This window comes from Dasypus novemcinctus, chromosome 12 (genome assembly GCF_030445035.2).
Source record: "Dasypus novemcinctus isolate mDasNov1 chromosome 12, mDasNov1.1.hap2, whole genome shotgun sequence".
NCBI lineage: Eukaryota > Metazoa > Chordata > Mammalia > Cingulata > Dasypodidae > Dasypus > Dasypus novemcinctus.
Genome location: NC_080684.1, coordinates 110,819,596 through 110,891,113, shown reverse-complemented (window position 1 = coordinate 110,891,113; position 71,518 = coordinate 110,819,596). Strand labels below are relative to the sequence as shown.

The 71,518-nt window shown below is 52.0% G+C and overlaps 1 protein-coding gene across 1 annotated transcript; it reads right to left on the bottom strand.

The window, feature by feature from the left end:
* Nucleotides 1–13,209: 13,209 nt before the first annotated feature.
* On the bottom strand, nt 13,210–55,907 carry LOC131280672 (uncharacterized). The gene is made up of 2 exons (XM_058308958.1): nt 55,708–55,907; nt 13,210–16,994 (listed from the first exon to the last, which is right to left on the bottom strand). Exon 2 carries the CDS (start codon nt 16,992–16,994, stop codon nt 16,242–16,244), a length of 753 nt encoding a protein of 250 aa, XP_058164941.1. The 5' UTR covers nt 55,708–55,907; the 3' UTR covers nt 13,210–16,241.
* Between the last annotated feature and the right edge of the window lie 15,611 nt (nt 55,908–71,518).

Here is a 71,518-nt window from a genome sequence, read left to right as displayed (position 1 = left end):
CAACACACTCTTAAAAAATCAGTAGGTCAAGGAGGAAATTGCAAAAGAAATCAGTAATGACCTTGAAATAAATGAAAAATGGCAGCATAATATATCAAAACATATGGAATGCAGCAAAAGCAGTACAGAGAGGGAAATTCATAACCATAAATGCCTATAGAAAAAAAGTAGAAAGAGCTAAAATCAAAGACCTGACTGCATACCAGGAGGAACTAGAAAAAGAACAACAAACTAACCTCAAAGGAAGTAGGAAGAAGGAAACAACCAAGATCAGAGCAGAGCTACATGAAGTTGAAAGTAAGAAAGCACTAGAAAAAATAAACAAAACCAAAAGTTGGTTCTTTGAAAAGACTAATATAATTGATGAACCTTTACCTAAACTAACAAAGAAAAAAAGAAAGAAGATACAAATACATAGAATAAGAAATGAGGAAGGGAGTATAACCACTGACCCCACAGAAATAAAGAATATCATAAGAGGTTACTTCGAGAAATTGTATGCCAACAAAAATGGATAATTTAGAGGAAATGGACAAATTCCTGGAAACACACAAGCTGCCTACATTGATGAAAGAAGAAATTGATGAACTCAACAGACCAATCACAGGTAACGAGATTGAATTAATTATCAAAAACCTCCCAACTAAGAAAAGCCCAGGACCAGATGGCTTCACAAGTGAAGCCTACAAACATTCTGGAAAGAACTAACACTAAGTCTGCTTAAACTCTTCCAAAAGATAGAGAAGTGGGAAGGAACATTGCCTAACTCATTCTATGATGTCAACATCACCCTACTTTCAAGGTCAAACAAAGACACCACAAGAAAGGAAAACTACAGGCCAATCTCGCTAATGAAATTAGATGCTAAAATCCTCAACAAAATATTTGCTAATCATATTCAACAACATATCAAATGAAATTACACACCATGACCAAGTGGGTTTCATTCCTGGTATGCAAGAATAGTTCAACATAAGAAAATCAAATGTAATACACCACATCAAAAGAAAAATACAACAAAAGAAAAAAAATCACATGATTATCTCTATAGCTGCAGAAAAAGCATTTGACAAAATACAGCACCCCTTCCTGATAAAAACACGTCAGAGAAAATAAGAATAGAAGGAAACTTCCTCAACATGATAAAGGGTATATATGAAAAACCCACAACTAATATCATAGTCAATGGTGAAATCTAAGATCTGGAACAAGACAAGGATGTCCACAGTCACTGTTCCTATTTAACATTGTGTTAGAAGTATTTGCTTGAGCACTTAGGCAAGATAAAGATATAAAATGAATCCAAATTAGAAAGGAAGAAGTAAAAATTTCACTATTTGCACTTTCCTATACCTTGAAAGCCCTGAGAAATCTATGACAAAGCTTCTAGAGCCTATAAATGAGTTCAGTAAAGTCACAGGTTATAAGATCAATGTGCAAAAATCAGTAACATTTCTGTACACCAATAATGAGCAATCTGAGGAGGAAATCAAGAAAAAAATCCCATTTACAATAGCAACCAAAAGAATCAAATACTTAGGAATAAATTTAACTAAAGACGTAAATGACTTGTATGCAGAAAACTACACAACACTGTTAAAGGAAATTAAAGAAGACCTAAATAAATGGAAGGATATTTCCTGTTCATGGATAGGAAGACTAAACTTCATTAAGATGTCTATCCTACCCTGATTCACAGGTTTAATGCAATCCCAATAAAAATCACCACAGCATTTTTTACTGAATTGGAAAAGCTAATGATGAAATTATTTGGAAGGACAAGGGGCCCTGAATAGCCAAAGACATATTGAAAAAGAAAAATGAAATCAGAGAAATCATACTACCAGACTTTAAAATACATAAAGCTACAGTGGTCAAAACTGCATGGTATTGGCACAAGGATAGACATACTGATCAAAGGAACTGAACTGAGAGTTCTGATACAGTTTCTCACTTATACAGTCAACAGATATTCAACAAAACTTCTAAGTCCACTCAACTGGGAGAGAATGGCCTCTTTGACAAATGGTGCTTGGAGAACTGGATATCCATATCCAAAAGATTGAGAAAGGAACACCATCTTTTACGTTATACAAAAATCAACTCAAGATGGAACAAAGATCTAAATATGAGAGCCAAGATCATAAAGATCTTGGACAATAATGTAGGGAAACATTGCACAAGATTTTGTATTAGGAAATGTTTTCATGTACTTTACACCCAAAGTAAGAACAATGAAAAAAAATAGATAAATGGGACCACCTCAAAATTAAAAACTTTTGAAATCCTATACCTTGAAAATAAAAAGACAAACAACCCATCTAAAAAAATGGGCAAGTGATTTGAATAGACAGTTCTACAAAAAAGAAATACAAATGGCTAAAATGTTCATGAAAAGATGCTCAACATCACTAGCTACTAGGGAAATGCAAATCAAAACTACAGTGAGATATCATCTTACACCCATTAGACCGATGGCTATAAAAAAATGGGACTACTAGTGTTGGAGAGGAATGGGAACCCTCATCCCCTGCTGGTGGGAATGCAGAACGGTGCAACCATTGTGGAGGACGGTCTGGTGGTTCCTCAGGAAGCTAACTATAGAACTGCCATATGATCCAGCAATCACACTGCTGGATATATACCCAGAAGAATTGAAAGTAGAGACACGAACTGATACATGCACAACAATGTTCATAACAGCATTATTCACTATTGACAAAAAGTTGGAAACAAACCCAAGTGTCCATCAACAGAAGAATGGATAAGCAAACCCTGGTCTAATCATACAATAGAATATTACCCAGTTATAAGAAGGAATGCAGTATTAACACATGGGAGAGCATGGATGAATCTTGAAGACCTTATATTGAGTGAAGCAAGCTGGGCACAGGTACTGAAGGACATATATTACATGACCTTGCTGGTGTGAATTAAGCAAATTGAGTGGACTCACAGACCTGGAGTCTGGAAGATAGCTTTCAGAAGACAGAAAGGAGTAGAAGGTTGTGAGCCGGTTTGTGTGGGCAAAATCTATGATAAGATGGAAGGGTGTGGTTGTGCACAGATGGACCTGGCAGTGGTGCAGTGATGCTATTGGGTTGGGCGGTGCAGGTCTGTGAGGGGAGTAGGGTGGGGGGTTGGGTTGCACCGTCCATGGAACTGGAGGGAGAGTTGGGGGAGGGAGCAGGTGAACTCTGGAGATTTGCGGGTATGTGGTTGAAACTACAATGTTGGGAATATTTTTGCTGACATGGGAGGGGAGGGCTACTGGTTTGGGGTGTTGAGTGGGGAAGGCATGTGGGACAGGGCCCACTGGGACCCCTTCTAGGGAGTGTGTGATGTTCTTCCTGTCATAGGACCTTGTATCACAGGCGGAGACCCACACAGTGAACAGGAAGCTGCTGGACCCCATCCTGATGACTACTGCCGTGTTCTCAGACAGTGGGTGGGAGTCTCTCGACAGCATCGGCAGGGTCTAAAAGGGGAGGACAGGCCAGTCGGCCAAGCCCTCAATGTTGTTGCAAGTAACTGTGACTCTTGTTCATTAAGGAGTGAAGCTTAGAGATAGCCATGGGTTCTGAGGGGAGGGAAAGGAGGGAATAGAATAAATGTAACGTGGGACATTTTTGGGGCATTGGAATTGTTCCACATGATGTTGCAATGATGGATACAGGCCATGTTAAATTTCATCAAAATTTATAAAAGTTCATTGTCCAAAATGTAAGGCTTCATGTAAATTATTGACCCTGGTTAGTAACAATGCTTTAATATTTGTATATCAATTGTAACAAATGTACCATCACATGTAAAATGTTATTAATAGGGGAAAGGAGGAGGATGTTGGATATATGGGAATCCCCTATATTTTTTATGTGGCTTTTCTGTAACCTAAAGCTTCTTTGAAGATAAAATGAAAAATAAAAGACACTGGGGGAATAAATGGAAGAAAATGTCACTGTACATACAAGACTACAGATCTTACAGTGATGAAAGGCATAATGCAAAAATTTTTTAAAATTTATTTTTATTTCAATTAAATATTTTTTCTATTTTAGTTGCTGTTTTTAAAACTATCATTATTATTTCATTTTCATTTTCATTTCATTTGGTTATTTTGTTGGCTTTGTTTTTGAAGATGTTTTGGATCACAGAAGGATTTACAACTTGGTAAGGAAAGATCCCTGTTGTGGGGTGTCAGTGATGGGGGATGCATGGGAGGAGGTTTACCTGGGCATACCTATAAGGCATATGAATGAGTTCAAGTGTTCATGGGACATTGTCACAGTGGGTGAGGAGCTACACAATACCTGAAAGAATATTGGATTTCTCATCCTGGGAGCTCTGCCATATTCTCTAATGGGACAAGAATCCCTAAGTACAGGGACAGTGGCTAGTGAAGGAGGATGGACCATTGATGGGTCCTTGATATTGATGACTGTACTTATGAACCCTTTCTTGTGAAACTGAAACTTAGTCTAGTATTATATACCGCCTAAGAGTTATTTCCTGAGAGCCTCCTTGTTGCTCAAATGTGACCTCTCTCTAAGCCAGACTCAGCATGTAAATGCATTACCTTCCCCCCTGCACGGGACATGACTCCTGGGGATGAGCTTCCCTGGCACTGAGGGATTACTACCACGTACCAACTAGCAATGCAACTGGAAAAAAAGACCTTGACATAAAGGGAGAAAGGGTAAAGACAATGCGTTTATATAGTTGAGAGACTTCAAAGTGTGTCAAGGTCATCCAGAGGTTATGCTTATGGATGTCACAGCAGGATCTCATTTACTGCCACAGTAAAAATTGCCTCAAATAGCAGGATTCCTGAGGGCTTTGGAGACACCCAGACACTATAGGCAGGGCTGACAACTCAGGAGTTTGGTGCCCTGTCAGTGGGGCCTACTTTGGAATTTATGCTCCCCAGTGTGACAGAGTTGGACTCAGTTGTGGTTTCCCTTCATGTGGCTCTTCTGCCCCTTCTAATTGAACCTATAGTTAGCACTGGAGTTGACAGTTGTATGTCCAAGAGACTTAAAATCTTTGGGCTGTCCATGTGTCAGTTGGGCCCTGAATCTTAACAGAGTTGCAACACCTACTCTCCAGTTCATTGGATTTACCCAGGACAACTAACAAGGAGATGATGGTGGGCAACAACCATCCCAAGGAACAGAGAGCATCTACAACTGCAAGCAAGGTAGTCCCATCTATCTGTCCCTTGGGATCTAAGCTTCCTCTCAATTAGAGGCAAAGTGGGCATCACCATTCCAGAACCCTCAAGACTGGGGAATGAACGATGGATTAGAATGGGCTTACTGTTATTCTACTACAGATTTTTTGTTATTCTAACAATGGAAGAACTTTTATCACTGATGTGGAGGCAGTGGCCACAGTGCCACCCTTCTGAGGAAGGGAGAGGGAGAAATAGATGTAATATGGGGCATTTTTGGGACATTGGAATTTTCCTGAATGATGTTGCAATGACAAATACAGGCCATTATATATCTTGTCATAATTGTGCAGGGCAGAGTGTAAACTATAATGTAAACTATAATGTAAACTATAATCCATGGTGAGCGGCAATGCTTCAATGTGTTCATCAATTGTAACAAATGCACCACACTAATGAAGGATGTCGTTAATGTGGGAAAATATGGGAGGGGTAGGGAGTGGGGCATATGGGAATCCTCTATATATTTTTTTTTTTGGTAACATTTCTGTAATCTAAGTATCTTTAAAAAAATGAAAAATGTATATTTAAGACAGTCTCAGATAAACAAAGGCTAAGGGACTTCATCACCATTAGACTGGCCCTAAAAGAAACCCTAAATGGAATTCTGCAGGTTGAAAGGAAAAGACTGGACAATTGACTGAAGCCCAATGAAGAAGTGAAGATCTCCCGTAAAGATAACGGCATGGGTAAACTAAATACCGGTACTGTTGTATCTTTGATTTCTGACTCCACTTTTTGGTTCCTACAGGATCTGAAAAGTAAATAGATAAAATGCAATGATAGATCAATGGTTTTGGACTCATAATGTATAACAATGTAATTTTTGATGAGAACTACAAAAAGGTGGGGGAACAAGGGGTATGCTATTGATGCTAAATTGGTATCAAAGCAAATGAGTTTGTTATAGATTAGGATGGTACATTGAAGCCCCATAGTAATCACAAGAAAATACCAGAAAATATGCAAACTCATAGACACAGAGAGTAGAGCACAGGTCCCAGGGCAGGGGAGATGGGGAGCTAATGTGAAACAAGGGTGGGGCTTCTGTTTGGGGTGAACGTGTGGTGGTGAGGGCACTGCAACTTTGTGAATGTGATTTATTGCGCTGAATGGTTTGCTTGGGAGGGGCTGTGATGGGAAGGTTTATGCTATCTATATGTCTCCATGATTAAAAAAAGAAAGAGAAACTAAAGAGCTAATGACAATTACATGCAGTGATATTGGATGGGATCTAAGAATGGACAATAAAAGACTCAAAAGAACATTGTTGGGACACATGAAAAATTTGGAATATAGAATGTAAACTTTATATCAATGTTAAATTTCTTGATGTTAAGTGATTAAGTGATTGCTGCACTTAAGATAATTATGGTGGGGGAAGAGATGTGATGTGGGGGCATTTTCAGGGGTTGGAGTTGTCCTGGGTGGTGCTGCAGGTACAGCTACCAGACATTTGTATGTTCTCCCATGGCCTACTGGGTGGACTGTGGGAGAGTGTGGGCTATGATGTGGACCACTGACCATGAGGTGCAGTGGTGCTCAGAGATGTATTCACCAAATGCAATGAATGTCTCATGATGATTGAGGAGGTTGTTGTTATGGGGGGAGGAGTGGGGGGTGTATGAGGACCTCATATTTTTTGAATGTAACATTAAAAAATACATAAAGACAAAAAAAGATAATTACATAAGTGAATATCCTTATTTGTAGGAAATGTGTGTGGAAGTATTGTTTGTTCAAGTAGTATGATGTGTGCGATCTGCTCTCAAATGTTAAGAGATAGGTAGGTAGATAGATGGATAGATAGATAGATAGATGACAGAGAATGATATGGCAGAGGTGGAAAAATGCTAAAATTGGTCCATCTGAGTATCTCGGGGGTGAGGGTAGGAGTTCTCTGTATGGTGTTTGCATTACTTTTGCAACTGTCCTATAAATTTGAAATTATTTCAAAATAAAAAACTGTTTAAAAAGTTGGACACTAAATTGTATAAGATGTGAAGCCACTGAAGGCCGTTCCTGGGTAGAGTTTTGGTTCAAGCACTGGTTAGGAGGACTGACCTGGAGAAGGTGTAGTCCTGTATGGTACAGGAGAGATACTGGAGGAATGAGCCAGCTGGTCAAGCATTGGGCCAGTCTGGGCATGTGGGCCCATGTCTAGGAGAGCAAAGTCCATCTGAATGGAGACGAGGGACCCATTTAAGGATTATCTTGAAGGATATTTCAGTTCGACTTGGTGACTAGCTAACCACTGGTTCCCACCTGTTCTCATTAGAATGGAAGCCCTTCATTAAGGGAAGTATTTCTAATGATCCTGATATAAAAACAGACAAAGGCAGAACTGATTTGACTGATTAGGGATGGGAGGTCCAGGGTTCTGCTCCTTGTTTCGTAAACAGCTATTGAGCACTGTCTCTGCACTCACATACTGTGGACATTGGGGATAAAGCAGGGAACATGTTAGGCAGAGCACCTGCCCACCAGGTGCTGTGTTCTAGTAGTGGAGACAGGCAACGCTAATAGATGTTGAAGCAGTTTGATATTATTGATGAATTCCAAAAAGAAATATTGGATTATGTTTGTAAACTGATCTTTTCATCTGGGCATATTAGATTATATTGGATTCATAAGTTTCCTTGATTAAGTAATCATGTAAACCTCTTGTGCCAGTGGGGCATGGCAAAGGACAAAGTTGAGGGCTTTTAATGTTGGAGTTTTGATGTTGGAGTTTGATGCTGAAGGTGAAGCCCTAGGAAGACAGACAGAGCCATTCACCTGAGAGTCTACAGCTGACCTTGTGGAGAAGACAGAGGAGCTCAGCCCAGAGGAACCCAGGAAGCCTGAACCCTTGTAGATGTCAGGAGCCATCTTGCTCCAACAAGTGGAAATAGACTTTGCTGAAGGAAATAATTATGCTTTATGGCCTGATATCTGTAAGCTCCTACCCCAAATAAATAACCTTTATGAAAACCAACCAATTTCTGGTATTTTGCATCAGCACCACTTTTAGTTGACGAATAAAGATGTGTAACCTAATAGGTGGTGATAGAGCAAGGTAAGGGTAAAGGTAGATAGGGAGGTGAAGGAAGACATCTGAGTAGATGACATTTGAGCAGAGACCTGAATGAAGTAAGGATCAGTCCACATGAAATCTGCAGGGACCCAAGAGAAAACATCACAAACTGACCACCTGGCTTGTAAATGCCGAAGGGTGGTGAAAGACCAAGAGGCCAGGGGTCAGTTTATATAAGGTATTATAAGCATGGTAAGGCCTATAGATTTTTTTATGTGATGAGAAGTTATGGGAGAAATTTGAGCAGGGTTGTGACTTGATCTGGTTTATATATATATTTTTTCCTTCTTTATTTTCTTTTAAATGTTACATTAGAAAAAATATGAGGTCCCCACATACCCCATCCCCACCCCACTCCTCCCACATCAACAACCTCTTCCATCATTGTGGCACATTCACTGCACCTGGTGAATACATTTTGGAGCACTGCTGCACCACATGGACAGTGGTCTATGCTGTAGTCTACACTATTCCCCAGTCTACCCAGTGGGCCATGGCAGGACACAATGTCCAGCATCTGTCCCTGCAGTACCACCCAGGACAACCCCAAATCCTGAAAATGCCCCCACTTCATATCTCTTCTTCTCTCTCCTTACCCTCAGCAGCTACTGTGGCCACTTTCTCCACATCAGTACTACAGTTTCTTCCATTACTAATCACGATAGTTCCCCAGCAGAACACCAGTAAGTCCACTCTAAACTATACTCTATTCCTCCATCCTGTGGGCCCTGGGATGGTTATGTCCAGTCTCCCTCTACATCAACAGGGAGCTTAGATTCCACATGGATGATGGATGCAATTCTCCCACTTGCAGCTGTAGGCACTCTCAGCTCCCTGTTGTGGTGGTTGACCTTCTTCACCTCCCTGTTAGCTGGCCAGGGTAAGTCCAATAAACCAGAGGGTAGGAGGTGCAAGTCTGCTGAGGCCCAGGGCCTGGCTGTCACATGGATTCACATGGACAGCCCAAAGATTCAGGTCTTCTGAGTATACACCAACCCAAACACCAACCATACATCTGGTAAAAGTAACAGAAGAGGCATGTGTAGAAAGGTCATATCTAAGTCCAACTCCATCACACTCAGGAACACAAACTCCAAAGTAGGTCCAACTGATATGACCCTGAACACCACAGCCATCTGCCATGACCATAGAACCTGTGGGTCTCTGTAGCCCTCAGGAGAACCAGTCCCTGGGCTTCTATCTACCTTGGCTGTCTCTGGTACCCTGCTGAGGTGTGTGTAAGGATTACCCCTCTGATGACCTCCTGACTCTTTTTTGGAGACTCATAGTCATATGAACTCATTTGTCCTTTCCATTTCCCCCTTTATATTTTAAAAGACCACTCTTGGGTTTTCAGCAGTCTGAATATGATGTGTCTAGGTAGGGATGTGTGTGTGTACATGTGTGTTTTGCATCTCTCAGGGTTCTCAGAGATTCTTTTTTTTTTTTTTAATTTTTATTTTTTAACTGTCTTTTTTTTAAAGATACAAAAAATGTTAATTAAAAAATATAAGAGGTTCCCATATACCCCATGCCTGCCCACACTCCTCCCACATCAATAACCTCTTTCATCATTGTGGCACATTCATTGCATTTGGTGAATACATTTTATTTTAATTTTAATTTTAAAGATTTATTTTTTAAAATTTGTTTCTCTCCCCCCTCATTGTCTGCTCTCTGTGTCCATTTGCTGTGTGTTCTTCTATGACCACATCTATCCTTATCAGCAGCAGCACCAGGAATCTGTGTTTCTTTTTGTTGTGTCATCTTGTTGTGTCAGGTCTCCATGTGTGCGGTGCCATTCTTGGGCAGGCTGCACTTTCTTTCTTTCACACTGGGCAGCTCTCTTTGCATGCGGGGCTCCCCTATGCAGGGGCAGCCCTGCATGGCATGGCACTCCTTGCGCACATCAGCACTGTGAAGGGGCCAGCTCCACACAGGTCAAGGAGGCCCGGGGTTTGAACCATGGACCTCCCATGTGGTAGACGGATGCCCTAACCCCTGGGCCAAGTCCGCTTCCCTGGTGAATACATTTTAGTGCACTGCTGCACCTCATGGATTATAGTTTACACTGTAGTTTACACTCTCCCTTAATATATTCATTGGGTTATGGCAGGATATATAATTTCCTGTGTCTGTCCCTGCAATATCATTGAAGACAACTCCAAATCCCAAAAAAGCCCCCACATCACATCTCTTCTTCCCTGTAATCCTTAGTCACTTTCTTTCAAATACTGCTTTTACCCAGTTTCTCTTTTTTGTTCTACAACTCCAGTTATGCATGGGTTAGCTTGTTTGATATTATCTCACATTCTCGGTTGCTCTATTCTGTTTTTTTCATGCTTAAAATATTTTTGCTCTAGTTTAGATCATTTTTATTGACTTGTCTTCAAGTTTACTGATTCTTTCCTTAGCTTTGTTGAGTCTGCTGATAAGACTGTCAAAGGAACTCTTCATCTCTGATATTGTGTTTTTATTTCTAGAATTTCCAATTTACTTTCTTATCGTTTTCATCTTTCTATCAGTTCCTGCATGTTGTACACCTTTTCCACTAAATTCTTTAATACACTAACCATAGGTATTTTATATTCCTTTTCTGATGGCCATCTCCAAGTCTGGATCTATTGATTGATTGTCTCTTGAAAATGGGTTGTTTTATTTTGTTCGTGTCTCATCATTTTTGACTGAACGCTGGGCATCATTTGCAGGGCAATAATAAACTGTAAATAGTGTTTACACTGAAATGAGTTCACCTCTTTCTCTGCCAGGTCTTTAGGGTTGGGGTTTGAGTCCATATAGTTAAGAATTTAAATGGATTTTCAGTCGTTGTTGCTGTGGTTACCTCCAGTGCACGACAGGCTTCAAATTCCTCTAGATTTGGACCACTGTTGCCTTGTCCTTAGGGTGAGGACTGGGGACCCTGAGCATTCATTTTAGAGCTCCTGCTCTACCCTCATCTTTTAGCCAATCTGCACACATTCACCACAGCATAGGTCTCTCTTTCTGTGCTTGCCCCTTCCTCCCAAGTAGACTGCTATTGCCCATTACTCAGTGATTGCCAAGTTGTGATAGACGGCAGGTTGTTTCTCTTTTCCCTTGTCAAGCCTAAATCTGAGGCATGCCCCGTGGAGCTCAGCTTCAGGGATGGAGCTCCCTAGGGGTCTGCCTTGTACCTGTGCTGGGTCTGTGGTGAGAGCTGTCCCCTCCACTAGAGGTAGTTTACATCCCTGAGCCCAGAGCTGCTACCTGCCCTTCCTCAAGCTGCAATGGGAGTCTTCTTGTGCCCTAGAGGTGGACATTTTCCCTCTTCTCCCTCAATGGTTGAAGACTTTGGCTCCAAATAAGAGAAGGCTCCAGGCTGGGGGTAGGGCACCGCAACCACTGTGAAGCAGCAGCCACCACCACCCAGATGCCTACATCACCAGGAGAGGCATACTCTGGTCTCTTGCCCCAGTCAGACTTCCTCACGTTCAGCTGGTGAAGGTCCATGGGAGAGCTTGTGTTGGGCATGAGCATGTGGGCTATCCTTGGGTCTGGGGCTCCTGTTTCCCTACTGTCCCTCAGACCCACCCTTGGCCATTAGGACTGGGGGACATTTTTAGCTGATTTCTTCTTACCCACATCTGTATTGGCCACCCCTTCCTCCCTGCTCTGTCATGGGTGAGCCCATATGCCCGTGTTCCTTGGAGGAGCCTGACCCTTTTGGATTTTGTTTGACTTGGTTGCCCTGAGAGCTCAACATTTTAGTGGAACCAAAAAAGTTATGATTTTGTAGTTTTCCTGTTTTTTTTTTCTCATTGTGATGTTGGGAGTGATATTCTTCCAGACTGTCTCTCTTTTGGGGGGTGGAAGCAGAACTTTCACATGGTCTTAGGAGGAATATTCTCCATAACTTCTCTAAGTCCAAATGTGCAGAATTACCTGACAGAGCTGACCACACCTACTGCAGTTTCTGATGATGCACAATATTGAAGTTGGGTAGTCTATTGAAATTGAAATAAAGAAGAAAGGAAAATATGTAAAATCCTACCTACAGCTCAAATTGCTCATCATCTAGCTAGATTTAGACATCTTTAGAGAAAGGTATAAATAGTAACAGTGCTCTAAAAAATTATTGTTATTATTATTAATTATAAATATAATTTATAGTACTTTTTAATATTTGTTACTTTAAAATTACAGTAACTACTTTTTAGCTAACCTCAGTTTGGTGACCTCTAATGGTGCTAAGTCTTTTACTGTGAGGTGAAGGCGGAATGTTCATTAACTGCTGTGTTAAAATCGCATGGTTGGTTGGATGATGTTTTGGGAGGGTCCCAGCCTGTCCTGGAGAAGACGTTGAGATGGGTTTGTGATGGCAGATACAGATGGGCTCGAGGATGGAACAGGATTGTAGAGGGCAGGGTGGGGTCTATTATTTTCACCTACGACAAGGACCTGGTAGATATATAGTAACTTAACTTGGGGAAAACAAATAAAAAAAAAAAATGAAATTAAAGAGCACATCAGCAAACACGCGTTTCTTTGTCGCAACCACCGTGAGCCTGAAGCCAGAGCCAGGTCGTGATCCCTCCACCCCCAAGAGCGCTGGCTGCCTGGCATCTGCCGGGCTCCCTGCGGAGCAGGGTCTCAGTGTTTCCGGTGCCTTGTGAGGCACCAGCTCTGTGACACGGCTGTGTTGGTTACCTGCGTCTTACAGGTGAGGAAATGGAGGCACGGGGCAGCAGAGTGCCCGCCCAGCTCTCGCCACGTACCCGCTGCTGGCGCTCCAGTCCAAGGTGTCAGGACGCAGAGCGTCAGCTGGAGCCTCTCAACCCACCTGGGGTCCTGGGGACCGCGGGTCACCCCCCACCGCAACACCAGGGCCATGCTGGTGTTGAAAATGTGCAGTCACCAATTTGCATTTTCACTTCTGCAAAACCTGCTTTATTTGTCCACACGTTCCCCAAACGACTGCCTGTGGGGCTGAGGGGTGTCCCAGCCGCCTGGCTGGGGAGTCTCTGCCTGATGCAGGTAATTCCCAGGTGCGGCATGCAGCTGGCTCGGAATGTGACTCTGGGCTGCGGCCGCCTTACAGCTGGGTTTGCACTGAAGGGAAAGGATGGGTGTGGCGAGCTCCTTGTCCTCGTGAAGTTCTTGCAGGGCAGCGTGTCCAGACAGCCGTGTGCTCCCGTGTAACCGTGGCTCACGGGAGCACACGCGGGACCTCTGTTACCTGGTTTCCACAACGCAATGCTTTGTCTTGATGTGTGGAGAGTCATTGGAACTTAGCCCTCTGCCTCTTCCCGGGATGGCCGAGGCCGCCCTGCCACCTGCCACGACGCCCACGGCACAGCGGGCAGCCACTTAGGGGCCACGGAGGAGGCGGTGCCAAACAAAACCCTGCCCACGCCCTCAGCACTGGGCAGCCACCTGCTGTCCAGCTCTCTGTGGAGCGGCCTTTGCGTAATAAATTCCAGCTGCACCCCGTGCCGTTTGCTCTTACTGAGAGAGCACTTTTACATTTCCAATTTATTAGCTCGTCATTCCTCGCTTTTGACCTCGGGAGGTTTTTTATTTTTTTTAATGGAAACTTTAAATAATTTCTTACTGCTTAAATCAAAGGGGAATACAGTCCATAAAATTTAAGGAAGAAACGCCTCAATCAGCTCTCCTTGTCCCCGTTTGCCTCCGGGCTCACCTGCTGTCCTGGGCGGCCTCCTGGCGATAGGACACGGTGGTTCGGTGGCCATGAATCCAGTGGACACAATGACTGCTTTCCTGACCACATCGGCACCTGTGTCCACGAGCAAGGCCTGCGCTGGTACCCCTCAGCCCCTGCCTCCTCTGGGGACCCTGCCTCCTAGCCCCCTCACTCCTCTGGAGAGCTGACCTGAACTTGTGCCATCCACTCCAGGGGCTCAGCTTGCTGGCACGTCCTGCCCTCTGCAGCCCTGAGCCCTTGGTGCCTAGGGTGGTGCCTGGTACACAGCCAGCGCCTAATAAGTGTCTGCTGGATTGAACCAGGGAAAGCAATGGAAGAATGGACATGACCTGTTTGGCTCTTCCTGATCCCCACCCCAGTGTGCGTTTCAAGCTCAAAGTCTCCCGTGGGGCTCCCCGCCCAGGGGTGGTGCAGAGCTGGGGGGCCGCCCTAACGTCCAGCTGCCTTGGCGTGCAGTGCCGACCCAGGCCCATGTCAGCTGGGCTCCGGGCCTTGGCAGCTGGCCGGCCTCGCCTCTGCCCACGGGGCTCTGGCTTCTCTCTGGTTTAAGCACCAGCAGGTAGGAGTTCGGCCCGGGGGCCACAGAAGGTGGAGCCCGGGTCTGCCCAGGAGCCTCCAGTGCGGACGGCAGGCTGGGCTGGGCACGGGAGGAATGTCCCCTGCTGGCCGTGTGGACTGCAGGCCAGGGAAGCCGGTGCAGGGGCTGGCTGCCCCCGGCCCTCCTGCACCCACTGGCCTCCCAACGAGGCCCGGCCCCCGGCCCCATGGGCTGGCTGCCAGGGCATCTGCAGACTGGCTCTCCAGACCTGGCTGCAGCTCTGCCGGGGGCCCCTGCTGTGGTCCCAGACAAGCACGCCAGCTGCCTTCTGCGTGCGTTTTTCAGTGTCTGCCATGAGGACAGTGGGCCCTTCTCGGAGCCTGGAGCTGACGTCCGGCTGCCAAGCCTGCGCTGGCAGGGCCGCGGGCGACTCCGGCTCGTCTTCCCACATCGGTGTGTTTTGTCTTCCCACGTCGCTGTGAAGGTGTGGGCCTCCTTGCATGCATCTCACCTGGCTGCAAACTGGAAAGCAGGCCTGGGAGAGCGCGATCTGTCCACCTGCGGGGTACCTGTCGGGGCGGCCATGGCTGGGAGGCAACCAGGGCTGACGTGGTGAGGGAAGTGGGGGTACCAGCTCCCCTGGAGGTCATGGGTCAACACCCGCGACATCTCACTCACAGGAAGTCTGCGGAGGATGCTCTGGGCCCTGCCCTCCCCTGGCGCATCAGTCTCCATTTTCTCCATCCCTTCGAGTGGTCTTCCCAGCCACTGGTAGGGAAGGGTGGGGCGGTGCCACGGCTCCCGCACGTGGCAGCCTCACACACCCGGCGCTCCCTCCACATGCCCCGGCCAGAGCCGGGTAGGAGGACCCCCACAGGGGGTGGTGAGAGCGGAGCTGCCCAGCGCTCGGGGCGGGGAGCTGCTGGCACTTGTTCACGCTGCTGCTGAGGGCAGAGCCGGGCGGGTGTAAGGAAAGGACTGAGGGTCCCCGAGTGCTAAGCAACGGTAGAGCTGAGTGTGGCTGGCCTGGGAGGCTGGCTTGGCTAGAAGTAGGGTGGTGGCCTCCTTGGACAAGGCCGGGCCGAGAATCCCGTGGGCACTTATGCAGAAGTGGCCACGCTGTAGTGCCTCATGAATATTGCCACCCACCTGGCAATAACGCAGGCCTGCCCTGTGGCTTCTCTTGAGCTGTTGTCTCGTGGTATTTAAATTTTCATGCAGGAAGGTCTTGTTTCTCCAACCAAATTATACAACTCCTCAGGGCAGGACTGTACCTTGCATTTTCCCTCTATCTCTGACAGAACCGGGCTTGTGCTTTGCTCTCAGGAGGGCTCAGTAATCTGTGGAATGGAGTTGAAGAGTGCTGGGTGGAAAAGTCCTTGGAAGGTTATTGAGACCCAAGGGCGCTCTGCAGAGGTGTGGCTCTGGAGCCAGGCTGGGGACACCTGCGACGGGGTGAGTTAGGAGTCCTGTGGGTAAACCAGATACCTCATTCTCCAACATGACAACTATGCCATGGGTTCAGGTCAAGTGACGTTACCTGAGAAGATTCTTAGCTTGAACCCTGATAAGATGAGCTTTTATTACTATTACTGTCATCGTGATGATGAAGATGATGGTGATGGTGTTGAGGAGGATAAAATAACAGTGATGCTGATGATAGAGATGATGGTGACTGTGGTGATGATGATAATCATAGTGGAGAAGGGATGATGCTGAGGGTGATGGAGATAATGGAGATGAGGGGGTGAAGATGGAGATGATGATGGGGGTGAAGGTGGAGATGATTATGAGGGTGACAGAGGTGATGGTGATGATGGGCATGATAGAAATGGTCATAATAGTGATGATGATGGCCATGATGAAAATGGTGATGACTGGTGATACTGATGATGGTGATGATGGTGATGATGTAGGTGATGATGATGGTGATGACAGTGATGGTGATGATGATGAAGATCATAGTGAGGGAGGAAATGGTGGAGATGATGGCGATGATGGTAGTGAAGATGGTGTTGGTGATGATGGTGATGGTGGTGATGATGTAGGGGATGATGATGGTGATGACAGTGATGATGGTGATGATGGTGATGATGGTGGTGAAGATGGTCTTGGTGATGATGATGATGGTGGTGATGATGTAGGGGATGATGATGGTGATGACAGTGATGATGGTGATGATGGTGATGATGGTGGTGAAGATGGTTTTGGTGATGATGAAGATGTTAGTGATTACGGTGATGATGATGGTGATAATGACAGTTGTGGCAATGGTGTTGATGGTGAGCATGGTGATAATAGTGATGATAGTGATGATTGTGATGGTGGTGATGATGAGGATGGTGGTGACGATGGTGATGTTGTGATGATGGTGATGACGGTGATGATGCCAGGGAAGCCAGGAACCTACGTAATGGGAACTAGGAAGCAGATCTCCTTGAGGCATCTGGAAGACAGAGGACAGAGACAAACACCTCTTAATGCTATCAGCAACAATGGTCTCTCGATTTCCACACTAATGAGATACCTAAGAAAGGTTAAATGCCATTTGTGATTAGGCTGAAGTCATTTCAGTTTCCTTTGATGTTGAGGGGCACACTGGTTCCCCTTACTCAGTCCAGGTGCACCCCTTAATGACTCTCTCCCCCAGTAGGGGCATATTGCCCCTGATAAATCTGGATTTCCTGGCCACAGTAGCACCCACTGCCACCAGCACTGATGCTAATAGCAGGCAGATAGAAGCGACCCAGCCCCCATTGCTTGTATCCTGCCTTCTGAGGGGATATTTGCTACAGCTAAAAGCATTAACATTTGCATGTGAACTGGCTTTATGAAATACGTAAACATTTATTTAAAGAGAAATGAAAATGGCAATGTAGAAAATAACTGCTTCCAGACTTTAAAATACTCTCACCATGAGTCTCTGAGAGCATAATTATGCTTGTACAAATTTTGTAGCTACTGTCAAGTACATCTATGAGAAACACTATGTTTTAAGACTTTATAATGCAGCAATAAAATTTCTGCTCTGGGCTAAAATATCACGGATCAAAGTGTCAGCCCAGGAGCTAATAATATTATAGCCTTTCAAGTCATGTCTCTAGGTTTAAGTTGGAACTGGAGAATTAAAATTCAAGGTATGCATTTTCAGCAACCGCATATTTTTTCTGCCCCCAAACTTATGTTATCTTCATTAAGGAATTTCAAACTATGTCAAATGTCTCTTTCATCTTGATATCAGCATTTCCTTTGCAGACCCCATCTCCTGCTCCTGTCTTCTGCTGCTTCATCTAGCAATGCTCTGTCTCCTGCCTCCACCTCCAATGCCATTGGGAGTTGTCCTCCCTCTTGCTCGCAGGTGATCTCGTTGGCAGGGCCTTTTAGTCTTCACATGGCAGCTGTCTTTGTCAGGTCTCAGCTTAAATGTCACCACCTCCAAGAGGACTTCCCTAAGCCCCAGACATAAAGAGGTCCTCCCCACCTCTAGAGGGTTGGTGACCCCTCTCCCCCAAAAAAGATGTCCTCCCACAACTGTGAAAATGACCTTATTTGGAAAGAGGACTCTTGAAGATGTGGTCAAGTGAAGGACCTCAAGATGAGATCACCCTGGTTATCCAACAACAAGTGTTCTGACGAGAAGAGGGAAGCCACAGACACAGAGGAGAGGGCAGACACCAGAGTGACGCAGGGACACGAGGGATTATGCCCTGGAAGAGGCAGGAAGGACCCTCCCCCAGAGCCTCCAGAGGCCCCGCCCGCATCTGGACGTTGACTTTGGCCCCCAGGACTGGAGGAGAGCAAAGGTCTTAAGCCATCACTTTTCTGGTAACTTGTTCTGGTGGCCCCAAGAAATTAAGACCCTGCCTTCGTAGTCCGCCCTTTCACCAGTGTATCACCTTAGGAAGGCCCAGTGTGCCTTTCTATTGGATCACTTGGTTTTGAAATCCACTTTCCGTATGAAATATACACCCAGTGTCCCCAAGGGGTGAGAGAGTCCCTGGCGCAAAGCCGCCTGCTCAGTGAATGACTGCCGGCTGATGGCCTCTCCGGCTCCCATTTTCTGTGGATATTCCTAATGTCTGGCCCACGAGCCCTCAGGCTCCAGGGACTTCACGGCGTCTAGCTGTGGCTTTGTGCCGGCAGGAAGCAAGAGCTCAGCCCCGTGGCCGCGGTAAGTTCTGGAGCATCCTCTGATCACAACCTCTTCCCTGCTGTCCATCCCACTGACCTGTGCCTATACTAGCTGCCCAGTGGGTGTTTCGTATACTGCGTTAAAGAACAGGAATTGAGCCTGGTCATCTCTGAACCCCCGGGGCTAGTTTTAGTTTTATATCACTTTGTGCTACATTTGTGGTTTTAACGTTATTTCTTTCTTATTAGAATTGTTTAACATTTGCCTTGTTATGTTTTAATAATCTATAAACCAATTCTACTTTTAAACTCAGAATTTGCAAACATTTGTTTTATTCCACCCTTCGCTCTATCATGAGATTTCTGCAAATGACTGATATAAAAGTCTGATAAAATATGTCTTGCGTATATTTTTCTAAGAAGATTTGTGAGTGGAATATCTTATGAACCCTCATGTCTGTGAATCCCCTTCACAATTGTCCACTGGCAAGGCTAAGAATTTGCAGACCACAGATATGACCTTCAACACTCACCAGCTGTAGCTCAGTTGTCAAACAACATAGAGATATTATTTCAGGCCCACGAGACTTTTCTTTTCTAAAAGTAACATGTTTTATTTAATTTTTATCTGTGTGATAACATGTTCTTTATATTAGAGTAAAAGAAATCAATAATTTATATCTGAATATCGGCCTCTTTTATTAATTTTACCCCAAACAAAGTAAATCCTTTTAATTTGTATGCCATGGAAAATTTTCATTTATTTTGTCTTTGGTTACAGCTAACAATCCTTTTCTTATTATAGCTTTTTGACATTCCAATAAATCATATGTTGGTTACTTGAGTCTTCCTAGTTCCACAGATGTGAAAGTTCTTCAGGCTGAAGAGTAATGATGCCACCTAGCAGTCTGAACATATGGGAGTGAATGAAGAGCAAAGTAAAGTATAAGTATGTGTATATAGAAAGATCTCTTGGAAATTATCCTGCATAAGCAGACATGTACACACATGCCCCTTTAATGAAAATTTGGTAATTTAAAGCAAAAAGTAACAATGATGGCTCATAGGATATATAAGATTTGTAGAGTTAAAAATATATGACCAAATGAGTACAAAGAATTTGAAGAGATAGATGGAATTATACTGTTGTTAGGTTTTTACATTGTTTATGAGATAGTACAAAGTCATTTGTAGGTAGATTTTGGTAAATTGAAGAGGCATGTTGTAATCTCTAAGACTATGTTGTTCAACATGGTTATCACTAGTCCAAAGGCACATATTACTATTTATATCTAAATTAGTTAGCACTGAATAGTATTAATAATTCCATTCCTCAGTTTCACTAGTCACATTTCAAATGCTCAATAACAGTAAATGGTAAGTACCTACTGTATTGAACAATGCAATCATCACAGAAAGCTTTATTGGAGAGAGTTCTCAAAAGCAACTACTAAAAAATAATGCAAAGAAGAATAGCGAAAAGATTAATAGAGGAAATAAAATTAAATAATAAATGTACCTGATTATCCTCAAAAAGGTAAGAAAAGAAGAACAAAAGAAAAAAGTACAGACAGAACAAATCAAAAACAAATACTAAGATGGTAGACTTAAACTCAACCATATCAATAATTGCACTAAATGTAAATGAACTAAACTCTACATGTAAAAGACAGAGATTGTCAGATTGGTAAAAAAACAAGACAACTATATAGTTTTCTCAAAAGACATATTTTTTACCATAAAGACATTGACAGTTGAAAGTAAAGGGATGGCCAAAGACATGCCAAGCATGAGAAAGCTGGAATGACTGTATTAATACCAGACAAAATAGACTTTAAGACAAGAAGTATTACCAGAGTTAAAGATTAATAGTTCATAATGAAGATATGGTCAATTCATCAAGAAGACAAAACAGGTGCATTCACCTAATAACAGAACTTCAAAATGCATGAAACAAGAACTGATAGAACAAAATGGAGAGGCAACTCCACAACCAAAGTTGGAGATTTTAACACCCTTCTATCAGTAATTAATCGAACATGCTGATAAAAAATCAATAAAGTTTTACAGTCAATTCTTGTTATTCATGGTAGTTATGTTCTATTGAGTCTCTGTGAATACTGAATTAGAAAATATTCATTGACTGCTCCTGGGGTTAGGTTCTTACAAGCCTCTGACCCCAGCATTTTCATCAATCAACTAATATATAGCTGTGTTTTATGTGTGTTTCTGTTTAAAGATACCTTATTTAGTATATACTATGACTCATTAATATTGAACCCATGGCCAAGAGCACTATAACTCATACCTAGATGATACTTATCTATTGCCTGTATTTTCTCCATAAGCACATTATAGTTTCTTTTGCTTGGGAACATTAAACAGCATTTCAGCGCTATTCTTGGGGGCCATTCTACTTAGCAAAACCACACAAGAAAGCACAAACATGCGAAAAATGTGGCACTAAATATACCACAAAAATGACACTTGTTTGTAGTATGAGGGCTGAAAAAAAATGTAGAATGTCGACTTGTTTGAACTTAGCTGGGAATGTGCACATCAAGTGACTCAAAATTTTTGCCACTCTGTGAGTAACTGTGAATGACTGTGAAAGTGCTGTATTTATTTGGGGGTTACAAATAAATTCTAGCAAGTAGAAGTATTTGCAAATACAGAATCTGCAAATAACAAGGATCTGCTGTAAAAGATTTGAACAACACTATTAACCAACTTGATTGATGTGGCTGACATTAGTAGAATATTAGAGTTAAAACCTGTGGGATATACATTCTTTCTAGTGCACATGGAACATATACTACTATAGAGTATGTGGGGGAAAGGTGTAAACCAAATCTCAATAAATTTCCAAGTACAGTGACACCAAATTAGATATCAATAGTAAGCTATCAAGAAACCACTAAAAAAAAAAAAAAAAAAGGAAACCACCAAATATTTGCAAATTAGAGACCATACTTCTAAATAGCCTGGCGTCAAAGTAGAAATTAGAAAATACTGTACTTTGTACTGAATGGTAATGAAAACACAGCAAATTAGTAATTGTGATGTGCCCCTAAAACAGTGCCTCGAGGGAAATGTGTAGCTTTAAATGCCTGTATTAGAAAAAAAGAAGCATGTAAAATAAGTGAGCCAAGCTTCCACCTCACGAGAGAAACAAAGAGAAGTTAAACCAAAGTAGGCAGAGCCAAGGAGATGGCACATAAGCAACAGAAACGACGCCCGCGGAGGCATCTCGGGTTGTGGCTGGAGCTTCGCACCGTCTGCGCTCCCCTCGATTTCCAGACGTGGAATCAGGCGGGGTGGGCCAGCGCCCCCCTCCCAGCCCCCGAGGCTCCTGCACCCCAGCCCACTGCTCTGGCCGAGGGCTGGAAAGGAAGGGACGCGAGCCCCTCCCTGCAGGACCCTCCTGGTCCTCGGGGGCCAAAAGGAGGTGGGAGGGGGGTCCTGGTGCCCACAGCTGAGCCAGGAGCCCCGGCTCCCCCCGCACGGCCGGCTGCCCCTGCTGGAGCCTGAAGCCTCCTGCACAGCTTCCTGCTCTTGCCCGCCCATTTGGGCCGCCGTAGGCAGAGGCCGGGGGGCCTTCCTGGACGGCAGGTGCTCAGCTGAGGGGGCGTCTCTGGTCGCAGTCCAGCAGCTGGGTCTCGGGCACAGGCCCCTGTGTGGCTCAGGCGGTGCGCACTGAGCACTGGGTCCCAGCAGAAGGATGAGTGCTAGGAGCAGGAGCTGCGCGCCTCCCTCGCCCTCTGAGCTGCGCACGGTTCACTCCGCGCGCCGGGGCCTGCGGGGGCTCCGGGGAAGTGCGGCCACGTGGGGCCATGGCGTCCTCCTCTCTGGGCAGGGCGGAGGCCAGGGTGGACATCTGTTTACCTGCCACTGTCTTTGTTCTTTTTTTTCTTCTTTATTTTCTTTTAAATATTACACTAAAAAAAATATGAGGTCCCCATATCCCCCCAGTCCCCCACTCCTCCCACATCAACAACCTCTGTCATCATCGTGGCACACTCATTGCACTTGGTGAATACATTTTGGAGCACTGTTGCACCACATGGACAATGGTTTACATTGTAGTCTACATTCTCCCCCAGTCCACCCAGTGGGCCATGGCAGGACACACAATATCCAGCATCTGTCCCTGCAGCACCACCCAGGACAACTCCAAGTCCTGAAAGTGCCCCCACATCACATATCTTCTGCCACTGTCTTTGGATCCGAGGTGTCACAGGGAAATAGTCTCACAAACCAAGGACGCCGTGGCTTTCCCAGGGGCAGCCTCCTGCCCCATCTGCCTGTCTCCGCAGGGGCGGGAGGGGCTGCAGGCAGCCGCAGTTGCAGCATCTGGAAAGTTCTCCAGTGTGAAGACGATTACTTTGCGGCCAGCTCAGGTGGAAAAGGTCACATGGCTCAGCAGGCCCTGTCCTTGCCCAGACCAGCGGGAGCTGAGACCTGTCCCTTAATGAGGTCAACGAGGAGGCTTCTGTTAAAACAAGAGCCAGGCGATGTGAAGCAGAACGTGCATCGGAGCACCGCACGTGCGCCGTGTGCGGCAGAGGCCAGCGGCCTCCTCGAAGGCCCCTTCCGCACGCCCTGTGCTGCTGGGGCACTGGTGGGAGAGGCGCCCGCACTGCCCGTCCTCACCGCTCCCCAGCAGTGCCCCCTGCCAGGCTGGGCCCAGGCCTGTGCTGACCGTGGGGGCCCGCAGCCCGCAGCCCGCCAAGGCACCTGGCTCCTCCGAGCCCTGGGCCTCAGGTGGCGTGGCCCGCAGCCCGTTCCGACACCGAGGACCGGTTCCCTGTCTGTACCAGGATTTACAGAGGAGGGGGCTAGCGGCCGTGACACCCTGCCTGGTCAGTGTGGCCAGACGGTGGCCATTGGTTCTCTTGGAGGTTTAAACCGGGGAGAAGAGAAGCAAACCCAATGCCAGGAGCAGGAGCCATCTCCGCCCTCGTCTCACAGAGGTCTCCCCCCGGCTCGCCCACTGCCCCTCTCTTTCTCTTCAAATGACTTGCAATTTAACTAACAAAAGTTTCAAACCACAGCAGCTAGATGCAAAAGTTCTGCAGCTTACTTGCCCTGGTCCTATGTAACGGCCAGGGGACATGGACGTTACACGGCAAAGCTCAGAGATGACTGGAGCTAGAGGCCGCCCGGCGACACACCAGGGACGGGGGAAGACGGAGGCCGCCGTCTCCTCGTCCGCGCCAGTGGAATCACCCGTGCTCTGTCCTAGACCACCTGCAAAAGTCCTTTCTCTGTACCCACGCTGCCAGAGACACCGCGTCCCCGGGGGCTGCCGGTCGGTCGGCGACGATGCTGCTGACGATGCTGGTGACCATCTCAGCGCGTGCTCTGAGCCGGGTGATGGACGAGGGGAGCCTCAGTTCCTGCGCATAGGAGACCGTGTTCTCAGGGAGGCGGAGGGGGCCTGGGGGCTCAGTGGCGGTTGACGTTGCTGGTGAAGTGGGCGGCCGCCGTGCCCTGACTCCAGCCCTGCCCCGCTCTGGGCTGGTCCTTGGTTTGCTTTGTCCAGCAGGACCCTGGGGCAGTGCTGGCTGTAGAGGCAGAGCCTGGGCCCCAGAGGCCTCGAGGACTTCTGCTTTGCCGCTGCCACGTGCTTAAGGCTTGGCCCACTCGAGGACGCAAGACGAGTGGACTGGAGCGGGCCGCCCAGTATCCACCTGAGGCCCTGGAGATGCGAGAGGCCAGCTGCGGACGCTGACTCCAGGGTGGGAAGCAGAGGGCAGGAGGGCTGTCCACGGAGCCCACCGGAGCTGTGACGTCTTGGAGTTATTGTCTTAAGCTGTTTAGCTTTGGGGTTATTTGTTAAGTAGCAATAGCTGGCTGATACAGGAACCATAATAAAGTGTGGCAACCTAGGAGTTGGGAGAACGAAGCCTTGGCTGGGGTGCAGGAGAAGGCATCTCTGAGCAGCTGGCAGAGGGCAACACCTGCAGAATGAGGAGGACGAGAGGGAATGAGCTCGGCAGCGGAGTGTGAGGAGGGAGATGAGCGTGGCCTGAACGACACGTGGGGGGCGGCACTGTCCAGTGAGGCGGGATCGGCTTGGGCCACGGAGCAGGAGGCCACGCACAGCTAAACCAGAGACGCATGTGAGCTCGTGCATCACCAAGGACGCTGCGGGCATGTGAGCCTCAGGTACGAACGGGGAATCGCCAGGACGAGAGGCTCTAGATACGCGCAGAGAGGTGGAGGCCAGGGCGGGCATGCCAATGTTCAGAGGCCGGAGAGGGGCAGCTGCAGCCTGGGGTCGGGACAGGAGGACGGGGACGGGGCCAGAGGAGGAGCGGGCAGCTGTGCTGTCCCGAGCACCAAGGGGCAAGGGCCTGCCCAGGAGGAGGGGCAGCCCACCAAGCCACGCCCATGTCACCCACTCCTCGGCGCCACAGTCCATTTGCACACGTCCCTCCCTTGGCGACTCGCGCTGGCCCCTCTCCTGTCCCTCGGGAGCCTCTTCAGCCTCTGCTTCCCCCGAGGCCCTGGCCGGCCTGGGTCTGACGCCCTCTGGGTTCCTCCTGGCCTGCCTCGCGCCACCTCCTGCCGGTCTGCGCCCGTGGCCTCCCCGGTCCCTAGTCGAGGCTCGCGGCTCCTGGCCTGCCACGGCGCACACGGCCAGGAGGTGCATTGAGGGGACGCACTCGCTGGCCGCTGGGACGTGCTGGGGTCCCCGGGGGCCCCAAGAGCCACGCCCTTGTGCCCCCCGCAGGTGAGGCTCTAATTAAACTTTTCCTCGGTGCTGATTAAACTTCTCAGGGAGGCCCCGGCCCCGCCTGGAGCCCGCCCGGCCGTCTGCAGCGTGGACCTGAGGAGCTACGCGTGGAGGACGTGCGCAGGAGCCAGCCGGGGCTCGCGCGCTCGGACGTGGCCGGCGCTCCGCGGCCTCATGCAGTGGTTTCAGGCCTGACGTCAGGAGCGCGTTGAATCCACTCCGTGCGGAGACAGCGGCCGTGGGGGTGGGTCCTCTTCCCGCCGGCTGCCGAGAAGCCCCAACCCTCAGTAAGGAGGGCACGAGGGTGACCCGGCCGTACGAGCGTGGGGCGCCCCGCCACGGCCTCGCTCCTGGGTGCGGGTGCCTTCCCCGGGTGTCTGGGCGGCGCGGCCAAGGCTCCACGTGGTGGCGGGCGTGGTGGGCGTGAAGGGGGAGGGGGAGGGGTACCCCGCGGCGCGCACGCCCCCCGGAGCCTCAGCTCCCGCTTGCGCTCCCAGGGAAGGCAGCACCGACTTCCCAGAGGGACCAGGACACGCGGGCAGCCGAGCACCCGCAGAGCCGCGCCCTGCGCAGGTGACCCCCATCTCCCGGCGTTCTGGTGTCTCCACTGTCGGAGTACAGGAGGATGAGCAGGTGGACAGCTCTGCGTCCAGAGAGAGGTGGAGAGAGATGGAGAGGGAAGGAGGTAGAGAATCAGAGGGCGCTGTAGACGGAGTGGGATGAGAGAGGGACATGGGCGGGGAGAGAGGGGCCGAGGAATGGAAGAGGCTGGGGCAGAGAGGCGGGACGTGGGCAGAGCCGCAGGTGGCCAGTGAACGGCGAGGGGACCTGACCGCGAGGCGGGGGTGTCAGCGCGCAGAGCGGCTGGTGGAGGTAGGCCCCTGCCTCCTTCCACCCCAACCCTGGAAGCTGAACACCCGGCAAGGTCCACCCAGAGTGGTGCCCTCATGGCGCCCTGGAGAAACTCACCTGTAAGGGCAGCCCCAGAGACACCTGCATCTGTCCAGGGCCCCGGAAGGGCAGCCAGGGAGGGGCGGGTGCAGGAACGGGCTCCGTGTTGCTGGGTGGGGGTGTCTTTGGTCAGTTTGCAGTGTGGCTAAGGGAGGCAGGTAAGCAGGAGGTGTTGGCAGGTATGAGCTCAGGGGGCCAGGTGAATAGGAGGCACCAGCAGGTGAGGCTTTGGGGAGGCAGGTAAACAGGAGGCTCCAGCAGGTGAGACCTCAGGGGGGCAGGTAAACAGTAGGTGCCAGCAGGTGAGGCCTCAGGGGGGCAGGTAAACAGGAGGCGCTGGCAGGTGAGACCTCAGGGGGGCAGGTAAACAGTAGGTGTCAGCAGGTGAGGCCTCAGGGTGCAGGTAAACAGGAAGCACTGGCAGGTGCAACCTCGGGGAGGCAGGTAAACAGGAGGCACTTGCAGGTGAGGCCTCAGGGGGCAGGTAAACAGGAGGTGCCAGCAGGTGAGGCCTCAGGGGGCAGGTAAACAGGAGGTGCCAGCAGGTGAGGCCTCAGGGGGGGGGCAGGTAAACAGGAGGCGCTGGCAGGTGCGACCTCGGTATTTGCAATAAAATGACCCTGGGCCGTCTGCAGCTCTCTGACCTCCTCGGCCCCTGCTCCCCTCTGTACGTGGAGAGGATGAAGCTCGGCCTCTGAGCCGTGAGGTTAACGTGAGTGACGAGCACGACCACGCGGGGTGGGGGGAGGGGACGCCCCTGCCAGCAGGACGGGGAGACCAGTGGGCATGTGGGGGGCGGCAGAGGGGCCCCGGCTCAGGGCCTGCAGCTCCGTGCCGCGCTTGCACAGGGGTGTGGCTGTGCCGCCGACGGGGCCGGCGCGTGGCAAGGCGCCCACCTCTGCCAACCCGGCCCTCCTCCCTCTCGGGGGCTTGTGCGCAGACCCCCCGCCGGCTCTCGGGCAGTGTCACGGCCAACACTCATGGAGCACGGGCGCGGCGTGGGGCGGCATTTCCGGGCTCGCGGCGAGCTCGCAGGGCAGAGGGAGGCGGATCGGGGAGTGCAGGTGAAGACGAGCGGCCCGGGAGTCAGGTGCCGCGGAGGGTGTCTGCGGAAGCGGGCTCGAGCCACCCTGGGCAAGCGCTCCTTAGTTACCCGCATCGTCACGCACTCTGGGGCTGGAGGAAGACCTGCCTATCGTCCCCTGGTCTCTGGAGCAGGGCCCAGGTGGCCTTCTGTCCCCCAAGGCTGCCACCCGGGGCCCCCCAGGGCTGGGGCTCCTCTAGGACGGCTGACCTGTCCCCACCCTTGTGGCTGCGGAAGTCGGCCTGCGCGTGCCGGGCGGCAGGGGCCTTTAGTTTCAGCTCGCAGAGGCCACCCGCGGTTTCGTGCTGTGTGGGGTCCCAGAAAAGACCCCTTACTCTCTCAAAACCAGCAGGAGAGGGAGAGAGCGCCGCTCCCACGGTCTCGTGTCGTGCCACACCATCACGGGCAGCTAGCCATGTGCACCTGTGGCCTCTGCCGTGCTGCAGGCCAGTGTCGGGCCCCACCCCTGCTTGGAGGCCGGGTTGCGGGGTCCCCGTAAGGAGCGCCTGCCACGGAATGGCCACGGTGCTCTTCCCACAGGCCGGGGCGCGCCTCTGGCCTCCGCTGGCGTCCACTTGGAGCCCTGCTCACAGCGGTGCAGACCGTCACCTCCAAGGCCTCCCGGAGACCCCAGGAGGGGGCCTGTGGGGGGAGTTGGGAAGCTACACGTACCAGGGTCCATTCTGGCCGCCACGGTCGCCACAGCGAGCCGAGAGCAGCAGCCACCAGTGGGGGACACGGGCCGACTGCTGTCCAAGTGCAGGCTGAGCCTCGGTGCTGGGCGGCAGTGGGTGTTTCTGGAGGGATGGCGCCCGCAGTGGACGCTGGGTGCCTGGCATTCGTCCCCCAGCGTCCGGGGGGGAGGCATCAGCCTTGTTGACCCCCATCTCCTTCGTAGCCTGTGTGGACCTTGAGACGACACATTCCCAAGGCTTACTGGGCCCGGAAGTTTGAAATTAAACCTTGTTGGTGCCATTATTAAAATCTTCTTTCTTGCTAGCAGAAAGGTAGCTTTCTGTGGGACCGTGCTCTAACTTTCAGACCCATAACTGTAGCCATTTTGATGATAAATCTCCAACTTGCTGCAGTTTGAGCCAAAAGAACATTGGCCTCTGCACTGCAAATAACTTTGGCTCTGCTGTTCAATGTGGCCTGGGAGACGGTGAGCGCCGCTTCCATCCCGTCCACCCTGGAAGGCGGCCGTGCCCGGGGCCTCCTCAGAGCGGGAGATGGCAGGGGCTGTCAAATTAAATCAGGTTTTACAGCCTTGGCGCTAAACGGGGCATTGTGGGAACAAAGCCGCGCACTCCCGGGTGTGTGCGGAGCCTACAGTGTCCGTCGGATTCTCCCCGAAAAGCAGACGGTCCACAACCAAACTTTGACTCGGGGCTCCCAAGGGGGCTCTGTCGTCTGCTGTTGCATTTCCAGGTGCCGACTCTGTTCCAGCGTCTACACGGGCAGGTCCTCAGGGGACGCTCCCTCTGCTGGCTACAGGGAACCACCCTATTTGCCTGGCTGGGGCTTGGTAGAAATGGACATGTCGCCCAGCTCTGACCAGTGAGCCATGAGGGGACGACTTCCACAGGGCTTGCCGCTAATTCCCCTTGCTCCTAAGAGACAACCACCAGAAGACACCATCCTTCCTTACTGTCTGTTGCTTTGGGTCTGGATGTGATGCCTGGAGCTGCTGCAGCCATTATTCCACCAGGCTAAGAATGAACCCACATGGAGGAGGCAGAGCAGAAGGAAGGAGAGATCCTGGGTCTTTGCTGACTTCCTCGAACTACTGAGTCTGCTCCCAGGACTCTGGACTTGTGTTTTGTGAGGTGCTGAATTTCAGTGTAGATCAAATATGACCACAAATTCTTTGCAGCAATTCCCATCAAGATTGGGTGCAGTGGAGCACCTCATGGATTCCAAGCTGTGGTCTAAGAAGCCTTGTAGCACCTGCTCTTTCCCTTTTGGAATGCTGCCATAGAAGGAAGTCTGGCATAGCCTCCTTGCGGAGGGAAGACCACGCAGAGCTGGCGGCCCACTGGAAGAAGAGCTGAACACAGTTCTTGGCTCACCTACCGCATAAATGCAGCCACATATGCGAGTCCTCGGAAGATTAGCAGGAGGCCCATCCAGCGAACACACAGATGCCCAGGAATAATATGTTGTGGTGATTTTAAACCACTGAGTTTTGGGATGGTTTGTATCATGGCAATAGCTAACTGACACACTTTCCTAATTGTTTAGACCATAAAAAGCTGGAGTTTTTTTGTTACTTATTGCTACAAGCATCCTAATAAATACACTCACTTAGTCCAGCCTCCAAGCCATGGTGGGATTCTTTCCTACAGGACCCAGTTTATGCTTGACCGATTGCTGCCTTGGATGGAGAGCTAATGATTTTCAAAGTAGACAGGCCATTGCTAAACTACACCAGTGTTTCATTTTTACTCTTCTCCTTCCCTGAAAGACAGAAAATGACCTTGACGTTTTCTTCCCTAAAGCAGCTGTTTCCTGTTTATCCTCTGCCTTTTCATCTTTTCCATAGCATCTGTCTTGAGGGTGAGCTCTACCAACTTAAGGTCTTGTTACAATGAGGCGTGTGTGGGAGACATGACCTCTCTAGACAGGCCTCTTCTGTCACTTTTACTGAACCTGTGGTTGGTGTTTGGGTTGGTGTATACCCAGGAGACTTGCGTCTCTGGACTGGTCATGTGCCAGCTGGGCCCTGAGCCTCAGCAGACTTGTCGCTCCTACCCTCTGTTTTATTGGACTTATTCAGGTCAGCTAACAGGGAGGCGAAGGTGCTCAGGAACCACACCAGAGAGCCAAGAGTGCCAATAGCTGCAAGCAGGAGAATCCCATCCAGCAGCCATGTGGGATCTAAGCCCCCTCTCGATTTAGAGGTGGAGTGGACATCACCATCCCAGGGTCCTCAGGATGGAGGAATAAAATATGGGTTGGAGTGGACTTGCTGGTATTCTACTATAGAAGTATTATGACGCCAGCAATGGAAGAAACTGTATAATTGATGTGAGACCATGGCCACGGTAGCTGCTGAGGGGAGGGAGAGGGAAGAAGAGGTGTGATATGGGGCATTTTTGGGACATGGAGTTGTCCTGAATGATATTGCAGGGACAGATGCAGGACATGTTTATTCTGCCATAACCACTGGATGGACTGGGGGAGAGTGGACTACAGTGTAAACTACGGTCCATGCCTGTGGCAGTGCTCCAGGTGTAGTCACCAAACGCAGTGAAGGTGCCTCACTGATGAACGGGGATGTTGATGTGGGAGGAGTGGGGCTGGGGGTGGGGAGTGGGGTGGGGAGTGGGGCACACGGGAACCTCTTGTTTTTTTCCTTTGGCCTCTTTTCTGGGCTTGGCGTTGCCATCCGGCTTGGCTGTGTGCAGGACCAGTGCGTTAACGTAATGTTTTGTGTGATCTATTTATCTATTAAAAAAACAATAAAAAATTAAAATAAATCAGTGGAAGCCAGAAGAGAAAGAAGATGCCATCACGTGCATTGCCACTGGACGTAAAAACAAGGACCAAGGGTCCCCAGCCCCAGGATGCCTCTGACTTTGGGGAGCAAACGTCGCCTTGCTGATGTCTTCAGTTTGGACTTCTCCTAGTCTCAAAGCCGTGAGTCAATGAATTGCTGCTGTTCAGCCAACTCATTTGGTGGTAGCTACGAAGCTAAAATAATGTGTGTTACCTATTTGCCATTGACTGTGTACCACATTTATTTAAACTTAACATTTTATAGTAAATGTTTCCCCAAATCATTGAAAAATGTCTGTCTTAGTTTCCCAGAGCTGCTATGACAAATGCCACAAAACAGGTTGGCTTACACAGCAAGCACTTATTGGCTCACAGTTTGGAGCCTAGAAGCCCAAACCCAAGATGTCAGCGAGGCCACGTTTCTTCCCCATTCTGGTGACAGCCGGCCCCCGTCCCAGGGTGATGTCCCTGCCTCCTCTTACCAGGGCTCAGCCTTACGGAGGGAGACCCACCCGAGCAGCGTGGCCACACCACAGGAGGCCTTCAGAGGTCCCGTCTCCAGGTGGCTTCTAGCCCACGCCTACACGGGGTAAGACTTGAACGTGCTTTTGTGGGAGGCGTGATTCCATCGCCAACGATTTTCAGAATGATTATTTTTACAGACTCTGAAATATTCCATTTCACTCTCCAATTGCCAGACTTTTGAGCTCTTTCCCATATTTCCTCACTGTAAGTAACACCGAATCCCCCAGCAGGTGCCACGCATGAGGCGCTCTGCCAAGTGCAGATGACTCGGCGATAAGCAGGCTGAGCGGAGCCTGACCTCACAGAGCCTAAGAGCTGGCGAGAGACGCAGGCGTGAAAGCCAACGGCGCAGCGGCCGGGCGTGGGCTGCAGCTCGGGCTCACAGAAGAGTGAGTGAAGGAGAGGGTGCTGTGGTCGGAGAGGAGCACCATGGGCAGGAGCTCTGAGGAGGTGCAGGGATGACACCGAAATGGGCGATGCTGGCGTCTCGGAAGGGAAGGCCGTCGGCGGGGAGTAGGTCGGGGATGACACAGTGACGATGGGTCCAGCACCCCAGGCGTGGGGGCTGGAGACGGGCTGTTCGTGGGGCCTTGGTTGCCCGCAAAGGAAGCCCGAGCTGGCCCATGGTGCATTTGGGGAATGACAAGAGGAGGGGACGGGGGATGTGCCAGGGGGGGAGATCCTTGGGGGGGGCAGTCGAGGGAGGGGAGGGGTCCTGTTGGCCTGGGGCTGGAGGGAAAAGCAAAGACCCTCGTGGGGAGCCTGACCATCCTGGCAGACCCAGCCCAGGCAGAGAGAGGAAGTCAGCACAGAGGACGAAGGGCGCAGGGTGGGCATGGGGGCGGGGGCTCGTGGGGTCCGAGGCAGCGAGGGCATAACTGGGGTGGGGAGGGCGCTGGGCAGTGGTGGCTTTGGAGAGGTGCTGCCTTGGGCAGGGGGCGGGAGGAAGGACACTGAAGTTTGTCAGGGCCCGGGTCTGGGGCAGCCACTGTGTGTTTCAAGGTCAGCCTCCTTCCCTCCCGCTGACCTGGACGGACAGGTGCAGAGAGAGAGCTGGTGGCCAACAGAGAGCACGGCTATCTCTATCCCTGAGTTCTAATTATTTCCTTAGGAAGGATTCTGGAAGGAAAAGCACAACCTTTTGAAAGCACTTGCTCCACGGCACCAAATTGAGGCGCTTAGAGCAGTGGGGTGGCACTCCATTCCCGAGCTTTATCGCAGATTTTACCACCAGGGGGGCATCGTTGCCTTCTTGACTTTTTCATCAATGTCCTCTTGGTTATTCTTGTATTTTTTCCCTGCCAAATAAAGTCTAGAAAGAGTTGGCCTCTTTCCAAAGAAGATGATTCTATTATGATTGAAATTGCATTTAGCGCACAGACGAAGCAGAGTGGACACCTTTGCAATATTCCGCTTTTCCTTTCTGAATCGCTGTGTCTGCAGCCACACACATCCTGGGTTTGTCCCTGAGAAACTCCAGTGCCTGAAATAGCCCTTTTCTTCCTCCTTTGCCCGGTGATGGGAGAGCAGGCTCACAAAGCAAGAGGCCCCCAAACACCCACATCACCCACGAACAAGGATGAACTCAAACAGCTGCAGGACGATGCTGCCATTAACCTCACTCTACAGGCAAGAAGCAGAGACACTGGAGACCTGCACATGGAGCTCAAGGACAGAGACTCAGAGAGAACCAGACGAGGAACATGAGGACAGAGACACAGACCTGGACATGGAGCCTGAGGACAGAGACACAGAGAGTCCCAGGGCATGGAGGGAAGGAGCGGTCAGTTCAAATCAGGCTTCTGCCTCTAGAGCCCGCTCAGTGCCTCATCTCTAGTTTGTTGTCGGAGCTCGTCTCTGTAATGGGACATGGGGGACAAGTGGAGGAGGGGAGGGCAGTTTTCTTCAATACAATCTTCTCAGCTTTCTAAAGTGGCTATGAGGAATGCATTGCTTTGCTGGCGAAGGCACGCACCCTGAGCTGTTTGGAGGCTCTGGCCGATGGGTCCTGCCCCCAAAGCCCCCAGGGTCAGCAGCAGCATCTCCCAGGCTGTGGGGGGACTGGGCACTGGGGGCACCTCTGCTGTTTCAGTTGTGAGCTCCGGGAAACTCCGAGTTCTCCTTCCTCAGATCCGAACCCAGGAGCTGGCTTCCGCGAGCCACCAGAGCCTCCGGTCTGCAGCCCACCTCCTTTGGTTCCAGTTTCTGATCCTGTCACCCGAGGAGGCCACCTGGTCCGGCTCGTGGTGAATGTCCCTCGGCCTTTCACTGGGCTTGGCGGTGCCATTGTCTTGGCAGGACAGTGTGTGTTTTCCCTGTCCACGAGCTGGCTATTTATGTGATGCCCAGGGATGGTGGCTCCATGTTCAAAAGAGCTGGACTTCCCTTGGCCGCTCAGAGGCCCGTTGGAAAGCTCCTCATTCCATCCCAAGACATGTGAGGAACCCTTAACTGGTCAAAGAGGAGCCCTGATTTGGGTGGGGGAGCAGCGGAAACCGAGGGTGCCCTGGAGGTCAGAGGAGCATCTTGTTTTACCCACTGCAGCTTCAGGCTTCCTCTTACCACGCTGTCCTTGCTTGGTTGCAGTGAATGGAGGCCTTGTCACCAATGACCTGAAATAAAGAAGGCAGCTCTCACTTGAGTTTGCTGCGGGTGCCTGGCTCAGAGCAGCCCGAAATGGGCTTCCAGAGCATGAGCCAGAAACATTCCCATCTGTGCATGGACGAGCCCCCAGTTTGCAGCTGATTGTTTTGCAAAACCCAAAGGCTTTGATTTACTATCTGATTCAGGCAGACAGTGGTTTCAGTGATGCTTGTTTTAGCAATAGCAGAGCCTTGTACTGATGGGATAGCGTAAGACTGACAAGCAAATTAAATATGGAAAATTAAACCCAATCCTTTCAACTTCCAACACCATCCGTCAACAGGGGCACAGTCAGAGAAAATGGTGTGTTTAGGGGGAGAGCATTGGAAGGGACGAAAGCAAGAGCAGCTGCCAGTAGGCTCGCATAATCTATTTTATCTCACCAGATGAAGTATCTGCATTTGTCTTATGCTAGATTGGGAGGGGGAGCCATTCCCAAAGAGTTTTTATCTTGGAAAGCACAGTTGAAAATGAGCAGCCAGCACGTTATGAGGAGGATCCATGAGGCAGAGTTTCAGACCGTCCAAGGAGGTTTTCCTCTCCCTTTTTAGGGTTTACTCTCGGCAGATAAGTTCTTCCTTCTGCACGTTTGCCAAGCTTGGAGTGGGGTACCAGCCTGTGGAAGGTTCTGGACTTCTGTTAGGAAGACAGCAGGTGTGGGACGCTGGAGATGGGGAGGCAGAGGAGAGCCTGGACGTGCTGCAACTGTCCAAAGACTGAAAAAATTGTACCCGAGCAGAACGACGGAGCAGGCTTCACTTTGCCTCCTGGAAGACTAGCTCTGGGCTCTGAGGGGCAGCCTCCAGGGCGGGCACCGTGCGAGTGTGGTCTGCCTGCCTCCTGACATGGGGCTTATGACTTTACTGCTCTGAAAACTGTCATTCCAGGGCTCTTTGTGGTGAGCCCCATTTGTGCGAGGCCATGAGGAGGCAGAAGGAGGGTGGGTCCCGATGTCACAGGCGTGCTTTCCAGCCTCCCCACGCGGCATTACTGCGGGGATCTAGAGGCTGAGTCCCAGGAGGGGCTCCTGGGCTCGCCTCATTCCTCCCCCTCTGGTGGGACCTGCAGAACCCACTGGTCATTGTTCCCCGGGTTTTGTCCTCTGTAACCTTCTCGCCAGCTTTCTGGTTCCCCTCCTGCTGGGAGGAAGCCAGATCATGTGGAGCCAATTCCCTGTGTCAAATCGCCTAAAACTAATTGGCTTAATTATCAATTTGCCTAATGATATATTTAACTGAAATCTATATTGATCAAATTTACATTTCTCATATGACAGAGCAGTCCCAGCGTCTTTGGAGTGTGTTCAGCTTGCTTTCCTGGCCAGCCTGCGTGTTTGCCCTTTCTTGACTAGCTGGTCTCGGAAGATGTCCATCTTATTTCAACACTTCAAATAAGAATTGACCAGATCCACATTCACGTCAAGCTTTCTGAGAAGCCCTTTTGTAAACTATAGAATGTCCCCGTTTTCTGCGTATCTTCAGTTGGGTTCTCTAGATGCAGACTCTCAGGTGGGGACTCTTCTTTAAAAGATTTACTGAATGCACCACGCCTGCTTTTACTCTGCCTGTTTTCGAGGTGTGTTCATTTTCTCTGTTTTCAGCAGTTTCATTATGATGGAACTTGGTTTTCCCTGTATTAATCAAGGTAGGGGTTTGCTTTATAAATCTCTGAGTGGATGTATTTTGCCAGTTTTACCAAAGTATCACTTCAAATAGGCCCCCATCTCCCCCTCTCCCCATCACCTTTTGGCAATCCGATCATATATATGCTAGATTGTTTGGGCATAACATAACACTTAGAGTCTCTTCTGTATTTTCCATAAATTTCCTCCTCCATACCTGTACGATTATTCTTGGCCTTTTTTAGAGTTCCTATCTCTTGCTATGCCCAGTGAGTTATTTAGTTCAGATTCTTTTTTTTTTTTTTCAGTTCTAAACTGTCCATTTGATTGTTCTTATAGATTCTAATTTTCTATGAATATTTTCCGTTTTTCATTCATTTTGTCCATCTTCTTCTCTTTTTATTTCAGTTTAATTTATGTTAACTATTTTAAAGTCCTTATCTGCAAACTTTAATATCTGAATATTCTATAAGATTGCTTCCATTGTCTTTTCTTTCCTCTTAACTATTGTCACATTTTCCTACTGCTTCCCATGTCATATAAGTTTTGATTTTATGCTGGACATTATTACTAAGAAAACAAATCTCAGATTTGCAGTAGTTTTGCTTTCCTCTGTTAAGCAGAGAGAGTGAGACATTGATCACATTTCCACTAGACGTCCGGCTGGTCAGGGCCTCGGGGCGGGTCAGTGGGGTTCTGTTCTGTTTCCAGTGGCCAGGGCGAGGCCTGCCCTGAGCTCTATGGCAGGAGCTTACTGTCTCCTAAATGTCAGGAGACTGGATGAATTCTCACTGTATTTCCAGCTCAGCCTTCCCTCCCACACTACTTGTCTGGGAAAGGACAGAGGATTTAAGACTCCTCTAAATTCCCTTGTGTTTTGCCAACTCAACAGCTGGTATTTATAAATTATTTCTAGTTGCTTCAGAGGGAGCAAAGGTTTGCTTCTTCTACTTATTTTACACACATTTCTTAAAAAATAAAACACCTGGAAATTGGTGTATAATAGAAATATTTCCCATACTTTCTCTCCACAAAGAAGAAAGCAAGGGATAGCATTTGGTGCAAGTCTAGGATAGGTTTTAAAAACATTAATAACAGAAGTGTGTCTACTGACAACTCAAAGCTTGCAACATAGTAAGATCAGAGTAAACATTAACACTAGGAGAAGATACAAATTCATGGACTATAGAGAAAAAAGGGCCAGTAGGTGCTAATGGAAGAAAAACAGGGGGTGGGATGTGTTGTGGGCTGAGCCGTGTGACAGGGTGAGAGGCTCTGAGGGCAATGATGGGAGGCCCTCCAGGGCCTGGCGTGGGCCACAGAGGCATGGTGGCAGGTGGGGGCAGTTAAGGGGATCCGCGCCCAGCCTGCCTCCTGCACCTCCCCGTGGGGCCCCCTGCGAGCTGCCCTCCCTCATCCTCCTTCCCTCCTCTCTCCCCTTGGCTCCACCTTCCCCACCAGAAGCCCCTGGGTTTCCCCATGTGTTTCATCTCTGCAGGGTCCCTGTCATGCCTCTGGGAAGCGTTTGGCCATGCTGAGGCACGCAGCACTATGGCAGCCTCAGGCAAAGCCCCGTCCACGTCCAGCCATCACCTGAACCTCAGGCTGTCACCTCCTCCCAAGTAAAGGTGTCTCTGACGATAAGAGAGACAGTGGGCCCTGAGGAGGTGGAGGTGTGTGCCAGGTGTGGGTGACAGGTGAGGGTGACAGGTGAGTGTGAGGCGGGCCCTGAGGAGGTGGAGGTGTGACAGGTGAGCGTGAGGCGGGCCCTGAGGAGGTGGAGGTGTGACAGGTGAGTGTGAGGCGGGCCGTGAGGAGGTGGAGGTGTGACAGGTGAGATTCAGGTGACCCTGGAGGAGGTGGAGGTGTGTGCCAGGTGTGGGTGACAGGTGAGTGTGAGGCGGGCCGTGAGGAGGTGGAGGTGTGGCAGGTGAGCGTGAGGCGGGCGCTGGAAGAGGTGGAGGCGTGCTGCAGATTGGAGGGACTGGTGAAGGTAGACGACTAGGAAATAACGGCTCGGGTGGGGGGCGGGAGGAAGTGTCGAGGCGCTTGCAGGGCAGGATGACGATCTGGGGTGAGGGGTGGACACGCTGGCCAAGGACCAGGAAGGCCCATCGGGGCTGATGCACTGGCTCTGCGCATCACCTGTTCACCTCTACATGCCCGTGTGTGCAGGTACACATGCACACGCAGAGGAACAGGTGTGCACAGGCGCCCGCACACACGCACGCACACGTGAGCGCATGCACACGTGAGCGCATGCACACGCAGGGCCTCTGTGCTGTAACCGCTCCAGCTGCTTTCCCGGGGGCACTGTCCTCCGGCTCTTGGGATCACCCGCTCTTCCAGAAGTAAAGGCAGGGGGTGGGGCCCCCGGGGGTGCCGGCACCGTCCAGGTGCACGTGTGCCCCCAGCACGACCCACAGAGCTCTATTTGGACCAAGCGTTCTAGTTACCCGAACGTGGCCCCCTGGGAACCCCTGCAGGTGAGGCCTGACGGCCCCTCCCGGGCGTGGCCTGCAGCCGTCCTCGGGGCCGGCTTCGTCTCCGCCACCCAGCAGGCCCCGTACCAGACCCGAAGGGAGACACCCTGTCCTCCAGCAGCTCTTCCCTGTTTCAGCCCCATAACCAGCCCCGAACACCCAAAGCCGAAAGCTGTCCATCCCCACCCCTGCTTCCCTGGAGCCACGGCTCTCCCAACCTGGAAACGTCCCGCGCCCTCTGACCCCGTGGACTTCCCAGGCCCAGGACTGCCCGTGGTGCTGAAGGTCTGGGTCTCAGCCTACCGCGGCCCCCGCCCCAGGCGCTGTGTGGAAAGGGGCAAGGCTCTGTGCGTTTCCTTCCAAGCCCAGACGCACCCGCACGCATGCCCCCACAGCGTCTTCACCCGCTTTCTCCTCGCACTTGACATGGTGTTGGTTTGTCCTTAGGATCATTTGGGATCACGCCTTTACAGCAAAGTAACACATAGACCATTCCAAGCCAGGAAGACTGGACTTGCAAACGCCCTGCCGTGCGGTCTCGGGCCCCGGCCCCTGGGCAGCTCCTGGGTGCAGGTGGACTTCGTGCACGTGCCGCGCTGGTGGTGTCACTGGCGTTGCGGCTGCGTGGGCCTTTTGTTCTGAAGTCCACTCGGTGCCTCTAATCGGTCACAGCAGTGCGCTGACCTGGAGAACTGTCGCAGGGCCAAACGAGTGCTACCGCTGCTGCCCGAAGATGAACCGAGGACGGTAACAGGGAAGTATTTTGAGAGCTTCACCTTGGTGAGACACATCAAACAGAAGGCACAGTGAGCAAAATGCAGTGTTCTCTCTCCCGGTGAAGGGCCAGCGGTGAAATGGCCGCCCTCCTGACTCGGAAAACGCTGAGCGTCGCCGGGGGGAGGCCGAGAGAGAGACAGGCCTTAACCAGCTCCTCTAGTGCACCTGCGTCTGCTGCAGGGGAGAGAACAACGCTCATGTCTCCTTGCAGAGGTAAAGAGGTCAGCAGGGTCTTAACAGTCACAGACCTGCCCCAACGTCCCCTCGCGCCCCCGAGCGAGTCCTTCCCGCGATAACCCGTCCCCACCCCATTCGGTCGCGAGTCGCTAACTGGGTAGAACGCGCGAGCTTGTTGAAGCACGGGCGGCGCCGGTCAGCGCTCTGCCCAGTAACCCGTCACCTTTAACAGGAGCAGCCGCCCGTCCCTGCGGAAGGTCACGGCGAGCCGAGCCGCGAGGCCAGCGACGGCGGGGCCAGGCCGTCCCGAGGCGTCTCGGCCCCGGGCCGCTGCCCCGCGCACGGCCTCCCGACCGCTCTCCTGGAGCTGCAGCCGAGGCCTCGGAGCCGTCATTCAGAGCAGCTGAACCCCCCAGAGAAGAGTTTGGATAGGTTGTTTTTTTCCTTGAGGAAATTATTAAGATTTCAAAGAAAAAAAATCAAATAAGATAATAGTAGAGGCTGAAAAATGTTGGTGGCGGAGGAGAATATGAGGAACGCGTGCGTTTGTTTCCTAAGAATAAAAGGCTGAGAACAGCGCTTTGGGCTGGGGGGCGGGCCCGAGGCTCACCTGGGAAGCACGTCCACAGCCCCGACGCCCGAGGCAGCAGGACGTCCCAGCGCGGTGCGCACGTGTCCCCGAGCGGCCGCGGGACCCCGTGGCGGAGCCAGCCCCCCTCCCGAGGCCGCTGCGCCGAGGTCAGGCCGAGGGGCCGGGCCGGGGCGACTTGCGCTTCTGGTGAAGCCCTAGACCTCTCGCTGCGTCCTCCCCTCTCCTGGCCACAAACCGGCCGGTCCAGCGCGGGCGCCGGGGCCTCCCCGGGGAAGGGCAGGGCTGCGGGGCGCGGGGCTGGACACCGTGCGCCCGCCGGGCAGAGTGGCCTTCCCCGGGAGGCACCCGGGGCCTGGCACGCGGCAGGCACGCTGCGGGAACAGCGGGCACGGTGGCGCAGACGCCCTCTCTGGGCTCCGGCTCCCGCACAGCCCGCCGCCGGCCGAGCTTAGAAGGCGGGAGAAAGCCGCAGACTCTGCAAGAGTAGGCTCCGGGGGACGAAAGAGCCGAAGGTCCCGGCGCCCGTACGGCCTCCTCAGCGCGGCGCGCCTTGTTTCTGTGGGGCGGGAGCTGTTTTTAGGTTGAAAAGTGATGGAAGAGAAGCCGAGTCTGGCACGAGCAGAGACACACGTTAACCTTGAGCCAGAGACCAGCCTCGCTGCCCCGTGAGGGAGGCCACGCCCGCTCGTTCAAGCCCCAGGTAGTGAGTCGGGGGCGGGCACGGGGCAGGGACGGCCGCCACCAGCCCGTCCGTGAGTCCTCTGCGTCAGTGAGGCCGTGTCCTGGGTGCCTCCCCTGCACCCCAGCGCACACGGACAACCTGCGCTGGACGCTCCTCGAGCTCAGGGTCGCTGTGCTTCGTGGACACCCTGCCCTGGCGAGCCACTGCCATCAGCCCCTGCCCTGGGGCTCTGCGCCCCAGCACACCTCGGGCACCTGGCGCGGGGCCGCCCTGCGCTGCCACCGTCTTGTCCTGCCTGGCCGCAGCGACGGCTCCCAGGCTGCCCCCCACAGGGAGCCACCCACTGGGCCGCCCGGCACCCACTTGGGGCCTGTGGGGCTGCGCCTGGCCAGCACATGGTGGGTGCACGTGGCCGCAGCGGAGCAGGGGTCTGAGGGAGGGATCTCCGGGGGGGGCCAGACGACCCCGTGCTGCTCGTCTCACGTTGCTCTGGGGTCTGAGCGACAGCCTGGCGTCTGTCCCCAGCAGCCGAGAAAAGCCAGGGCGTAAAGTGGGCCGCGTTTGCTCGGGCCCGGCCCTGCGGAGGCCAGCGGGAGCACGCTTGGGGGGCCGCGGCGCCCAGGGGAGGAAAGCACGGGGACCGGAACCTGACCACGCAGGGTGGCTCCATGGACACGTCAGCCACGACACGAGGCGCGGGATCGCCCGGCCTCATGGGGAGGCTTTGGGGAGGATGTGGGGCTTTCGGGGGGTGTGGGAGGGTAAACAGGTTTTGGGGGAGCAGGGCAGGTAGGCAGGTAACAGGTGTGCTTGAGGTAGGCTGGGAGCAGACGGAGCAGGAGCAGCTACAGGCGTGTCGGGGGCCGCGCTGGGAGACACAGAGCAGGAGCAGTTCCAGCCTGGAGCCTCCTCCCTGCTGGGCTTCTCAGCTCTCTCTCTCCGTGGAAATCTGTGCGAAAGCCGAGTTGTGGCTTAAACGCCACCATCGCTTCCCCGCTTTCTTCCTTCAAAGTAAGTCAGTGCAGAGCATTAGTGAAAAACGTCCTTTTTATTAGAGGGAGCAGTCGTTTCCCTCCCCAGGGACCCGCAGGCCCTGAGCCGCCCCAGTCCTCCCTCGGGCTGGCTTCGCAGGGAATTCATGAGCTCCCACTGACCGCAGTGCACCCCCGGCCCTGCTGCGCTCCTCCCCTGCCCCGTCTCCTCTGCTCGACCCCAGAGGCCTGGCTGAGCCTCCGGGCAGTGTGTCCTCGTCCCCATAGGCCTGGCTGCGTGTCAGGCCGGCTCATGCGCCTCTGTCCCTGGGGGCGAAGAGAGAGGACTGACCCGGGCCCCGGGCCGCAGCACCCACCAGGTGAGGCCAGGGGGAGGGACCCCTGCGGCCTCAGGCCGACCTGCTGAGGGCAGTGCATTTGGGCGCGGATGCCGGGAGCTTGGGGCAGGCGATTCTCGAACCTGCAGCCGCCGCGCACGAACGCTGGCTCAGCGTAGGGAAGCCCGGCTCCTGCGGGGACGCGGCTGAAGCCCCTGCCAGCCGCTGCCCGCCCGCCCGCCCCGTGTTTCTTGTGTGCTTCTGTCTAAGAAGCTAGTGTGTGCGCAGCTGACTCGGACGTGGCGCCCATGGCCGGCGGCACCGACTCTCCCGAGCAAAGCTGACCGTGCCTTCCGCAGAGCCCGACCCGCCTCCTGGCGCCCGCGGTGCTGGACAGCTCCTCAGCACTGCGCCCTGCGGCCGCTCTAAGCAGCGAAGTCCTGCCAAAAGCACGAAAAATGCCCAAATCGTGGCACCAAATGCACCACAAGAATGACACTGGTTCACGGGTGAGAGCTGAGACCAGAAGGCTGCGCACGGCCTCGTGCAGCGCCAGCTGGGAACGGGCATGGCGGGCGGCTCGGAGCTTCCCCTGCTCTCGTAGGCCTGCGAGCCCCTGCGGGAATGGACCTCAGGGTCACAGATATGTTTTGGCGAGTGGGCAGGCGGGCAGGTACGGCCCTGCAGGCCAGGAGGGCCGGTGCGCTTGGGAAGCCACACTTCCCACCCCGGGTGTCGCCCGGTTCTCCCACGGAGCTCCGGCCTTGTCCCTCCTTCATGTGACATCGAAGCAGTCGTGGGCTGGAGCACCTGCCGTTGTGCCGTGGGTGCCATCGGCCTGGAGCCGGCACGCAGGCCTGGAGCGCGGCGCGTTGGTGGCGCCTCCCCGGGGGCTCGGCCGCCTCCCTGTGGCGCTGCCTTCCGGTAGAGCGCTCGGGCAGAAGCTGTCGGGGCAGACCTCCCAACACAGTGCAGCGCGCAGTCCAGAAACCCTGCCGCTTCATTAGGAGCTGGCCAGCCCGCGTCCCACGGAGGGCACGGGGTCCACGGAGGCTGTGGCTGCTTCAGGAGCTCTGCGTGGCGCGGGCCGTTGCAGGTAGGGCTCTCGTTTATCCCTCATCCTGTGCTCTCCCCTCTCCCCTCCAGAGGCTCACCGGACAGAGGCAAACACCCAGGGCCTAGCGACCAGAAGACCAGCGTATGCCCAGCAGAGCTGGTCGGGAGAGGGCCGGACTCAGGCTGGGGCCCCAGCTCCTTCCCTGTGCACGAGCTCACCTGCCCAGGTGTCAGGGCAGGGGGAGCTGCAGGACACTGCGGGCCTCCCGCCCTGCTCCCGGAACTCAGACTGATCCTTCGCGAAGCGGCAAAGTCTTCCTCCCACTCAGGATTTCTGTGAGCAAGGCTTGGAAGAAGCTGCAGGTTCAGGTAGGGACCCGCTCGCGGCGAGGGGCTGGGGTGGCTCAGTCCATCCAGGGTCGTCCTGCTCCGCCTCCGGGGGCGACTTCTTCCAGCGGAAGGCGGTGTCTGGTCAGGTAAGTGTCAGCACACGAAGGGGCGGCCTGCAGGACGCCCCTCGCAGGGACCCGGGGGCGAGGATCCAGGCTGGGCAGTGCCGCGCCGACTTGCAGGGCCTTGTGCGCCTTTGTGTGCGCCTTTGCGTGCGCCTTTGCGTGTGCCTTTGCGTGTGCATGTCCCGGCGAGGCTCCTCGGCACAGCGCAGGCTCCCTTGCAGGGAGGCAGAACTGAAATTCCAGAGCAACTCGCCTGTTCATCGTTGTAGACGCTTCCTGCGTCTTTTTATTTTTCTCATGCAGTACAGTATTTATTTATTTATTTATTTTTATTTATTTATTTTTCTTTCTTTCTTTCTTTTTAATGTTACATTAAAAAAATATGAGGTCCTCACATACCCTTCACCCCCCTCTCCCCACTCCTCCCATAACCTCCACCTCCTCCATCATCATGGACAGTCATTGCACTTGGTGAACACATTCCTGCGTCTTTTTAAACTTGGGTACAAATCTCCCGTGGAACATTTGGTGCCTTACTCTCTGTCCTCGACTTAGTGTGACCGTAAGAAGTAATGAGGACTTGTCATTGGATTTTATTGCCAGTGGCTATTAATTAATTTATACCAAGCAGCTCAAGAAAGGAAGAGTGCACGTCTAAAGCACTGTAAATCCAATGCCTGATCGATCCTCTAAGAGGTGAAAACACCTTACTTCTGGCATTTATAAATTATTTGGATGCTACGACAAAGAAAATTTGATGCTTTCTAAGCAGTTCGAGTCTCTTTCCAGTCAGGGAGGAGAGAGAGCAGGTAGGTGAGCGTTAGGTATGTGAGCAGATGCTGTTGCTTTCATTACCACAGGAAATGCCAATTAAAACCTGGAAAATGAGCAGAATTGATTAAATTTCTCTGTTCAAAGGTTACCTTTTTGTGTCTCTGATGACAAATGCCCAGACCTTGAAATGTCATTTCGGCCTGATGGGTTTAAAAGCTGTCCTGAGCCAGGGACATCCGTGTCCTGTGGAGCCGCCTCAGACGTGAGCACCGCACCTCACACATCGTGGGATACACAATGTGTGGTGTACACTTACACACAACCTGTGCACAACACACACAACCCGTGTGCAACACACAAAAAATGAGCAATGCATGCCACCTGTACACAACACACACATGCACGAGCCTGTGCACAATGCACAGGCACACAAACACCCATGCACAACACACACAACCCACGTGCAACACATACACACAACCCATGCACAATATGCATTCACACACAACCCACACAGCACACGTGTGCACACTTGCACACGCATCTAGTGACTCCCAGCCCTGCCACACCCCAGCTCACATACACTCCTCCACACACCCACATATCTCCACATCCACAGATACACCAACACTGCCACGTGCCCACACACAAGCCCAAACACACACCTCCATACTTACACGCACATAGATACAGTGCACCCAAACCTGCGCCCTCAGACATGCACATATCCCCACGCCGCACTCTTCATACCCCACACTCGCACACACACCTGCACACTCACACCTGCACACACGACATGCACATATCCCATGCTGCACTCTTCATATCCCACACTCACACACACACCTGCACACTCACACCTGCACACACGCCCACACAGTCATGCACACACCTGTATGCTCACACCACTCACACTCACACACTCAGGTGCACACACCCACACCCACCCACGCCACGCTCAGATCTGCACTCACACGCACACGTCTGCACACTCACGCTCAGGGGCACATCCCCACCCCCACCCACCCCCACGCGCCTGCACATTCACACCGCTCACCCCCCCCTTCCCCTGGGCCTCGCTCGGAAGCGGCCTCTTTGCCGCCTGGCCTGCCCCCCCGGGGACAAGAGGACCTTGACTGCAAGTGCCGTGCTGGGTTAAATCTTTGAGGCTTTATTTCTAAAAACAAATTGCAAACTCTGACTGCAGCCCATACTTCTCCAGAGGGGAAGAGAGGTTGGCTGGGGTTGGCTGACCCCGCGCTGAGGCCAACACGCCAGGCCGTGTTCCGGCAGCTTCCGCAGGGGTTGGAGGGTGCCCAGCGTGGGTGGCTTTTCCCTCCCCGCTCTGCGAAGGCCCGTCGCTACGCTGGAGAGGAGGGGGGTGTGACGGGGGCAGTGGAGACGCCGCTGGGGCAGCGTTTCATTTAGGGGTGGCGTTGCTTTTGGGGAACAGTTTTCCAGAAGCAGGTGCCCAGTCTGCTTTGCCTTTCTGGGCGCAGGGGCAGGGGCGAGGCCAGAGCTCCGCCAGGGCTGCGCCGACCGCAGGCCTCTCTCCTTGGCGCAGGGACCCTGAGGCTGGCGGTGCCAGGAGGAGGAGGGGGCGCTGGAAGGGGGCGGGGGCAGCCCGGCCTGTGGGCGGGGCCGTGTTGGGGTACGGGGTCTCTGAAGGGTCGGAGGTTGGGTGAGGTCAGAAGGGCTCAGGGCGGACCTTGGTGCAGCGTGCCTGGTGCGCGTTGAGAAGACAGAACAAGGACATGGGAGGACAGACACACGGACAGGAGGCCCTGCGAGACGGAGGTGGATGGAGCGCCACAGCCCAGCTGGGGCCCCGGAGCCGGGAGAGCCGGAGGACCCTCCCCGAGAGCCCGGGAGTCCTGCCGCCTGGGACCCCTGCCCCCAGCGGGAGACGGGGCAGCTGCTGCTGGTTCAGGCTGGTCTGCGGCGCTACGTTTCGGCAGCTCCAGGACCCTAAGAGCTGCATCACCTCCCCACCTTCTGCCTGCCCCCAGGCCCCCAGGCCCCCCAGACCCCAGGCCCCCCCAGGGCCCCCAGGCCCTCCACATGCCCACCCAGGCCTGCCTCAGGCCCTCCCAGGCTCCCCCAGGTCCACCCAGGACCCCTCAGGCCCACTGCAAAGCCCTCCAGCTGCCCCCAGGACTACCCAACCCCCCCAGGACCCCCAGGGCACCCAGGCCCACTCAGGACTACCACAAAGTCCACCCAGGCCCACCCAGGTCCTGGAGTCTGACCTTGGAGCGTGGCTGCCACTGCCCTCCTCTTGCGCCAGCTGCCGGGGGTGGGGGGCAGCGCTTTGGGGCAGCCAGACGGAGGGGGCACCGTGCGCCTGGCCCAGCCCCCCGCCCAGGGCCGCGGCAGCCCCTCAGGCCTGGCTTCCCAGGCTTTCTCGGCCAGAGCGTCACTAAAGTGAGGGTCTGCGGTCAAGCAGGGGCCTGGAGCTGGCCGGCCTCGGCGAGGGGCATGGCCTGGCCGCATTGCCTGCTGCCTTCCGGAAGCTTGGTTCACTCGCAGTGGGAGCCAGACCCCGAGGCGGGCCACAGGCTCGCACCTGGGGTGCACGAAGCGATCATGGGCGCCCCCCGTCACGCAGGCTCGGGATCTCCCGTGGCCCCTCAGGAGGGGCCGAGCCCCTACTTGCGCTCACCGGCCCTGGCCTGGCCTCGGGGGGCCTTTCCAGGCACGGGCCCCCGACTTCCGGCTCAGCCACGTCCTCTGGGCCGGGCGAGAGTAGGAACAGCGAGCTGTCCAGCCGCAGCTGCTTCGGGGGCCCGCCCCGTGGCCACTGGGGGACGGGGTACTGGACAGCGAGCATCCAGCCTGAAGGGCCCTGCCCTCGGATGGACGTGGACTCAGCCTGGAGCTTGCTGGCAGGGTGACCTGGGGGCCCCCCTCTGAGATACCAGCTCTAGTCTGTAAATGTGGGTGATGAAGACGGGGCGCTGAGGACACACGATGTCCCTGTCCAGTGCTCCCTGCACAGTGCTCCAGGCAGGATGATTCCTGCCTGGGGATCCATGTGCAGTACTCCCTGAGAGGTGCTCCTTGTGAGATGCTCCCTGCAAAGTGCTCTGCACATAGGGCTCCCTGCATAGTGCTCCCTGCACAGTGCTCCACGCAGGGTACTCCCTGTCCAGTTACCATGTGCAGTACTCCCTGAGAAGTGCTCCTTGTGAGGTGCTCCCTGCACAGTGCTCTGCACCTAGGCTCCCTGCCCGGTGCTCCCATGGCGGCTGGTGCTGCGTGGCTCCCCAGCAAGGCCCCCTCTGCTCCTGTGACCGTCACGTCTGCCTCTCCTCTGGCTGCCAGGCTCTGGAGTGGCCAGCAGGGTCCGAGGCGCCGTCGGGAGGGGCTTGGAGTCCAGCCGCCTGGAGCTGAGGTCCTGGCTCCTCTGCTCCGGAGTGGGGTGGCCACCAGCAGGCCACCCAGCTTCTGAGCTTCTTGCCAGCTCCCTGCTGCCTGGGTTCCGGCCAGTCCTGGTTGAGATGAGGAACGTGGAGGACGGGACACAGCGCCGTGGCCACCAGGTGGCAGTCAGGAGGGAGTCCGGCAGGTGCTGGTGGCGGCGAGGGGGGGGCTGTGCTGGGGACAGTCCCGGGGGCTGCGTGCCCGCGGCCTGGGCCCCTGCCTCCCCGCCCAGCGCCCCTGCCCCCCGCCGGCTCCTGCGTAGAATAACCCACACACGAGTGTCTCGTCGCTGCCTGCCCCTGCCCCCGACACTCACACCCAAGTGGGCACAGGGCGGCACCAACAAAAGCAGGTGCCAGCGCTCTCTGACCCCGTACGGAATCGACGCAGCAGCTCTCACAGCAGGCGGGGTGCCCTGAACTGGGGTAAAAGGCAAGCGGGGCTCCGGCTGCCCCTGCCAGCAGCCCCCTCCCACCCTCACCTCACTCCGCTCCACCGTTGTGAGGCCCCCGGTGGCGCCTGGGTCACTGTCGGAGCCTTAGCAGAACAGTCGGGCGCAGACGGTGGTGAGCGAGCCGAGGGGGGTGAGGGTGGGAGGCGGGGACGCACCTCAATCATTCGCAAAATGCAGCTCCTTCCTGCAGGGGCTGCCTCCGGCCCAGGTGTGCAGTTGGCAGGCGGCTTGTATTTTAAAGCACAGAGTATGGGGTGTTCCAATAAATGTGTGTGTGCATGCGCCTGTGCGTGTGTGAATGTGTGTGTGCTGGGTGTGCACGCATGTGGGTGTGTGCACGTGGCTGGGCACATGTGCATGTGGCTGTGCACTTGTGTGGGTGTGTGCACATGTGTGGGTGCATGCATGTGTGTATGCACTTGTGTGTGCATGTGGCTGTGCGTGTGTGTGGGTGTGCACATGTGTGGGTGTGTGCACATATGTGGGTGTGTGCACGTGTGTGCACTTGTGTGGATGTGTACATGTGTGGGTGTGTGCATGTGTCTGTGCACTTGTGTTTGCACGTGTGTGGGTATGTGCATGTGTGTGTGGGTGTGTGCAGGTGTGTGCACGTGTGTGGGTGAGCGTTTTCAAGCAGCAGGCTCTGCATTCAGTGCATCCCACCCTGAAGCCCCCTTTTGTGGTCAGAAATGAACTTAGGAAAATGGACATGGCAGCCTCCCTCCTCTCTCCCTCCTTTAAGGGCCGTCCACCTGCAGAGGCTCCGCAGACCCGACGCGTCCCGAGCCTGCTGCCCTGCCACGGGCTCCCTGGCGGAGCTGGACCAAAGGGCTTGTTTGTGTGAACGGCAGCACGCGGGCCTCCCTGGCGTGCTTCTGGACCTGCCACCTGGGGTGAAGACGCCCACAAGCAGGCTCGGGATGCTCTCGTGCGGCAAGGGGCAGCCCGCACCTCGCAAAGCGCAGCCTCCACGAGGGCACACGGCGCCCCGTGGCGACCCTGCTTCGCTGCGTGACGTGCCCTCTGCCCTCAGATCAGCTCTTCTCCTTGCCCTCCCTCCTCTGACGTGGACCCCCTGAAGGCCCCTCCAGGCTGCTCTGAGGCCTCTGGCCCCCACCCTGACCAGTGCAGCGTCCTGGACCACCAGGGACAGGGCTCCCCTGCATTTACCTGGAGACCCGGGCCCTGCTCAAGCTAGAAGTCACCCTCGGGTTTCTCTGAGGTGGGATCCCAGGCTCAGGCTGGGGTGAGCAGCGAGTCACGGAAACTTCTCCAGTTCCTACTGCCAGGGCCCGTGCACCACGTGGGACTTCAGTCTTAGGGGGAGGCAAGAGAAAGCCCAGATGTAGGGGTGAATCGGTGCCTGGGCGCTCTCCTGGACAGGCCAAGAGGACGGTGAGGGGAAGACGCCCTCCAACCAAAGATGGAGTCAGGAAGGGCAGTGGTGCTGGCAGGGGCCCCAGTGGCACACACGCACAGGTGCAGGTGTGCAAGGACCCAGGCGACACCACGCACAGGTGCAGGTGTGCAAGGACCCAGGTGACACCACGCACGGGTGCAGGTGTGCAAGGACCCAGGTGACACCACGCACAGGTGCAGGTGTGCAAGATCCCAGGTGACACCACGCACGGGTGCAGGTGTGCAAGGACCCAGGTGACACCACGCACGGGTGCAGGTGTGCAAGGACCCAGGTGACACCACGCACAGGTGCAGGTGTGCAAGGACCCAGGTGACACCACACATGGGTGCAGGTGTGCAAAATCCCAGGTGACACCACACACAGGTGCAGGTGTGCAAGGACCCAGGTGACACCACGCACAGGTGCAGGTGTGCAAGGACCCAGGTGACACCACGCACAGGTGCAGGTGTGCAAGGACCCAGGTGACACCACACATGGGTGCAGGTGTGCAAAATCCCAGGTGACACCACACACAGGTGCAGGTGTGCAAGGACCCAGCGACACCACGCACAGGTGCAGGTGTGCAAGGACCCAGTGACACCACGCACAGGTGCAGGTGTGCAAAGTCCCAGGTGACACTACGCACAGGTGCAGATGGGCAAGGACCCAGGCGACACCACGCACAGGTGCAGGTGTGCAAGGACCCAGGTGACACCACGCACAGGTGCAGGTGTGCAGGGACCCAGGTGACACCACGCACAGGTGCAGGTGTGCAAGGACCCAGGCGACACCACGCACAGGTGCAGGTGTGCAAGGACCCAGGTGACACCACGCACAGGTGCAGGTGTGCAAGGACCCAGGTGACACCACGCACAGGTGCAGGTGTGCAAGGACCCAGGTGACACCAAGCACAGCTGCAGGTGTGCAAAGTCCCAGGTGACCCCACGCACGGGTGCAGGTGTGCAAGGACCCAGGCGACACCACGCACAGGTGCAGGTGTGCAAGGACCCAGTGACACCACGCACAGGTGCAGGCGTGCAAGGACCCCAGTGCTCATGCGCAGATAAACACTGCCTGAAGCTGCTCTTCTCAGAACCGCAGTGTTGATGCGGCCTGGCCAGGGGCCCCAGACTTTCTGTTTCTAACAAGCACCAAGAATGCTTCACTCCATCCATGAACCACACCTGGATGGCAACACCTGGCCCAAAGTTGGACGTTTTCTACTGGGTTAGCCACAGAGTTGAATGTCATCATCTGGAAAGAGCTGCCTGTGCACCCTGCCAAGCCCCCCAACCCACCTCCTCCAGGGCTTTTCATCCCAGGGGCAGCCTCTCAAGCCCGCAGTCTGCCCTCCGCTGACCGCCAGCCTGCCCCATGCCCCTGGCTGCACCCTCCCTGCCGTGCTGCTCCTCCAGGGTCCCAGCCAGTGTGGCTTCGCTTGTTCCCTAACAGCCTTGGAGCACTCTGTGCCTCCCTCCGACACCCAGAACAAGCCTGAGCTGGGCTTCCCTGGACCTCCAGCCCCCCAGCTCAGACGACGCCCCAGGCAGGGCTTTACCGAGGCTGGAGGATTATTGGACCCCTGGGTGAGGCGGCACTGTCTTGGGGCTCCATGTGTACCCAGCTTCCATGGTTGGGAATTCAGTGCCTGACCTGATAATCCCCCACCCCGGGTCCCTGGAAAGCCACAGGCTGCTGGATGTCAGGGACAGGTACTCATCTGTGCCCTTAGCTCCCCTAACGAGGACTCTGGTCTAGGGGAGTGTGCGGAGCAGGGGGCTTGGTGGGGACCCCTGCCCTCCCTGCTGAGCTCCGCTCTGGCTGCAGAAACAAGGAGAAGCAGGTGGGCATCGAGATGGCACCTCTGCCAGAACAACTTCCAGATGGTGGAACAAGGATCTCATAAAACCCACTCCTCCATAAAGCGATGAGAACACTAATAAAAATTGTCAAAATCAACATGTTCAGAACTCTCGAAATTAGCTAAAGGTGTGCAGCAACTCAAGGAGCATTTATTCAGGAAAAACAGCTGAATATTGATAAGACCATCGAGCTTTGTGGCCTTTTAACTTGTGGCCCCCCACCCTCTCCCCCTTCCGCGGTGGCCTTAAAAGCCGGCAGCCTCAGCCCTGGGAGCCATCGAAGGGGCAGGATTGTCGGGGGATCCTCGGGGAATTGTCACCATTTGACCTGACTGGCAGCTCCCTGGAGGAGCCCGTGCACAGGGCCGGGCATTATTTGATAAGGGCAGATCACTAGGTGGGAACCCTTGCCCCAAGGCAGTTGTCAAAAAGAACCAGGAGCAATTGTTTAAAACTGCAGCTTCCTGAGCCTGGATTAGAAATGGGGCAAACAAGACACTGACCAAAATCATAACAGTAAATATAGGGGATGAGATGTTTGCAGTGGACTTAGAAGCACCCCAAAGTATTCCTGGGGGTCTGGGAGGACAGACACACGAGGGGCCGGGCGCCCAGGAAAGACTGAGTGGGCCCTGCTTGTCCACTTGTCGCTGCCTTCGACACCTGTGCAGGCAGGAAATGAAAGCTAAGGCAGAGCCACAAACTGCCGGAGCATGAGAGGTGTGTCCCCCCCCCCCACAGGCCCCGCGGCCAAGAGGGAAAGACCCACTGGTTCAACACACGTAAGGAAATTTCCGACCAGTTGTTAACTGATCACTGAGCTACCTGAGCAGAGACCTCAGGGGCCACGTGCGAAAGGAATCAGATTCTACAGAACTACCTGAGAAGCATCACTGCACAAACAAAAGGTGGCAACAGCAGTGCCTGCTACAAAACACTGACAGCAATAAACCCTGGGGGCTGATTTCCAGAACAGCCACATTATGTTATCTAAAATGTCCAGTTTTCAATGAGCAATTATGGCATGTGCGAGAAAGCCCTGGAAATACGTTGCACACCCAGGAATCAAAGTCGATATAAACCACCCTGAGGAAGTCCAGCTGTTGGGCTTACCAGACAAGCACTTAGAAGTAATGATTATAATGATACCCAAAGAATGAGAGGAAACCGTGCTTGAACAACTAAAGGACCGTGTTGAGAATTTGGGGTCACAACATAGAGAATATTGATCAAGGGATAGAAATTATTAAAAGTAAACCAAATGGAAGCTCTGGACTGGAAAAGTATCAGGCCTGAAATACACATTTCACTACAGGGGCTCAAATGGAGAATCGAGTTGGCAGAAGAAAGGAACCTTAAAAATAAGTCAGCTGGGATTATCCATGGCATAAAAAGAAAGGAAACGAGCACAGACTTCACACCAGCACATAAACCAATACGTGCATGAGGAGCGCCTCGGAAGGAGAGGAAAGAGAGAAAAAAGGGTGGAAAGACTATTGAAGACATAATTGCAGAAACTGTCCCTGCTTTGGTGAAAAACTTTATCCTACACATCCAAAGAACTCAGTGGACTCCAAGTGGGATATACTCAGCAAGAGCCACCTTCAACACTTCACAGTCAGACTGTTAAAAGACAAGAGAAGAGGTGGAGAGAGACAGCCAAGAACCATCGTGTGCAGGGGTCCCTGTGGCGTCACTGCCGACTTCCTTCAGACGCCGTGGAGCTTAGGACGAGGCAGGACGATGTGCTGAAACTGCTGAAAGGGAAACCATCAACCAAGAATGCTATATGCAGAAAATCTATTCTTCAAAAACGAAGGAGAAATGAAGGCATTCCCACATAACAAGGCTGAGAGAATTTGCAACTAGCATGCCTTCCCTGTAGGAAACACAAAATGGGTTCTTCAGGCTGAAATGAAAGGGCACTAGACGGTCACTCAAATACATTTGAAGAAAAAGAACATGTGAAAGAAACCACAGAGGTAAACTTTAAAAGTCTCTATGAATGCCTGTATGATTTTAGTACTTTCATCTTCTATTTGGTTTAAAACAAAACCCTGTGAAGTAATAACAATATTTTGCTGACCATTTATAATGTGTAACAATTGAATTTATAAGAATATTACAGCATAAGATGGGGGAGGGAGGGGGCAATATTAGAGTAAAGCTTTTGTATATTATTGATTTAAGTTGGTATTGATTGGAACTAATTTTTGTAAATTATCAATTGTAATCCCCAGGGCAACTAAAAAAAATATATCATAAAATTATAGTAAAAGAAACGGCAAGGAAATTCCAATATACTACTGCAATAGACATAACCAATCCAATGTCCACAGAGAAAATGTGGAATGGGTGTGGGAAGGGTAGCCATGGTGGCTGCTGGATTTGGGGAATGGGAGGAAGAGATGAGATGTGGAGGCGTTTTCGGGACGAGGAGATGTCCTGGGTGGTGCTTCACGGACAATTATGGGACATTGTAGATCCCCCCAGGGCCCACTGGATGGAACGTGGGAGAGTGTGGGCTATGATGTGGACCATTGACTATGGGGTACAGTGATGCTCAGAGATGTACTTACCAGGTGCAATGGATGTGTCACGATGATGGGAGAGAGTGTCGCTGTGGGGGGAGTGGGGGGTGGGGGCGGTGGGTTGAATGGGACCTCATATTTTTTGAATGTAATTTTTAAAAATAAATAAATAATTGAAAAAAAACTACTCTAGAATATATACGTATTTAACACATAAAAAGTGGTAATGAAGTAGAGAAACAAACACAAAAAGACATAAGGCATATAGTAAGTAAACTATAAAGGGCAGATGTAACTCTTATCTTACCCTAATTACATAAACTATGCATGAAAAAAACATGTCCATAAAAAAGCATAGATTAGAAGACTGGATAAAAGTGATTCTACTCTGTGCTATATACAGAAGAAAAATTTTTTATTTAAAGACAAAAAATTTCATTGAAAGTAAAAGGATGGAAAATATTATGCAAATACTAAGCAAAAGGGAGCTGGAATGGCTATATTAATTTCATAAAATATAGATTTTAAGACAAAAATTGTTGCTAGTTATAAGGAAGGGCATTTTTATAATGACGAATGGGCCCATCCATCAGGAGGATATAGCAGTTATAAACATACAGTCACTCAGCAACAAAGTCTAAAATTGCATGAAGCAAAATGGAAAGAATTGGGTAGAGAAACCGATAATTCAAAAATAATACTTATAGACATTAATACCCCATATTCAAGAATAGATAAAACAATTAGGCAAGCGATCAGTAAGGAAGTTGAAGAATTGAGTAACACTATAAACCAGCTAGACATAACACACACATTCAGAAATCTTCAATAACACCAGAATATATAAATATTGTTTGCAAATGCACAAGGAATATTCTTCAGGATAGACAATATATTAGGCCATAAACAAGTCTCAATAAATTTAAAAGAATTTGAAATACACAAAGTATATTCTCTGACCACAATAGATTAAATTAGAAATCACTAACAGCAGGAAATGTTGGTTGTTTACAAATATGTAGAAATTACACACTTCTGAGTAATCAAGAGGACAAAGTGGAAAACACAAAGGAAATCAGAAAATTCATTGAAATATATGAAAACAAGATACAACATTTCACAATTTATGTGATGTAGCTTAAGCAGTGCTTAGAAAGAAATTTATAGCAATAGATGTCTGTTTTATAAAAAAGACCTCAAATTAATAAACTAACCTTCTACCTTAAGAAATAAGAAAAAAGAGCAAATTATACCCAAATGAAGCATAATGAGGGAAATAATAAAGGATAGAGTGGTAATAAATGAAATAGAAAAATAGAGAAATTTGGCAAAAGCAAAACCTGGTTCTTTGAAAAGATCAGAATTGACAAACCATTAGCTAGACTGACTAAGAAAAAAGTAGAAGACTCAAATTACTAAAATCAGAATTGAAATAGACATCACAACTGGCTTTACAGAAATAAAAAAGTTTGTAAGTAAATACAATGAAAAATTGGATGTCAACAAATTAAAGGAGGTGAAATGGACAAATTCCTAGAAAGGTGCAATTACCAAAACTGACTCAAGAAGAAATGAAACATCTGAAGAGCCGTATATTAAGTATAAGTATCGAATTAGCAATGAAAAAAAAAACACAAAAATTCTCACAAAGGTAAGCCTATGACCAGATGGCTTATTTGGTGAATTCTATCAAACATATAAAGAAGTATAAATAACAACCCTTCACAAACTCTTCTAAAAAACAGAAAAGGGAAATTTCCCATCTCATTTTATGGGGCCACTGTTACACTAATATCCTAACTAGACTAAGACATCAGAATAAAAGGAAACTACTGACTAATATCCTGTATGAACAGAAACACAACATTTCTAAAAAAAAAAAATACCAGCAATAATAGAACCCAGTAATACATAAAAAGGATTTAACACTGTGACCAAAATTAATCAATGTAATACCCCATAGTAATACAATAAAGGACAGAACTCACACAATCTTTTCAGTTGATGCAGGAAATCAATTTCACACAGTCAACACACTTTCATGACAAAAAACACTCTGAAACTAGGAATGGAAGGGAAATTCCTCAGACTGAAAGGGGACATCTGTTAAAAAAAACCACCTCATACTTAACAGTGAAAAACAACTTTCACCATTTCAGGGACAAGACAAGATATCCATTCTCATCCTTCTATTCAACATTGTACTGGAGCTTCTGTTCTGTGCAACTAGGCAAGTAAACAAAGCGAAAGGCATTCAGATCGGAGAGAAGCAAAACCTCTTATGCAGATGACATAATGTTATGTATACACAGTCCTAAGGAACCCACAGTGTAGTATCAGAGCTAACAAACAAGTTCATTATGTTTGCAGGATGAACAATTCATAGACAAAATCACCGTTATGTACTAGAATAAACAATCCGAAATGAAATTAAGAGAACAACTCTATTTAAAATACCATCAAAATAATAAATAATAGGGAATAAATTTAAGAAAAGAACTTTAATACTTCACCTCTGGTATGGCAAAATAGTTTGGCAGTTCTTAAAAAGCTAAACATAATGATACCACGTAAGTCAGCAATTCCACTCCTTGGTATATGTCGAAGAGTAATGAAAATATACATCCAAGCAAAGAGCTGTACACCAATGTTCACAAACAGCACTGTTCGCAGTAGCCAAAAACTGTACAGAACACAAATGTCTATCACCTGAGGAAGGTGCAAAGAAAATGGGACGCACCTGTGCAAGGGAATGCTGTTGTGTCATGAAGAGGGGCGGAGGCCTGGTACCTGGGCCACCTGGAGGGCCCCTGAGAAGCGGGGCAGACCCCAGAGTGGGACGGTCTGCAGTGGGAAATCCACAGACATTTGTGTGGGGGGTGGTGGGAATGGCGAGTGCCCGGTCCCTGGTGTGAGGTTTCGTTGTGGGGTTATGGCAAGGTCCTGGAGTTAGAGAGTGGTGATGGCTGCGCACCTCTGAGAATATAATAAAATCCACGACGCTGTGCATATTACAAGGGTGAATATTACGGTTTGTGTGCAGAAAAGAGTTAACGTAGAGGGCTCGGGCAGCTTTCCTTAGAAAGTCGTGCTTGCAAGGTTGAGTCTTGGCTAGCGTCTGGAAACTTGGATTTCAGGAGAGCCCCCCGCCCCCTGGCAAGAGGGGCTCGCTGGGCCTAACCTGTTTGTACGAACAGTGTGGGCCACTCTGAACACCTGCCTTCCCGGGGGTCTTGAGTGTCGGTGCGGTGCAGGCAGGTGGCGCCTGGGTGGTCAGCCCCAGTAAGTGCCTGCGCAGGTTGTGCTGTGAGATCCCGGTAGGCACGCGGCAAGCCTTTGCTGCGGAATGAAGCGCGTCCGTGCAAAGCCACCGGGAGGGGCCTGGAAGCTCGCGCCTGGTTTCCTCGGGCTGCACCCGAAGTGCCTCTTGCCTTTGCTGATTTTTCTTTGCATCCTTTTGCTGCAATAAACCTTGGCTATGAGGATGGCAATGTGCTGAGTCCTGAGTCCTTCTGACAAAGCCTCAAGCCTGGGGCAGGTCTTGGGACCCCGGGTGTACTGGGCGAATTATATCACAAAAGGCACCTCTACTGTGGCGAGCTGTGCGGCCACTGCTTCCCGGCGCTGACCCCACAGGTGGATGGCTCTACCCCTCAGCCGTGCGAGGCCCTGCGCCGCTGCCCCCTGCCCTGGAAAAGCCCTGCATGCCGAGGGACAGAGCAGGCTCAGGCTTCTCCAGGGCGGCCAGATAGGAGAGGAGCTGCTGCAGCTCAGGTTCCCCAAGTTGCCACCCCTGCGGAGCCCAGAGAGCAGGGAGAGCAGGACGCCAGGTCTGTGGACGCCTCCTCGTGGGAGGAAACGTCTGAAGCGGGGTAAGCACTCTCCTTCTGGAGTGTGAGGCTCCTCATCCTTTCCCGTTAGGGAGGGTTGCAACCCTCAAAAGGTGGACCAAAGGACCTAACAGAGGCGCCCACCTTCTCCATCCTCCGTGGTCACTTCGACATTGAACTGTGTCGGCCTCAGGCTTGTCCAGGACGTGAAGCCTCATAAACACACGAGGACCCCGCGCCGTGGCCGATGGCTTGGCAGTGGCCCGCAGGAGCGCCAGCTCCCGGAGTTCACGCTTTTGGGGGGCAGGACCCCTGACTCGGTGCTGACCAACAGCGTACGTCAGAGGTGATGGGCATTCCCAGGACTCCTCCAGAGGCTCCCTGTTGGCTCGAGGACGTACCTGGCCGTGGTGGGACGTCGCTGCGGGTGGCCTCCAGGAATTTCTGGCAGCCGCTAGGGACTGAGCGTGAGCTCCAGCAGGCAGCGGTGAGCCAGGTGCTCGATCCTGGGACGCAGGGAAGCAGTTCGTGCAATAGTCGGAACGAGCCTCACGCTCTCCCCGAGCTGAGCCTCCAGTCCGCGGATTCCTGACCCACCTAAACGGCGCGATGACCAATGTGTGCTGTTTCAACAGCAGCGGCAACCTGTTACACAGCAATAGGAAAATATGTGTCCTGCAGTCTCTGCTCCTTCTTCCCTCCCCAGAGGAAGCCCTTGTCCTAAAGCTAGTGCTTAATCGACCCATGCATGTCTTCATGCTCTTACTACGGAGACGCTCTAGAAAAAATTGTGTTACTTTGCATTTTGTAAACTCTTAGTTGAATGTTTCTATCACTTAACACATTTCATAGTTCATGAATATTTTCACTCAACGTTAGGTTCTTGAGGTTTATCCACAGTGACACATCCACCTATTTCATCAATTTTCACTGTTATTCTATAGTCCATTCTACACAACAAACTAATCTGGGGACTCCTCCTCTGCCAATGGACCTTCTGTTATTTTGAAGTTTTTGCGATTACAAAAGTGAAGTAATAAAGATTCTAGTGGAAATTTCATTGTACATATGTATAAAGATTTCTAGATATACCTTGGAATAAATTGTTGGTTTGTAAGGAATGCATACGCTTACATTAAAATATACTGCCAAATTTTCTTTCAAAAGTGCTGAGCCGGTTTACTCAGGCAAGACCACACTTCCTTTCCTGGTCTTTCGAGGTGCCCTTGAGGCTGCTGCGCAGCGTGAGCCCTGCTCACACGCCGTCGTCTTCCAGGGTTCTCTCTACAAATGGTCTATTCATATCTTTTCCCCATTTTTCTACTTAGTGCTTTGTCTTTTTAAAATTTTTTATTTGTAGGACTTTTTGTGCATTTGGCATACTATACCTTTTGTATTTAACCATGTGGAAAATATCTTCTCTTAGTCCGTGATATATCTTGTTACTTCATTTAAATTGTATTTGGTCACACGGAAGATTTTAATTTTTATGCAGTCACACTAATACAATTCTAAACTGCAGTGCTCACACGTGTACTGTTTGCATGTCTTCATGTGTATGCTATGTGTTGTGTGTGTCCTGTGTGTGCTAAATGCTGTGTGTACTCATGTGTGTGTCCTCATGCGTGTGCTATGCGTTGTGTATCTTCATGCATACGCTACATGTTGCATTGTCCTCATGTGTGTGCTACGTGTTGCATGTACTCATGCATGCGCTATGTGTCGCGCATCCTCATGCACGTGCATTTTCACACATGTGCTATGTGTTCCATGCGTCCTCATGCGTGTGCTACATGTTGTATGTACTCATGCATGCGCTATGTGTCACGTGTCCTCATGCATGTGCATCTTCGTACATGTGCTATGGTTGCGTGTCCTCATATGTGTGCTACGTGTTGCACATGTCCTGGTTAAGAAGCCTCTCCTAACCCAAGGGCAAACTTGTTCTTATATTTCTTGTTAAAAGCTCTCAATTTTGGTTTTCCCACTGGTCTCTAATGCACTTGTACTTTGTTTCCGTGACTGGTTTTCTGATTGATAATTCTGCTCGTCACTCTTCCAAGTTCTGCATCTCAATTTTCTTTGAAAAGAGTGAATTCACTCAGCCAGGTCACAGTGCTCCCAGCCAGTTTTCCCTGCATTTTCTGAGGCTTGCTGTTGGGCAAACCTTGCACCCACAGCGGGTCTGCACCGGTGACGCAAGAACTCGCAGGTGTGAAGAGCTCCTCTCCTGGAGGGGGGGAGGTGCGGTGGGTGTACCCCGCTCACCGCAGGGGTGGGAGCCGCCCGGCCACCTCCCCGCTCGGCCCCTGCTGAGGCTGCGCCGTGCCTGGCAAGTCCACGGGGCTCTGCTCCCAGCGTCCTCAGCCTTGAAATAAGGAGGTGGCCCCTGCCAGCTTCCGGCTCGGTCACGTCCGAGGGTTCCCACACCTCCGAGAAACACCTCTGAGAAACGCACCCCAGGGAGCCCCTGAGACCCGCCCCGGGGAGGCGACCCCAGGGGGCATCCTCGGGGCACAAGGCCCCGGCAGTCAAGCTGTGGATTGTTCTGGGAGCCCTTGCTCCTGGGGACTCCACGATTAAATAAAACTTTTATGTATCTCAATAATGATATCGGTAGAACTTAATCTGGGTGATTAAAACTCAACAAACCACCTTAACGACCGCAAGCTGTTCCCGTGCAGGGGGCATCTCCGTCCACCTGCTCGGCCTCTCTCTGTCACATCGGTGCATGAGGTCGGGACTTCAGGCAGGGGGCGGGAACCCCCTCACCCCACCATGAGACTCAGGAATGAAGTTGGGGTGGGGGCCGTGGGTGGGCAAGGGCTGCAGCCGCCCAGGCCACGATGCTAGGGATCGAAGCAGACGCCGTGTCCTCACCCCACCCTCGAGCGGTGGGGCGGGCGTCCTGGGGGGTGGGCAGGGCTGGGCGTCCAGTCCCCGGGGACGGCCTCTGTTCCCCGCCCGCTCTGCCCGCCCCCCACAGGGAAGCCTCCTTCTTCGGCCCCGGTTTCTCGTCCACGAGATGAGGGGCTCCACGGCAGCAGCCAGAGCCTTTCCCGGCCGTGGCTCTGGCCTGGAACACTCTCCATTTTATTTGACTCTTGACTATCACTAAGAACAATGGGTTCTCCTCATTGAGAATCCGGGCATTGGGGTAAACCCTCCATCGGAATGTCCAGGGCTTTTGTCTTTGTTGTCCACCAGCGGTGTCACCTTGTCCTGGACGTTCACTCCCAGCATCTGGAGGCTCCCCCGAGGCTTCAGCTCCTCAGGGCGGGCCTGGGCAGGGGCGGCCACGGCTGGGGAGCCGGCGCTGGCCCCGGGGCCCTCGTGTCACTGCCACGTCGGCGATCCCGGCGTGAGCCCAGGAGCGCCCTCTCTCCTCATGGAGGTCTGGCTGGAACCCCGTGGGACCTCTTGGAAGGCTCCAGCAGGGCCCCAGGGGGGAACCCCCATCAGCCTCCGGCCGGGCGCCCCCTAACTGACGTGCAGGGGTTCCTCCTCCCCGGGGTACGACAGGCGCCGCCCAGCCGTTCGAGGGGTTTTGGTGAATGAACAGCGGACAGCCGTGCAGGTGAAATGAAGATTATACGCCGTGTTTGCTGTTGCCCCTGGAACATGCGTCCAGGCTAGTGTTAGTAATAGTTATATAATCACGTTATAAAACACAGATCATGTGATTATTAGTCAGGCTCTCCAAGGAAACAGAATCAACAAGAGATACCTGGAAACAGTGGGAGATTTTATAAAATTCTCTCACGTGACCGTGGGGACGCACAAGTCCAAATTCCCCAGGCAAGGCCGCAAACGGGGGGCTCAGATGAAGTCCTCGACGAGTCCCCCGGAGGTCTTGGCTGTCCACGTTGAGCTGGAAGATTCTCTCTGAAGCTGAAATCACTTCCCCTTTTGAGACCTTCAACTGATTGGATAAAACATCCCTCATTGCTGACGGCAATCTTCTCAGTCGATTGTAGATTTTATCAGCCTTCTATGCAACCAATTCACTGATGTTTAAAGCCCATCAATGCCCTTGTATCATAATTAGCCCAGTGCTTGCTTGACCAGACAGCTGGGCACAATTACCTGGCCGAGTTGACACATCGGCTTAACCATCACATGTGACCATGGTATTAATGTAACACTCTATTGCAATACGTCACTGTACAATAGTATTTAACAGCATATCACACTTTTTAAAAAAAGATTTATTTTATTTATTTTCCTCCCCTTCCCCTCCCACCCCGGTTGTCTGTTCTGTGTCTATTTGCTGCGTCTTCTTTGTCTGCTTCTGTTGTTGTCACTGACACAGGAATCTGTGTTTCTTTTTGTTGCATCATCTTGTTGCGTCAGCTCTCTATGAGCGGTGCCATTCCTGGGCAGGCTGCACTTTCTCTCGTGCTGGGTGGCTCTCATTATGGGGCGCACTCCTTGCGCGTGGGGCTCCCCTACATGGGGACACCCCTGCGTGGCAGGGCACTCCTTGCGCGCATCAGCACTGCGCATGGGCCAGCTCCACACGGGTCAAGGAGGCCCGGGGTTTGAACTGCGGACCTCCCATATGGTAGACGGACGCCCTAACCACTGGGCCAAGTCTGCTTCCCAGCATATCACGCTTAATCATTGTGAATAGTGTAGATTTTGAACGGGAGCGTGTAAACGTGTGCCGTATGGCCCAGAGGGCCCCAGCATGTCCTGAGAGCCCAGGACGCGCACGTTAGTGCCGGGAACTGGAGAACCTCCTGCTGCTGCACCCCAGCTTCTCACAGCCGTGCTCTCATTAAAATGTCACTTCCCGGAGAACTCCACACAACGATATTTTTGCTTTATTTATATTAAAATCAACAGATGTTAGCAAGTTAACATCATTTATTATATAAGATATGATGACAATACAATTAGTATTTTTTAAACTGTAATTGTAAAATTGACCTTATTAAAATTCTACTTCCTCCATAATTAAGAAAAACTAATTACTTCAAGTAATTGGACCAGAAATGACATTTTCAGTTCATTAATATTCAGCAAATTGTTTTTGAACATGTTCTTGCATGACGCGCCGTCAGTCGCCAGCATTTCTGTGCATTTCTTATTTAAAAGGCGTTTGGAATAATGTTTGCATTTTAATAAGGCATGTATCCATGCATTGGGTTTATCAATAAAGTTTTTAATTGCTCATTAATATGTGGGGCAAACTTGCCAGGCAGGAAGAAGGGGGTGAGGGTGGTGGGGCACGGGGTCCCAATGCTGGCCCGATGGGGTGGTCACCCCCCAGCCCCGACGGCCTCCTTTAGCCAGCCTGGGGGGACTGGGCTCCCGACTGGCCAGGCTGCGCCTGAACGTCAGCATCGAATCGCTCGGCCCCGGGAGTGGAGGCAAATCACTTCCGTAACTATCTGAGTTCAACTGAGATTTTTAAAGAACAGAAATCAAGACCATTTGGGGTGGTCCTGTCAGTCCCATCCCTGGATCTCCTGCGGAGTGGGAAGTGCTCTGATTCAGGGGTCATCCTCTCTCTTGCCAGAAGGTTCCCCATTTGTCTCCTGGGAAGTGACTGCTTGATACGTCAAACGGTGGGCCCCTCGTTTGCCACCACGTGTTGCCCATTGGCTCCCCTGAGTTTCCTGATGACCTTACCGCGCAGATGGCCAGTTCCCACCGGATCACGGCAGGGAGGGAGGTAGCTCCCCAAAGAGGGCTGCTACCCTTTCCAGAAGAAGAGGGGTGCTGCCACCAAAGCTATGCCCTCCCTCATACCCCACCCCCAGGTGGGTTGAACAGCTGGAGGAAGGTGAGCTGGAGGAGCCTGAGAAAACTGGCATGGCTTCCAACAAGAAGAAATGCACTTAAAAAATTATTGTGGTAACAGCTATCTATCTATGATCTATAACTATATCTTTCAGTCATCTATATCTATTTATATCTTCAATTATCTCATTATCTATCATTTCTGTCTGTAATCTACATCTGTCTATCTATAAGCCATCTATATCTATCTATATCAATTATCTGATTATCTGTCTATCATCTATCTACTATCTATCAATAATCTGTATCTATCTCTATTATTCAGCCAAAGGGGTGCTGATGCAAAATGCCAGAAATCAATGCGTTTGTCCTTGGTGTCCCCCAGTGCATGTTCCAGCACTTTCCCCTGCGTGAGGCCAGGTATTTGGTCAGGTGTGTCATGACAGGTGCATGGTCAGGTATGTTCAGATATGAGGTCAGGTGGGGTCAGGTGTGTGGTAAGCTCCTGCCCAGGTATCTCATGCTTTGAGTCATCAATGCGTTTGTCCTCAGTGTCCCCCAGTGCATGTTCCAGCACTTTCCCCTGACATAGCGCCAGTCTAGCTCCCCTGGGTTCTGAAACGCCTCTGTCTGGGTGGCCCTGCTGGCGTGCACTGTCCTCTGGGGGCTGTGAGCACCTGATTAATAAACTGGCTTCATCTGCTAAACCATCTCGTGCTGCTCAGGGCAGGGGCTAGGAGGTGGCCAGGACACAGGACACATGCCTCTGGGGCCAAACACGTGGCCAGCTCTCGGGGCCCCTGGAGACATGGGGGCACAGCACCCCCCACCCCTGCTCGCCCCGGCCACGGGGGCGCCTCTTGGAGCTGGCTCCGGGAGGGCCCGTCCTACGGAATCCAGCAGGGCCTTCCTTCCCTCGGGGCGACGACGGAGTTCTGAAGGCAGCTTCTCTTTGCTCACGCTTGGCCTCGCTCTCGGCCGGGTGCTTCTCCTCAGGGTCAGGCTGTGTCCGCCTAATTCACACGGGGGGAGGATCCATGAAACCCGGTGAAACGGCTCTGCTGGTCCCGGCATCCTAGCAGTAAAACCAAATAGCCCTTCTCAACGCCGGGGGCGGCCCAGCCGCTCGGCTCGCCCCGCTGCCTCCCGCCCCGCCAGTGGCCGCTGGTTGATTCCTGAGTGACCCCGGGGCTGCCCTGGGTGTGGACAGGACGTGCGGGTGGAGTGTCTTTAATCTGGACGCTGGTGTGAGGCCTTAAGGTGGCTGCTGGTGCTCCGGGCAGGAGCTGGACCTGGGGGCTGGCAGGGCGAAGGGTCCGGAGACGAGAAGGACCTCGGGGCTCATAGACCTCGCCACCCCGTGGGGCAAGGCCAGCACAGCCCTGCAGCCGCACTGCTCTGCCTCACCTTCGTACCCAGGCCTCACCTTGTACCACCTACGCTGTGCAGAGCAGACGCGTGCTTAAAGGGGAAGCTCTGTGTCCACTGCTGGTGACAGGCAGCCGGGAAGGACAGCTCCCTTCTCTCCCTTGCCGTAAGGAGAAGCACATACAAGCACACACACACACAGATGCACACACATGTGCACATGCACAACACACATGGTTCGTACACACGTGCACACACAATGCATGCATGCAGAGATACACATGCATGCACACATACGGATACACATGCACGCAACCTGCACATGCACACCTGCACGACACAGTGCATACACACATGCACACATATAGAGATGCACACACACGTGCACACACACATGCTCATGCAGATATACACACACAAGCACACGCACGTAGGCTCCCCGTCCTGTCCCCTGCATGCCGGGGTCCACAGTGCAGGCGTCCACAGCCCCCTGGACCCCTGGACGGCGCCCCAGGCCTTCCCCCGCCTGGGAGCGGCCTGAAGTGCTCGTTTACCCAGGGCGCGCTCCTGCCTCGTCAGACCCTGCACCACCGCGGCGCAGCGGGAGCTCGGGGCGCAGCCGCTGGGGGATCCAGGCGCGGGCTCGGCTGGGTGCTGGGCAGGGCGCTGGGCCCTGGGCGTGAGGGCTCTGCGTGTGCCCGTGATCCTGGGCACTTCCCCGGCGGGGGTCCTGGCCCGGGCGTGTGGCCTCCGGCAGCCTCCTGCCCGCACCCAGGGAGTGCAGCCAGAAGCAGCGGCCCAAGGGGTCCGGCTGCAGGCCAGCGGGGTGTGGGCCGAGGATCGGGGCGCCCGGCGCCTCTGAGCCGCCGGCTGCTGTGGCGGGGCCTGTGGGGTGTGCGGGGGCAGTGGGGCCGGAGCCGAGAGCAGCGGCCTTCCCCGAGGCGGGGGGCCGGCGCCTGCTTTCAGCGCAGACCTCTCCAGGGCCGGCAGCTGGCGGAGCGCACCCGGCCGCGCCGCTCTCTTCAAGGTACGACGAGCTCACGACGAGCTCCGAGGTAGGCGAGAGGCGCGGGGCGTGAGCGTGAACTTTGCTCAGATGCCAGCGTGGAAATGCGCCTCCGAATCCCTCGAAATGCCGTCCAGGTGTCCCCAGCTTCCTCCGCTCCTAGCGCTGGCAGGTGGGGTGTGGTGGCGCCTGCCCACCTCTCTCGAGGCCCCCCACTAATTTCCCAAATGACGATTCCCCGCCCCCTACCCCTGCACATTCCCCCCAGAAATCCCAATTATCGTTCCAGAAAGATTAAATTTTACAGAAAAGGCATTACAGGGCTGACGTGTGCATTGCAAGCCCACGGATCCCCAGTTGGTAAGAAAATGTCTTCCTTTCACTGACTCAGGGCGCAGCTCCTCCAAGGGTGCCTGTGGAATCAGCCCTGCGGGGAAGGCGCAGCAGCCGGACGCGCCCGCTGACCGCCACCTCTGGGGTTCAGTTCTCAGACCGGGCGAGGACCGACCTGGACGTCTGGCCCCAGCAGGTGGCTGATCAGACTCTGCGGAAGCGCCTGGGGCCGCCCAGGGTGGGTGGTGCCAGCATGCGGGGCACATGCCAAGTCGGCTCTTTAGAGGCCCCGGGAGCTTCGGCCCCCAGGGTTTGAGGGGAGGGCTTTGGGGCCTGTGGCTCCTGGAGCTTTCCAGGCAGAGAGACCACCTGCTCTGTGCCCTGCCTGCTGCCCGCACCTTCCTCCCCACTCCCATGCCACCTGCGGGCATTTGTGGAGCGCACTGGGAAGGAAGCAGGCCGCGTGCCCCGTGTCACTCACGCGTGCTCTCCTCCCGTCATACCCTGACTCACTGCCTTCACAGTGCGTCCCTTACGTGCCAGCTGCCCCCTGCGTCTTGGCGCAAAGACCACGTTCACAGGCAAGGCTGGTAAGGGCCCCTCGTGGTGCTGTCTGTGTCCAGCTTCATCCCAGACCATCCCCAGAGTTCCAGCCACACTAGTCCATCAGACCACAGACTGCCTCATGGCACGCACCCCAGGGCTTTGCACTTCTTCTCCGGCTCCTCCCCTCCCCCCAGGTCAAACACAAGCTGCTCATCCCCTCCACCCGACCTCACGCCCCCAACCAGGACACATTCTGTTTTTATAGAACCATGCACCTTCAAACATAACACATGCCACCATTGTTAATTGTGATCGTGCTGACTCATCCCTCCCCGCTAGGCCACTATTTGTACGAGGGAGGGTTCCCAACTCTCAGCTCAGATGCTGAACGAGCGAACGGATCCTGCAGGTCCCAAGGAGCACAGCTCAGCTTGGCCTTTGGGAAGTGATCGGAAAAAGCCTCAGAGAGAAGGGGTGACTGAGAGGACCCTGGAAGGTGCACTGCCTCCAGACGCGACAGCAGGTGAGGATGTGAGGCGCCATGCGGTGTGCGCTGGGTTGGGGTATCCAAGGCAGCCCGTGCGGCGTGCACTAAACATGGCATCTGACTATAGGTGCTCAACAGGTGCATGCTGCGATTTTCTGAGTAACGATGAGGGAAGCATGCAGGGCGTGGGGCTGGCGTGGTGCAGAGGTAGAAGGTCCAGACTGTAGCTATACAGTTCGCCAGCCGCAGACAAGGGAATAACCTGCCCAAACCACAATGGCAGCGAACTGATCCTTGGGAGATGGCCTTCTGCAGGCTGCGTAGCTCTTCGAGTCGGGAAGTGTGGGCTGCACTGTCTCCAGCTCTGTCCTTTTCCTGGACTCCTTGCTTTGCCATGTGACTTTGCCATTTTGTGCCCCTTTGAGCCGTTGATGATGACTCGGCCACCTGACTAGCTTTGGCAAGCACAATGTGAGCCTGAAGAGAACCTGGGAGCTGGGCTGACTTCATATCACTCCTCATTTGTTTTGAGAAGCACGTGCCTCTAGTAGCTGCTGGTCAAGGGGGACAAGAGATGTGAGGGGCAGACCTGGATGCCGTGAGCAGTTATAGCCAAGTCCATGCCAGTAGAACCCCCAACTGGCCCTCAGACCTGCATGAGAGAGAGAAATGCTGATTGTGTATGCCACTGAGAATGTGGGGTTGTTTGTTACAGAGCAATGGCCGACTAATTCACTTAGAAACATTTATTCACCACCCTCCCTGCCTGCTGACACATGCCATCTCCACTCTCCCCTGAATCCACCTGAAAGTTTAGGCTTCCCCTTTCCTTCTCCAGTCTGGTATCAAGGACTATACTATACATGTTTGCATATATAGTTATAAAAGTATTCTATCTTGTTTGTTTTTTAATTTAATAAATAAAAATCACACTGCATTAAAAGGAATAATTTCTATGACTTGCTTGCATTCCTGAGACTATTATGGCCCTGACTTTCATGGATTTTGTTTTTTGTAGTTGAAATTCCCTCATTTTCTTTGGTATTCACGCATTTTCAGGTGCCTTTGCTTGAATTGTGAGCGTATTTTGTTTATCACTCTAAGGTTGGTGGACACCCGTGTTGTTTCCAGTTTTCTGATTTGCTGCTATTGTAACGGGCACGCATGGACTCCCCTGATATATTTCCTGTGCACACGGGCAAGAAATGCTGTGTGAGTCCTGGACACAGTCTCGTTCCAGTTCTCCTCATCTGACAAGGGCATGCTGTCTTCCCAGGTTGAGGCTCCAGTGTCTTCTCCCACCAGTGGCTGCTTGCATTCTTGTCAACACTTCTTACCTTGAAATATTAACTTAAATCTATTCTTCTGTGAATGGATATTTGGATCTTTTCCAGTTTTTTTTTAAAGGTATCTTAAGGAAAACAATGATGCACATTTGTGGACACATATTTTCATTACTCTTGGATATGTATCTAGCAATGGAATTGCTGAGTCAAAGTTAGTCATACCTACCTTTTAAAGAAACTTCTAAACCTTTCCCCATTGAGTGTGGCACTTACGCTCCCCTGGTGATAAAGGAGAGTTCTGGTGGCTCCACATTCTCGACGCTGTCTGGCAGCGTCAGCCATTCTGCTGGAGTGTGAGTGACGCCGCTGCGGCTTGGATTTGCATTTCCCTGATGACTTCGCTGAGTGCCGTGGGCCGTGCCGGGGTGGAGTCACGCCCCCACATGGCTCACGTCTTCACCTGTGGTCCCGTGGGCGGTTCCACTTGCAATGGGACTTTAGAAGAAACCGTTCTCGGTTGAGGTGTGGCCCCACTGGATAGGGCGCAGTTGACCTGCGTGTGGGGCCATTGCGCTCTGCAGAAGGGCGCCTTCCTTTCAGCGAGCAGTTACCGAGCCTGGGTCCACAGGCAGAGCCCTGCTTCCCCCTCAGTGGCCTGCGGCTGAAATCGACCTCCAGCACTTCCACCCTCAAGATGTGCAGGCTTCCTCGTGCCCAGTCCTCCTGTCGAGGTCCCGCTTTCTCTTCGCCATTCCAGTGGTGGCCCTGCCACCGCCACCTCCCACCTGTGACACCTCGACAGGTATGTCTGGTGCATCCTGCTGCTCCAAGGCAGGCTCAGGTCGGGAGTGAACCTGCACCAAAAGCCAAAACCAAAAGCCTTCACATAGTGCCTTCTGAGCGCAGTTCCTCTCGTTCCCCTCCAACTTGTGCCTGCTTGTGTCAGTCTGCAGCTCCTTCAAGGGGCTGTTTTCTAAATAGGTTTTCCCCAATTTCATCATTGCAGGAGGATTGGTCTAGCCAAGCTACTTCACCATTGGCAGAAGTTGGAAGTCTTCCTATTTTTGTGTATTTATGTCTGATTTTTATGTTATATATTTTGAATTAATTTGCTTTTATCTACATTTAAAAAAATTAGTTACATTTTTAAATAGAGTCACAAAATGCCTCTCTATTGTGATTTTAATATAAGCTCTGTAGATGTCCCCTCATCTAAGGGTATCAATGATATCTTGCCATCATTTTTAATTAATCAAAGTCTTTTCCATTTTATTAATCTTTCAAAGATCCAGCTTCAGGTTTAAGGTCATTCCCGTTGTATGTTTTCTTTCTGTTACTTTAATTTCTGCTCTCACATTTATCAGTTCCTTCCTTTATCTTGCTGACCTCTATTTTTCTGTTTTCTTAACTTAAACAGATTCTCAGCTTACTTACTTTTGGCTATTACTTTCTCTTATCTAAGCATTTAAGGCTATGAATTTCCCACTTGTTACTTGTTTAGCTGACTCCCATCTGTTTTTTTTAAATGAAAATGTGTTAGTTACTTATCAGAGAAATGTGAGATGTGACTACATATCTACCATAATGACTAAAATAAAAGACTGACAATACTAATGTTGGTGGGAAAGCAGAGTGATTGGAACTCTCACGTGGGCATGTAACATGGCACAGCCACAGGGGAAAACTGCCTGTGAGCTTTTAATTAAGTTCTCTTTAAGTTACACATGAACCTACATTCAGCAATTTCAACTCTAGGTATTACTTAAGAGAAATGAGTGCGTAGATCTACAGAAAGATGTGTAAAAATGATCATAACTGCTTTAGTCAGAAAGGTTTCAGACTGGAAACAACTCAAAACTCTATCAATGGACGGATGAACAAATGGTAGGATTTCCGTACAGAAGGATGAACTGATGATACCAAAACAGCTTGAATGAATCTCAAAACCATGGCCCACTGGGTGGACTGGGGGAGAGTGTAAACTACAGTGTAAACCATTATCCACGCAGTGCAGCAGTGCTCCAAGATGTCTTCACCAAAGGCAATGAGTGTGCCACAATGATGAAAGAGGTTGTTGATGTGGGAGGAGTGGGGTGGGGTGGGGGGTATATGGAGACCTCTTATATTTTTTGAATGTAACATTAAAAAATAAATAAAGACAGGAAAAAACAAAAAACAAAACGTTATGTTGAATGAAAGAAACCAGACACGAGAGTACATCTGTACGTTTCCATTTATTTTATTTTATTTTTTTAAATTTTTTTTATTTTTTATTTTATTTTTTATTTTTTTATTTTTTATTGACTTTGTAATAATATTACATTAAAAATATATATGTGAGGTCCCATTCAACCCCACCCCCCCACCCCCTCTCTCCCCCCCCCCAACAACACTCGTTCCCATCATCATGACACATCCATTGGATTTGGTAAGTACATCTTTGGGCACCTCTGCACCTCATATACATTGGTTCACATCATGGCCCATACTCTCCTCTATTCCATCAAGTGGGCCCTGTGAGGATTTACAATGTCCGGTGATTACCTCTGAAGCACCATCCAGGGCAGCTCCATGTCCCGAAGACGCCTCCACCTCTCATCTCTTCCTGCCTTTCCCCATACCCTTTATCTATTATGTCCACTTTTCCCAATCCAATGCCACCTCTTCTATGTGGACATTGGATTGGTTGTGTCCATTGCACCTCTATGTCAAGAGGAGGCTCAGATTCCACCTGGATGCTGGATGCAATCCTCCCATTTTCAGTTGTAATCACTCTAGGCTCCATGGTGTGGTAGTTGTCCTTCTTCAACTCCATCTTAGCTGAGTGTGGTAAGTCCAATAAATCAGATTGTAGGTGCTGGAGTCTCTTGAGGCTCAGGATCTGGCTATCACATTGTCAGTCCAGAGATTCAAATCCCCTAAATATATCTTAAACCCCAACATTAACTGCACCTCCAGCACATTAGCATGAAAGTCTTATGAAGGGAGATCCCATCTGAGTCCAGATTCATCACACATAAACACCATTTCCAAAGAGGGGCCATCTGCCCTGGTAGTTAACCCCATCGGCCATGACCATAACTCCCATGGGTCTCTTTAGCCCTCAAAGGAACCAATATCTGGGGGTTGTATCTGCTTTATCTGTCTCTCTGACTCTGCTCAGTTGTGCATGAGGGCAAACCTTCTGCCAGCCTCCA

What these genes read in the sequence shown, in the direction of transcription:
- LOC131280672 (XM_058308958.1), bottom strand. Translation starts at nt 16,994, where the DNA reads ATGCCTCAAGGAGATCTGCTTCCTAGTTCCCATTACGTAGGTTCCTGG.